A 72,089-nucleotide genomic window follows, 5' to 3' on the forward strand; every position below is an offset into this window, starting at 1 on the left:
TGTCCGTGAACCCCGCCCAATCCTTTGGGCATGTGTTGGCCAACGGAGTGTGGACCAACCACTGGGTCTACTGGGTTGGCCCAATGGTCGGTGCCCCCTCGCTGGGTTTGTCTACGAGACGTTGTTCGTGGTGAAAAAGTCGCATACTCACATTTATATTTTACGACAATCGAGGTTGTTGTTAGATTGATTGTTCCGGCGAAGTGCTTCTAGCTTGGGTGTCGAAATGGTTGTTCATGGTGAAGAAGTCGCATGCTCACAGGCCTTTTATAGGTTGTTGCGGGCGCCCTTAAGGGCGACTGTGAGCTTATTGCGTCTTGGCGAAATGCTTATGTTTCCTGCTCTTGGGAGGAGAAATTATCTTCACAAATGTTGACCAAGATTTATATATGCCATCGGCTAGATAGTAGCATTGGTCATACCGAGACGACCCTTGGTAAAGTTGCAAGATGGAGAAGTACCAAGAGCTAGCCTTGGAAACATATGAGATTTCTGCTAGATGTTGAATGTCATTGTGAGATCCAGGCAACCCAAAGAAGCAATGCCAGATGCAAAATCTTTGGTGGCAACAACTTCCAAAATTATGGTTGGATGGGTGAATTGGTCGTTCCAAGATGCAAGGCAATTCTTTCACTTACAGTGCATACAATTAGCACCGCCTAGCATCCCATGCCATCTTTTTTCTTTATGCATTGCTAAAAGCTTGGTCTGTCTCCTTGGCATTGGATGCTTGAGATATTGTGGTCCATAAACACGCACCACGGTTTCATCGAAACTTTTGTGCACTTGACGATCGGATCGTTGGAGTGTCATCCATGAATCTACAGGAGAGCCATATGCAAGCATCTAAAGTGTCATGGTCACCTTTTGAAAAGGGGAAAACACAGAAGACCGACGACATTTCTCTATTGTTGGAAGGAAGAACCAAGGGCATGCATGTTGTCAACAATTCTACGGAACTATCGTTCGGTTGTGCAGAAATGTCGCCGAAACACTTATGGCAAGAAGGTGCAACCTTGCACATACTAGTGGAGGAAGAGGCGCTCTTGCCCAACGTATCTGTTCCGGCGAACTGTCGCATGACCAACCTGCGACCCGGACGCTACCTCTTCCTTTCCGTTGATGCTATCCGTTGAGCAATCATCAATATTATCGCATGTTCTTCATTGTCCATCATTTCACTCCCGAAAACGGAGCTCGAATCCAACGACAAATCATGACAACACATTAACTCCACCATCGGATCCATCTACACATAATATGAATTATCTACACGAATCTATGAGCCGTGAAACTAAATCTACAAGAAAAGGTTGGCGAAATTTATCTTGAGGTCGTATAAGAGAAAACCGGACGGTAGGAAGAAGGCATGGGGTTGCGGCGAAGCATTAGAGGTCCTAGGATGGTTCAACGGAGGTGAGCGGAACCGAATAACTGTGCTCCGGGTGTCGGAGGCGGCAGTAAACGAAGGCGACGCGGGGATGTGGGTGGCGGCGGAAGGGAGTGCATTTCCTAAAATATCTGTGGCGCCAATATTTTTGGTGGACGAAAGACACACTATACCACATCGTCCAACCTCCAAATATGGAGGCTCGAGGGATCCAAAAATTATGACGACTCTAGTCGGTTGTCGCCTCTGTTAGAGTGGTCTTTTCGGCCGAAATAGCCATATCGATGGTTATTATGCCTATATATTATGCCGATCGGGCCGAAGTGGCAACTCTTTTAGAGGTTCTTTTAGGTGCTACAATCAAAAGTTTTGTCCCTTGCTTCGCAACATCTATTACACCTGGAATGGTTGAAATTTATGTCTTCCAATCAAATATACTCAAACAACTGATTAATCAAAGCTTTTAACACCCCCCCCCCCCCCCCCCCACACACACACCCCGTGTGCCAAACAGCCATCACAGTCACTCCATACAAAACCAATTTTGACAGCGTAGCTAGAAACACTCCGCCGAAAAAACCTATCGGCAACATCAATTACCTTACGCATAGGTATATATCGCAAAATGTAAATGCAAGCATATTGCAAAAGGTTTGTCCCTGGTGAGCACCACCAATTACACCTCTAATAGAACTAAAAAATATCACACCTCTAATGGGTTGAAATTCACGTCCTCCAAACAAATATATTTAGACAACTGATTATTAGCCTTTTAATCAAAGCTTTTAACCACCACCACCACCAAAAAACAGCCATTGTAGTAGCTCGGTACAAACCATTTCGACACACTAGCTAGAATCACTTCGCCTGAAAAATCTACCAGTAACATCGATTGCCTTACGCATAGGTATATATCGCACAATGTAAATGCAAGCATATTGCAAAAGGATTGTCCCTGATTCGCAACACCAATTACACCTCTAATAGAACTCAAAAAAAATTTCACACCTCTAATGGGTTGAAATTCACATCTTCCAAACAAATATATTTACACAGCATTGTAGTAGCTCCGTACAAACCATTTCTGACACCCTACCTAGAATCACTTCGCCTGAAAAATCTATCAGCGACATCGATTGTCTTATACATACCATTATACATCGCAAAATGTAAATGCAAGTATGCGAGCAACCTGCTTTTCTAAAAGTCCCAACCAAGTAGAGGCTCATGCGTCTTCGTCACCATAAACACTGTCTCATAGACGAACCCGGCGAGGGGGCCACCGACCAGCGGGCCGACCCAGTAGACCCAATGGTTGGTCCACACTCCAGTGGCCAACGCGGGCCCGAAGGACCGGGCGGGGTTCATGGAAGCGCCGGAGAAATTGCCGCCGGCAATGGTGTTGGCACCGACGATGAGGCCGGTGAGCATCGGTCCGTAGCCGGGCACCGTGGTCCGCGGGTCGAGGATGGTCGCGTACACCACAAAGAGGAGGGAGAAGGTGAGGATGATCTCCATGACCAGCCCTTGCATGGGGCCTATGCCTGTGCCCAGGGTGTGCACCGGAACCGGAGTGGCCTGCATCAATAATTGCAAATTTGGAGAATGTGTTCAGATTTAGGAACGACTCACTGTCACGGCAATCAATTGATAATTTAAAACAAATAGTACACCTGTGTACTATACGGTCCCGTTTTCTTTGCGGGTGTACTGTACGTGTCCAATTACCAGGGCGGGCAGAACACATGGCTATGGCTGTAAAATTGGCATGGGTGGGCTCGTACCTGGCCGCCGGAGAGGTAGCGGAGGAGGATGCAGGCGAGGGAGGAGGCCAGCAGCTGGGCCGCCACGTACAGCACCGCCCTGAACGCCGTGATGTGCCCGCGCGCCAGCAGCGCCACCGTCACCGCCGGGTTGAGGTGCCCGCCCGACACATGGAACCCCGCCGTCACCAGCACCCCCGCCGCCAGCGCCTGCGCGAGGGCAACCCCGGCCAGCGTCGCCATCGGCATAGCCGCGCCCTGCAGCTCCGGCACCCCTGCAAATTAATCGATCAATCATGAGTACGTACCACTGATCCCCAACCTCACGGCGTGTCACATGGTCGAGAAGCGAATCGAATGGAGGAGGAGAACACGTGTGGTTTGTTCGTAGGATCGCCAGCAAAGAAAATTGATAAAAAAGAAGAAGATGGGGCCAGGCCACCAGTTCATCTGCAAGAAGCTCGAGCCCCCGTGGATCCAGGCATCCAGCCGACCGTTGCCGCCGGCCCTCTGCCTCGTCCGTCTTTCCTTTCCTAGTCCCCAGACGACGGAGTCACCGGAGCAAGTTGGAGCCGCCGGAGATTCTCGGTCCGCGAACCAGGCCGACTAACAATTGGAGGATTAGGGGAGAGGTGAGCAGAGCACGGGTACGTACCGGCGGCCATGGCGGCGGCGACTCCGGTGAAGACGAAGAGGAAGGTGAGGACCAGCTCCCCCAGCACGGCGCGGACGCAGCCGGCGTCGACGACGACGACGTCACGCTCGTCGAGCGAATCCGCATGCTTGGTGTCCATGCTCGAGCTGAGCTCCACGAGGCTCGCCGCTCTGGTTCTTGGGATGTGGCGAGAGTCTGTGCGGCTCCGAGGTAAAAAGTAAGATCTTGCTTGGTGGCCGACCGGCGCGCCTCTGGTGTTTTATAGAGCAACATTTCTATTTTTATTTCGAGAAGATTTTATAGAGCAAAATGTATCTCTGTCTGCGAAATGGGTTTCGAGCGGGCTTTGCCGGGCCGAGGACGGTCGGACAGCGACGTCGTGGGCGGTCGGCAAGGGCCGGGGCCCGTGAGCCCTGCACGAAAACGTGCGCCGAGAAAGCGCGGGGGGAGGTCGACGACGGTGAGGATGACCTGTGAGCGCACCAAGATATTTCTCCTCGCCTATGGCCTTGGGTGGGACCCTGGTGACCTGTGACTCAGACTTCCAGCTGCACATCATTTCTGTTTCCAGATGCGTGGCCTCCCTGCCGAGCACCCATTGGTACACGTCGTTTTGGGTGGGTGGATTTTACTGCCCACGTATTTCATTTTCATTTCAATGGAAACAGGCTAGCTGATGCCACCGTGCGCTTTATCGCAGATAAATAAAACAATATTAATTTATGGTCGCTTTCGAGTGAGGGGTAAATTCCACCCTACAACTTGCGCTTTTGGCCGGCCGGGTGCACATCGTTGGATGTATGGCCTGAATGTATGCATACAAAACCTTATAAATATAGGCATGTGCTTTGCGGGAAAAAAAAAAAGAGAGGTGTGGGAGCATCTACAACCGGATCTCTTATATTCGTCCCAAACGTCCGGCCAGGCCGCCCGGTCACTACTCGGTCATGATTTTTTGACCTAGACGGGCCTCTCAAACGTCCGGACTGACCAGCACCCCTCATATTCAGTCCAAATATGGGGCGAATACGGGGGTGCCCGGGCCCGCCCGCCACGTTGGACTGGCGAATGGGCTCCAGCCGAAAACGCCCTCAAATCCGATGGTCCGAAGCTCATCTCCTCCGTCGGACCGGTGGTGCCGCGTGACGCAGCTCCGGTGGGCCGCGTAGTGCATTGCCCGATTATTTAAGTCGGCCGGCGGCATCGAAACCCTACCATTCATCCACATTTTCCTCCTTCTGTCGCCGCCACTTTCCACTCCACTAGTAGCTATGCCCCCACGCCGTCGGGTGAGGAGCGAGCCCTTTCTGATGCCGGAGCGCCGGCTCGAGCTCCTTGAGCAGATCCAGGCTAGGCACAGGGCTACCTCCGGCTGAAGTTGATCCGGAGGAGGAGTTGGAGGAGGAGGAGGAGGAGAAGGACGAGGACGAGGGCGATGGGGAGGAGGATGATCCGAAGGAGGAGGATGCAGGGGACGCTGGCGATGGGGATCTCCAGGCGGAGCAACAGGCCATCCTCGATTCCCTCCGACTGGAATCGGCTGCGGAGGCAAGACACCGTCGCCGGCAGAAGATGGAGGCGCAAGAGGCAGAGATGTTAGTATATATGGATGAGGTCGAGCAGGAGGAGGATGAGCCGGACCCCTCCTACCCGCCCGTCCAGCCGGCGCCCGGCACCGTAGTCGTGGACATCTCCGACGACTAAGAATAGGTAAGATAGTACGTAGATGTAGTGCGTAGGATTACTTTTGCATGTTTTATATGGATTTAGGGAATGAAATATGAAAGAGACGGATTAAAAGTGGCTAATTTGAAGCGTGGCCGGTCAGTGTCTGTGAACGTGTCCGCACGCGTTCGCGAGCGTTTAAGAAGCCGGATTTGCCATGTCCAGTTATAAATGCTCTGACTAGCTCCCATCTCACTTAAATGATAATTAGCAAATTCAAACAAAACGAGTTGTTACCGGTACTGTTTATGTAGATTTCGTCTATCAACATGAATAAGTAGTAGCCGCCTTCAAGAACCCTAGCTTTCTGCCTCCCACCGGCGCCGGCGCCGATCCATCCCGTCTTCGGTGGCCCTATGGCCATGAAGGCGGAGTGGATCTCGGCCCTTGTCGATGGGAGGGCTTCGTTTTTAGATTTTTTTTTTTTGAGCTTTGTTAGGGTTTGTGTGTTGCTCGGGAAGGCGAGACGGTGGCGGCTCCCTGAAGATGGAATAAAGGTCTCCCCGCCTAGCCCCCGTTCCGGTGATGCGTCTTGCATCGTCGGTGGCGTGTGGAGTTGTGTCTCCGGCGGATCTGTCTTTGGTTGATTTGCTCGGATCTGTTCGTCGTTCATCTTCGTTCGTGTGTTTTCAGGTTGGATCCTTTTGATCTACACTTTTCATCCGCAGCGGTTGTTGTTCTGGTGCGTTGGTTCTACGGGGCCTTTTCACGAAGACTTCCTGACTGTCTACTACAACAAGATTTGCCCGGCTCCGGCGAGGGAGGGGCGATGACAGCGACGCGCCTTCGGCTCGCTTCAATGCTTGTAGTCGTCGCTAGATGGTCTACGGATCTGGATGTAATATTTATTATTCGAAATATGCATGTGGCACACCGAATCATTTTTGCAAAACTGCCAACCGCACTAGATGCCTTCGATTTCGCATCTAGCGGTCACTGTCTCGTCGTGCGCATGCGGGCGAAGCGGAGATTGTGGGCGCATGTACTGGACAGAGAGAAGAGTTGAGAGAGACTGAGACGTGGGAGGAAGAAGCGGAGGAGAGGGAGAGGCGATCGGGCGGGGTGCTGACTTGGCGGCGGACCATCATCGGAGCCGGCAGCTCCATGGAAGCGAGCCAGAAGAGCTCCTCGGCCATCATGGAGTGGCCCTCGGGCGACCCCGGCTGCTCTAGCTCGTGGCTGATCTACTACTCCACCATGGCCAGGGTGGTGATCGTCGACGGCAGCGTGGGGCTGTTGGTTGAGATGAGCAACGGTGGCGCCGACGTAGTGTAGCAGTAGTAGTAGAGGGAGATGATGGTGCTGGCGGCGAAGCTGAGGAGGACGACTGTGAGTAAGACAAGGAGCAGGGTGAAGGCCTTGAGCAGGCACCACGACAATAAGCATCAGTCCTTGCGTGGCGTCAGGGGCACCACCACTCCTGCCGCCGCTTCCTCGTCCCGGACACTGCCTCGTCGAGACTTGAGCTACTTAATCGATTAGATTTCCGCGCCCCTTCCTGCAGGTCGATACGATCGAGCAGCGACGGCCACCACTGCCTTCAATTCAGTTCCTCCTCACTCATCCCACACGTACTACTGGTCTCCTGATCCATCAATTGACAATCAACTTGCTTAATGCGCGTATGTAACAGACAATTAATTCAGATCGACGATCGATCTCTCTCTGTAGCAAGGCAGAGGCGGGACATGTCGGCTTTTCTTCATATAAGAACATAAATTTTTTCTCTCCTTATCCGCTCTCCCCCCATTGTGATTTGTGACTGAACCTTCTTTTTGCAAAACGTTGGTGCATCTTGTGTCCTTTGGAATATCTGAATTTTTCTCAATTCTTTGGTTTTCAGGGTATGTACTGTGTGAGCGTGAAAGCCATACTCGGAGTGGCACTATGGGAGGGACTCTACTGGAAAGCCAATCATTATAGTGAAAAAGTCTTGATCTTCTTGGTTTCAATGTTATCGAAGCCATGGTGTGTGCATTTTCATAACAAGAATACAGTGTTATATCCTTTTGAATTCAATTAGTCATACTGTACATTTTCAGTATAGAGTTCTTCAGAGAGTTCTTATTGAAGTTTGTGGAGCTGGTAACTGACAAACCGAGTATGATGTTATAGAAAATCATGATATATAACAGAATTTATATACTAATCAGGATAGGATAAACCTGCAGTAACGCACCATAGGACTGGGGCTTTGTTAGGATAATTTTGACGGGGTGAAAATAAGCTGTTGAAAAACACAAACCTCCGTAAACTTTTATGAAAATAATATTGTTAATATACACATCACAAACTAGATAACTTACATACAAACACCGCGGTAGCTTTGAGTCAAAGGAAAAATGTTGGAAACACACCTCCGATGACTTCAATATAAATAACACGATAATATATGCACCACAGACCTAATAACTTAGGTGCAAACATCGTGGTATTTTTGGACCCAAGGAAAATTTTGTTAAAAATATGCCCATGGTAAATTCTTTGCAAATAGCATGGTAATATGTTCATCACAAACCAGATAATTTAGACGAAAACACCATGGTAACTTTGACCCTTGGGAAGAAAATTATTGACACGATTCCCTTGGTAATTTCTATGACCTCGTAATTTAAGTACAAATATCATGATAACTTTGACCATGTGAAAGGAAATCGTTGAAAATATATCCCTGATAATTTATGTGTAAATAGCATGGTAATACATGCACCGCATACCTGATAACGTAGATCAAAACACCATGGTAATTTTGATTCTCAATAGAATCTCTGTAAATAGCGTGATAATATATGTACCACATATTTGATAACTTGCGTCCAAATCATCACGATAACTTTTTGACCCATGGGAAATAAGTTGTTGAAACATACCCACCCCAGTAACTTTTTGACCTCGACCCGGAAAAAATTATTCAAACATCCCCTGATAATTTTTGTATAAGTAACATGGTAATATAAGCACTACCTAACCGATAATTTACATGCAAACACCATGATAACTTTTGCTCAGGGGAAAAAGTTATTGAAAACATACTCTGGCTAACTTATGTGTAAATCGTTGGTAATATACGCCCTGTAGATCTGATAACTTACATACGAACACCGCGGTAATTTGACGAAAGAGAAAAAAAGTTGTTGAAAAACATATCCCGATAACTTGTGTAAAAATAGCACGGTAATATACGAACCACATACCCGATAATTTACATACAAATACTGTGGTAACTTTTTGACCCGAAGAAAAAAGTTGTTGAAAAATATACTCAGATAACTTATGTGAATATAGGACAGTAATATATGCACCGCATACCCGATAACTTACATACAAACACTGCGGTAACTTTGACAAACTCTAATTTTTTGGGTGAAAACATACTTCTAGTAACTTATGTGAAAATTGCATAGTAATATACGAACCCCATACCCGATAACTATACATACATACACCCCTATCGGTAACTTACGTGAAAATAGCATGGCAATACACGAACCACATACCTGATAATTTACATACAAGCACCGTGGTAACTTTTACCAAGTCAAAAAATGTTGAAAAACAGACACCTTTGTTAACTTATGTGAAATAGTATGATAGTACACGAACCACATACCCAACAATATACGTACAAACACCATAGTAACATTGTTCAAGGCGCACACGGGAGGAGGGTGGGATTATTGATCTTTCAGTAACTTATGTGAAAATAACACGGTTATATACAAACCGCATACCTGATAACTTAGGTGCAACCACCGCGGTATTTTTACCCAATGAAAAATGTTGTTGGAAAACATAACCTAGTCACTTACGTCAAAATAACACGGTAATATACTAAACACACCCCCACAATTCACATGCAAACACCGCGATAACTTTTGACCAAGGAGAAAAAAGTTGTTGAAAAATATAACACCAGTAATTTATGTGGAAATACCATGGTAACTTGCACACCACATGCCCAAAAAAGTCATCGGAATATACCAATATGAGATCTAGTTTTAAAGATCTCGCCACACAAGTATTTATGTGAAAACTATTTTTGCATTGAACCGGCGGTTTGAGTTACAAAATATTTTGAATTTTCATAATAGGGATAATTTAGGATGACATCAACTCTTTTATCCTCTAATGCATACATGCATGTGCATGTGAAGAAGGGTGGGAGAACCGGTTTTATGCCCCGGTAACTTATATGGAAATAACACGGTAACTTTCACATCAGAGGATTGATAACTTATGTAGCCCAAGCATGATAACTTTTGGCCTCAAAAAAATGTCGACGAAACATAGCAAGATAGGATCTAGTTTCGAAGATCTCGTCATGACGAATCTTTTATATGAAAACAGTTTTTTCATCAGAATAACGGTTTAAGCTACAAAACATTTTAAAATTTTAAAATAGAGAGAATCTAGGGTAATGTCAAATTTTTCGTCCTCTAGTGCATGAATACAAGTAGAAAAAAGTATGCACGTGAAAGGAGAAAAATTCATACTAATACATGCATGTAATTAGAAGAAAAAGTGAGGTGTGTGATAGTTTTGCTTATATGGCACACGTGTGCCAAATATCGCGGTCCTTTATTATTTCTAGTGTTCGTTGTATTATCATGATTAAAGATGAATAGACTGAAAGTTTTTCCCGCAAAAAAATCATGAATAAGTAGTATATTTTATCAACCTCCGTTTGCTCAAGCAAGAGGTATGTTTTATGATATCAAGTGTCGTTTGGTTGGCCAAGTGGTTTCCTTGGACGACGACATATGCGCAATTAGAGATCTTTTCCTCGTGGAACAAGATTTGAAACTGATCATATTATGTTGCTATCAAGCCACGTTTGGGACCAACGACAACGGTCCCTCCGCGTAACATCCTGTGATATTTCTTGCACGGTGACTGTGTTATGGCGACCAACCATGTTGGATAGAACTAGCGCTTATTTGTTTCCGCGGGTCAATAGAACTTGTACACGGATGGCGTAAGAGTATCGGAGATAATGAAAGTGATATTTTCGTCCATTATTGAAAATTTACTTGCCATATACATCAATATTTTGCGTGCCCGTTCAACTATTAATTGCAAGGAAAGAGATGTTAGTTTTGTGATAATGATATGTGACGGAAAAAATACACAGCCTTCCTAACCTGATGCGCTACTCCAACTGTACTGGTTACGAGGCTATTCATTGTCCTGGCGACCGGAGTACTAGCCTGCTCAGAAGAACACATGAGATGTTAGAGCTCGTAAGCAAATTTCAATTTCCCGAGCGGCAATACCTGCTATCAAAGAGTATATCTAGTCATTGTCTGGCCTTTGCTTGCATCTTAACAAGCCTGCCCATTTGGATGGTCCAGACATGTTTACCATCCAACACCGCTTGCCAAATCAGGCCGGACCGGTCCAAACATTCAAAATCCCTCAGCCCGCCATAAATTGGGAGCGAGGGCCTGGGGAAGTCTGGACATTCACCACACTGGCGTTCGATAACCCGGTCCCACCCCAAAAATCTTATCCGGCTCACAAACCATCCGCATTCAAATTGCTCTCACCGGCTTGCCATCTGCTCACATTCACGACGGCGTGCTGTCCGAGAAGCCTACTATGGCTTTTAAAGCTGGCCAGCCTCCCCCAAACCCTATCCTCAACTCCCCCCCCCCCCCCCCCCCCCCGTCCTAAAGTCGTCGCACACCACACCTCCATCTGCCGCCGTGATGGGCAAGGAGACTGTCGCGACCTGAGTGTGGTGGTCAGTCCGTGGCAATTGCTCGGTCCAGTTGTCGTCACACTAGGACTCCGGATTCATGGACAGCTCTATATTCAATCCGCGTTGCCGGCCCTAGTCACCAGGTATGTCTTCGTCCAACACTCTATCCATCCATGAAGGGGGGGTCTTTCCTCGAGGAGGAGGAAAGAAGCCTTGCGTGAGAGGTAATTCCATTATACATCATGGGCATTTAACCGGTCTGGTTCAGATCGTTGGATATATGAATGTATGCGTACAAAAACATCTACGTGCTCATTTTCCAAATGCGCTGTTCTGAAGAGTGAAGAAGCTTCACAATTCCAAAATATACTCGTTTAACACGTCGATAGATTTTGTCTATCAACGTGAGCAAGTATTTCAATCCGTGCGTACAAGTTGATCAGTGTAATCACATCAACATCCACTTGTTGAAGCCAAGTGATGTTTCGTGATGTTGAGTGTCATTTGGTTGGCCAAGTGGGTTTCCTTGGATGATGACATCTGCAGTTAGAGCCCCTTCCCTGGTGCAACAAACATTGAAGCTGGTCATATTTTGCTGCTATCAAGCTACATTTGAAACCAACGGTAACGCTCCTTCCGCATACATAGATATTTCTTGCAACCTGAGTTGGTGACTGTATTAGGACTTCCGACAATTTCGTCCATCTGGGGAATGTGCTCTTTGTATCTGCAAATCGATTGAACTTGTACTCGACTATGGGTGGAGTATTCGGGATAGTGGAAGTGATGTTTTCGTCCGCCATCACAAATTCACTTTTCATATATAGTATATTTTAATATTCTCAATGCCCATTCAACTATTGAGAGGAATAATATGTGATTTTTGTGACAAGGATAAGTGGCGAAAAAGCTGTCGCTCGGGAAAGGAGAAGACAAGTACACAGCCTAACGGGTTGAGATCCTCTGCAGTACTGTACAGTGCGGTACAGCGGATGACATGTGGGGCCGGGTCTCACATGGCAGTGACTATACTGCACCGTACAATACTCCAGAGGATCCTAATCCTAGCCTAACCCAGTGCGCTACTTCAATTGTACCAATTATGAGGCTATTCATCATCCTAACTCCTAACGACATGAGTACCAGCATGTGTTCTGCAAAACACGTTAGATGTTATTTTCCTGAGGGGCAATGCCCACAAACAAAGAGAGTATATCTAGTCATCGTCTGGCCTTTGGTTGCATCTTAAGGGCATCTCCAATGGCGCCTCACAAAACGCCCGCAAGCGTTTGAATCATGGTGTCCGGATCATCTTTGCCGTCCAACATGCATATGTCTGCAGATGCGCATGCTACATCAATCTCGTACGGCTTCATGACAACGATGGTCACGGAAAGATCTCCAGGAATGCTACGCACGCAAGATCTAGTGGTTGACTTTGGCGGTGAGATGGAAATTATGGATGATAACTTGACGCAGAGGGATGGTTGTGCAGTTGCGGCGGTTGCATCGCATGTAACTGCTGGAATTGTGAAAAAGTGGTGACGACAACACTTGAGTGACTTCGATGATGGTGTTAATCAAGCACCTGGTCACGAGCTCCGGGGTGAAAGCCTAGGTCTGACCGGATGACGGTTATACCTGGCAATGGCGATGTTCTTACGTCGTTACCTTCTTGAAGGCATTGCTTGGATATGTTCGGATTGATTCTTTACGGTGAAAGCCTAGATTCCGGCCTTAGTGGTTGAATCCAGTGATGGCGACGTTTGAGTGTCGCTACCTTTTGAAGGCGTTGCTGTTGAAGAATCTCATCGTTTATGTGATGTCATGAGATGGTTGATGCGGATATGGCGTTTGTTGTAATTTGCCGATCATGAATCTGATCACCTTGGGTTTTCTCTTTCTTTCCGGCTACACATAGCTTTGATCTTTATAATTTTGCTATTTGCCGACATGCTTTTATATGTGTGCGCATTTGTGTTGGTTGTGTGTATCATGACTATGCAGAGACTGAGTGTGTGCTCTTTGGGTTTGTATCCTTTTGATGTTCCTTTTCAAGCTAATAAAATTCATCCTTTGTCGAAAAAGTCTGCAGCCCGTTCAAATTCCCACGAACCAGCACCAAACAAGCATGTCCATTTGATGAGTTGCTTCTTCGAAATACGTTAGAATAGGACCGCAAGAGAGAAGAATACCCCTGCACAGTGGACCGGGCATCGACAAGCCAGGCTAAGCTATCCAGCCCCCACCTACGAGAAAGACTAGGAAAATGACACTGTTCACACCTTGGATTGGGCTACGTCATGGAAAACGTTTTGTTCATAGTGGGGCCAACCAGCTCTTTCAACGGGCCCGCCACGGGATGGTCCAGGGGAGCAACTAGTTAACTAGCGCTCCTTCAGGAGTTTCGCAACGATCAGCGCCATTTGACGCGCTTTCAGTCATTTGCCACGTGTCGCGTTCTGGATGCTTTCTTCGGATTTTATTTTTTTATTTTTTCGCACGCGTTTTCGGCTTTTTAAACGGTTTTTTTTGGGGTTTTCGACGTTTTGGTTTTCCCCCGGTCATTCTTAGCTTTTCGATAAAAAAATCGAAAAAAAAAATATGTTTTGCGTGAAAAAACGCGATTTCTTTTTTATTCCCTTTCGCGGAAGTCACGGTTTTTCTTCCACGAGAGGCATGGTTGTGCTTTAGCGAGAGTCACGACCGTGCCTTTCGGAAACGAAAAAAAACACGTTTTCTGTTTTTTTTTCCGCGATAGTCACGGATTTACTTCCGTGAGAGGCACGGTTGTGCTTTCGCGAGAGTCACGGCCGTGCCTCTCGGAAAGGGAAAAACAAAACGCGTTTTCTGTTTTTTTTCTTTCGGGAGAGTCACGGTTTTGCTTCCGGTAGAGGCATGGTTGTGCTTTCGCGAAAGTCACGGCCGTGCCTCTCGAAAAGGAAAAAAAATACGTGTTTTCTGTTTTTTTTTCTTTCGCGAGAGTCACGGTTTTGCTTTCGCGAGAGACACGGTTGTGCTTTCGCGAGAGTCACGGCCGTGCCTCTCGAAAACGAAAAAAAACATGTTTTCTGTTTTTTTTCCTTCCACGAGAATCACGGTTTTGCTTCCACAAGAGGCACGATTGTGATTTCGCGAGAGGCACGGACGTGCCTCTTTCGAAAAGGGAAAAAAACCATGCTCCCGGTCGGTTTTTTGCCCGGTTTTTTGTCCATTTTTTCGCGAAAAAAAAGTTCGTCAAAACCTATCAATATGGGATATAGTTTTGAAGATCTCGACGCGGGGAATCCAACGGTGAAAACGGTTCGAGATTTGGACACACGGTTTAAGAGATAAAACATTTTGAATAAACGGATCTATGAAAAAAGGGAAAACTCTCAAGTTGCGACAAATGGCGCGCTGCATGTGCGCCATTTGTCGCAACCTGGAAAAGTGGAGTGCTCTTTGCCACGAGTACTTCTTAATTAGTGATTTCGATGGTTCAGACTTCTTATTTTTTTTGAGGGAGATGTGATGGTCCAGGCTTTGAAACACGGAGATGGACTCCTGAACGGCTCAGGCGGTAGATTGTTTGTATGCCTCAAAACGAAAAAGGTGGTAGATTGTTTTTCTTAGAGAAGGCGGTAGATTTTTGAACAATGTTTGCATAATTTGCAAAAAGTGTTACTACCATTCATTTTTGTTTTGTTTTTTGACATATAGCAAAATGTGTTTAAAACTATGTACATGGTATTCTAAAGCATTGTTCATAAGATTAATTCTTCCGCATACATTTGAAAATGTGTTTATAATATACAATAAGATATTTATGCCATTTCAAAAAAATGTTCATAAAACTTACAAAATGTTCACACATTTGAAAAAATTGTTCATGATTTTATCTTAAAAATTACACAATTTCAGAAAATGTTCATGAATATAAAAAATAATGAATTTGAAAGAAGATAAAAAAAAGAGAGAAGAAACAACCAGTAGGGGAAAAGCCAATAAAAGTTGAAAGAAAGAAAATAGATGATAAAACCAATAAAAACCCACAGGAAAACATAAATGAAAAAAAAGGAACCTTCCCAAAACCGTATTTAGGCTTACAACACCGGCGCGAGCATATTTTTTTTTTCAAAACCGCTGAAAGATGTGAGCTACTGGGCTACAACCTGCATCCAATTGCTAGAGCCAACATACAGCATTTGCGGCGGGAGTGCATCTAGCTCTCCTCACAGTGAATTCTACAGTAGCAGTGCGCGAATGCTATATACTGCGCTCTGCGATAGCTATAGAAGCCCCGCCTAAAGGGAGCGCTGAAGCGGACCAGCCCATTTAGCATGGTTTGGAAATTGTGAAAGCTTCCGGGTTGTTTTTCTTCTTCTTATTTTACGTTCTTTTTGTTGGTGTTATGTTTTTCCTTTTTTGTTTTCAATTTTTTTTCTTTGTTTTTCTGTCTTTCCCTTTCTTATACTTCTTTCTCAAATTAATGAAATAATTTGATTTTTTTCTAGCATCGATCATTTTTCTTTTCATAATTTTTCGGTTTTTTATTTTTATATTTTTTTACACTTTGAACATTTTAGGGATACATGATATACATTTTCACACACAGATCGATCATTTTTCGAGTACACATTGAATATTATTTAAATACACGTCAATTTCTTTTCTAGATACATGTTGACATGTTTCGAACACATGTTTAACACTTTTGAATACCCGTCAACGTCTTACAGAATGAGTTGCGGATCAAGTTCAATAAGAGATCCCCCGTCTCGCCCTCGCGTCGCCCCCGTCTCGGGCGACTCGGGCGGCTCCGCAAACCCTAGCCGCCAGGGTCACCACCACCTCCCTTCCTTCCCTCCACCGCCGCCGGAGGACGCCGCCGGGCTAAGCCCAGGGGCTGATGGCGGTGGCGGAGGCTCTCCTCCGTGGACCGCGTCGGAGGGGTGGGGCGGGACCTCCACACGCGTGATGGCGATCTGATCCATGGTGGCGCGACGACATGCTCTGGGCGGAGGCCTTGGGCGGCGGCGCGGTTGCCTGGTGGCGAGCCAGCGGCGGCGGCGTGAAGAGGGCGCCGTGGAGGTCCGGGCTGGCCAGATCAGGATCCCGGGGCGGCGGCCCTAGACAGCGGCGGCGGGTGAAGCTCGGGCTTCCCGTGGCGGCATGGCGTGGTGCAGTCTATATCCAAGGCGGATCTGCGTCGGCGATCTCGTGGTTTTGTCACAGGTTGGGTCCGATCAGAGATGGTGATGAGCGTGCGGGATTCCATCTCGGCGGCTCTTGCGGTTTGGCGAGGTGGGGTGGGAGTCCTCCTCCCAGGCTCCAGTGGTGGCGCATTCAGGCAGTGGGCGGTGTGCCAGGTCTCCTACGGTAGCACTGCTGTTGCGGTTGGTCGCCGGATCTAGGCGGCTAGATCTAGGGCTTTGAAGGCGACCGAGACAATGCACAGATTGCCGGGTGGATTTCTTAAGACGGATCCGAGTGAAAACTTGGTCTTCGGTCGTTGGCCGGAGCCGGTGATGACGATGCCCTTATCATCATTTCCTTCATGAAGGCATCATCAAGGTACAAATCCCAAACCCACCCAATACCTCCGGGAGAAACCCTAGATCAGTTGATCGGATGACGGCGGCATTCATGTGTCGTTACCCCATTGGGGGCGGCGTTCTTCGAGATGCATGATACGTCCATTTTGCATCATGCTTTTATATCGATATTTATTGCATTATGGGCAGTTATTACACGTTATGTCACAATACTTATGCCTATTCTCTCTTATTTTACAAGGTTCACATAAAGAGGGAGAATGCCGGCAGCTGGGATTCTGGGCAGGAAAAGGAGCAAATATTAGAGACCTATTCTGCACAGCTCCAAAAGTCCTGAAACTCCAGGAAGCATTTTTCAGAATATAAAAAAAAATATTGAGCGCAAGAAGTACCAGAGGGGAGCCACACCCTGGCCACGAGGGTGGGGGCGCGCCCCCTGCCTCGTGGGCTCCCTGGTGGCCCTCCGATGCCCATCTTCTGCTATATGAGGTCTTTCGTCCGAGAAAAAAATCATAAGCAAGCTTTCGGGACGAGACTCCGCCGCCACAAGGCGGAACCTTGGCGGAACCAATCTAGGGCTTGGGCGGAGCTGTTCTGCCGGGGAAACTCCCCTCTGGGAGGAGGAAATCATCGCCATCGTCATCACCAACGATCCTCTCATCGGGAGGGGGTCAATCTCCATCAACATCTTCACCAGCACCATCTCCTCTCAAACCCTAGTTCATCTCTTGTATCCAATTCTTGTCTCTAAGTCCGGGATTGGTACCTGTGGGTTGCTAGTAGTGTTGATTACTCCTTGTAGTTGATGCTAGTTGGTTTATTTGGTGGAAGATCATATGTTCAGATCCTATATGCACATTAATACCCCTCTGATTATGAACATGAATATGCTTTACGAGTAGTTACGTTTGTTCCCGAGGACATGGGAGAAGTCTTGCTATTAGTAGTCATGTGAATTTGGTATTCGTTCGATATTTTGATGAGATGTATGTTGTATCTTCTCTAGTGGTGTTATGTGAACATCGACTACATGACACTTCATCATTATTTGGGCCTAAAGGAAGGCATTGGGAAGTAATAAGTACATGATGGGTTGCTAGAGTGACAGAAGTTTAAACCCTAGTTTATGCGTTGCTTCGCAAGGGGCTGATTTGGATCCATATGTTTCATGCTATGGTTAGGTTTACCTTAATACTTTTGTTGTAGTTGCGGATGCTTGCAATAGAGCTTAATCATAAGTGGGATGCTTGTCCAAGTAAGGACAGTACCAAAGCACCGGTCCACCCACATACCAAATTATCAAAGTACCGAACGCGAATCATATGATCGTGATGAAAACTAGCTTGACGATAATTCCCATGTGTCCTCGGGAGCGCTTTTCTCTATATAAGAGTTTGTACAGGCTTGTCCTTTGCTACAAAAAGGATTGGGCCACCTTGCTGCACTTTATTTACTTTTGTTACTTGTTGCTCGTTACCAATTATCTTATCACAAAAAGGCTTGTCCCATGACAGCTAGTTTTGTGATAAGGTAATTTGTAACGAGTAAAAGTAAATAAGGTGCAGCAAGATGGCCCAATCCTTTTTGTAGCAAAGGACAAGCCTGGACAAACTCTTATATGAAGGGAAGCGCTCCCGAGGACACATGGGAATTATCGTCAAGCTAGTTTTCATCACGTTCATATGATTCGCGTTCGGTACTTTAATAATTTGATATGTGGGTGGACCGGTGCTTGGGTACTGTCCTTACTTGGACAAGCATCCCACTTATGATTAACCCCCATTGCAAGCATCCGCAACTACAACAGGTAAACCTAACCATAGCGTGAAACATATGGATCCAAATCACCCCCTTACGAAGCAACGCATAAACTAGGGTTCAAGCTTCTGTCACTCTAGCAACCCATCATCTAATTATTACTTCCCAATGCCTCCCTCTAGGCCCAAACAATGGTGAAGTGTCATGTAGTCGACGTTCACATGACACTAGTAGAGGAGAGACAACATACATCTCATCAAAATATCGAACGAATAGCAAATTCACATGACTACTAATAGCAAGACTTCTCCCATGTCCTCAGGAACAAACGTAACTACTCACAAAGCATATTCATGTTCAAAATCAGAGGGGTATTAATATGCATAATGGAGCTGAACATATAGTCCTCCACCAAGTAAACCAACTAGCATCAACTACAAGGAGTAATCAGCACTACTAGCAACCCACAGGTACCAATCTGAGGTTTGGATACAAAGATTGGATACAAGAGATGAACTAGGGTTTGAGATGAGATGGTGTTGGTGAAGATGTTGATGGAGATTGACCCCCTCCTGATGAGAGGACCGTTGGTGATGACGATGGTGATGATTCCCCCTCCTGGAGGGAAGTTTCCCCGGTAGAACAGCTCCCCGAGCCCTAGATTGGTTCCGCCAAGGTTCCACCTCGTGGCAGCGGAGTCTCATCCCGAAAGCTTGCTTATAATTTTTTTTCTCGGACGAAAGACCTCATATAGCAGAAGATGGGCATCGGAGGGCCACCAGGGAGCCCACGAGGCAGGGGGGCGCGCCCCCACTCTCGTGGCCAGTGTGTGGCCCCCTCTGGTACTTCTTGCGCTCAATATTTTTTATATATTCTGAAAAATGCTCTCTGGAGTTTCAGGACTTTTGGAGATGTGCAGAATAGGTCTCTAATATTTGCTCCTTTTCCAGCCCAGAATTCCAGCTGCCGGCATTCTCCCTCTTTATGTAAACCTTGTAAAATAAGAGAATAGGCATAAGTATTGTGACATAATGTGTAATAACAGCCCATAATGCAATAAATATCGATATAAATGCATGATGCAAAATGGATGTATCAACTCCCCCAAGCCTAGACCTCGCTTGTCCTCAAGCGAAAGCCGAAATCGAAAAATATGTCCACATGTTTAGAGATAGAGGTGTCGATAAAAATAAAATACGGACATGAGGGCATCATGATCATTTTTAGAACAGCAACATATATATATATATATATATATATATATATATTGTCATATGATCTCTTATGCTAAAGTAACAATTCAATCACAATTTCAAGTATGAATCATAAACTTCATTGCGAACCAACAAACTCTAATCTCAGTCAGCAATTGCAATTTATCATAACCTAGAAAAGAGTCAATATAAGAGCTTTTCAGCAAGTCCACATACTCAACTATCATTTAGTCTTTCACAATTGCTAACACTCACGCAATATTTATGGGTATGGAGTTTTAATCGGACACAAAGAAAGATAGGGGCTTATAGTTTTGCCTCCCAACGTTTTACCTCAAGGGTAATGTCAACCATAATAGTTCATGAAAACTCACATCCAATTAGCTATATATATTAGGATCTTTCCAACACATTGTGCTTGCCAAAGAATAAAATGTAAAAGGAAAGGTGAAAATCACCATGACTCTTATATAAGGTAGAAGATAAAAGTAAAAGATAGGCCCTTCGCAGAGGGAAGCAGAGGTTGTCATGCGCTTTTATGGTTGGATGCACAAAATCTTAATGCAAAAGAACATCACTTTATATTGCCACTTGTGATATGGATCTTTATTATGCAGTCCGTCACTTTTATTTCTTCCACATCACAAGATCGTATAAAGCTTATTTTCTCCCACACTAATAAGTGATACATATTTAGAGAGCAATTTTTATTGCTTGCACCGATGACAACTTACTTGAAGGATCTTACTCAATCCATAGGTAGATATGGTGGACTCTCATGGCAAAACTGGTTTTAAGGGTGTTTGGAAGCACAAGTAGTATTTCTACTTGGTGCAAAGAATTGTCTAGCATGAGGGAGAAACGCAAACTCAACATGTTGGATGATCCATGACAATATACTTTATCTCAGATATAAGAAAACATGACCCATTACGTTGTATTCCTTGTCCAACATCAACTCTTTAGCATGTCATATTTTAATGAGTGATCACAATCATAAAAGATGTCCAAGATAGTGTATTTATATGTGAAACCTCTCTTTCTTTATTACTTCCTATTAATTGCAACGATGACCAAAACTATGTTTGTCAACTCTCAACAACTTTTATTCATCATACTCTTTATATGTGAGCTCATTACTCTCCATAAGATCCATATGATCTCTTTATTTCTTTTTATTTCTTCTCTTTTATTTTATTTAATTCTCTCAGGATCATAGCAAAATATTCAAGCCCTTGACTCAACACTAATCTTTATTATATAGCTCACGGACTCGATTACATAGAGGGATCATAAAGCAAAACTCACAACTAGATCATACTAAAACTTTATTCTACTGGACCAAGATATTATCAAAAGGAACGAACTAAGAAAATGGTAGAGATAAAAGTGATGGTAATACGATACCGGGGCACTCCCCCAAGCTTGGCAGTTGCCAAGGGGAGTGCCCATACCCATGTGATTATGTCTCCTTCTTTGGGGGTGAGGAAGATGATGATTTTGTTGATGGCGTAGGCTTCTTCCTTAATTTGCGCTTGAGGACAGAATTTTGATCCCTCAGTTCATCAATCTCCTGCTCCAGGCTTAATATATTTTTGCATAATTCCTGCTTGTTTTCCTGCAAGAGGCGAAAAGGGGTAAACTCGATCTTAAGTTTCTTTGCTCTATCAGGGAGGCTTGACTTTTTGAACTCCACATGCATGTCCCCAGGTTGAGGTAATGGGACTTCATCTTCATCTTCATCTGAGCTCGTCTCCTCCTTTCCCTTGGGTTCATAGTCCTCTTCTTCTTCCGTAGTACAACCACAATACTCAACATTCCCATAGACCTTAGGGACTGCAAGGTAATCAGCCACATAGCTTTTTCCTTACGAATCCTGGAACGACATGTTGCTCTAATCTGCAGCAGGACAGCTCGAAACAAAGATAGGAGATATTTGCGTGATACGGTGGTCAAAACCTTCGGGAGATTATATAATGACTTTTCACCGACCAAAAGGAGTATCGTGCAAGAAAACGGAGTCCGGAGAGCACACGAGGTGCTCACGAGGCAGGGGGCGCGCCCAGGGGGTAGGGCGCGCCCTCCACCCTCGTGGAAGCCTCGTGTCCTTTCCGGTCTGCTTCTTATTTTCCTATTTTCTTAAATATTCCAAAACGAAGAAATATTGCCATTAGAACTATTTTGGAGTCGGTTTACTTACCGTACCACATACCTATTCCTTTTCGGAGTCTGAAATGTTCCGGAAAGTGTCCCTTATGTATTCCTCCGGGGTTACGGTTTCAATAACATTAGTTTCAACGTTTATGGTATTACCTGAGATATAATGTTTGATTCTTTGACCGTTCACCACCCTCGGATTTGTGCCTTCAAAGTTGTTGATTTTTATGGCACCGGAATGATAGACCTCCTCGATGACGTAAGGGCCTTCCCATTTAGAGAGAAGTTTGCCTGCAAAAAATCTTAAACAAGAGTTGTATAGCAATACATAATCACCTACATTGAACTCACGCTTTTGTATCCTTTTGTCATGCCATCTTTTAACTTTTTCTTTAAACAATTTGGCATTCTCATAGGCCTGGGTTTTCCATTCATCAAGTGAGCTAATGTCAAATAACCTCTTCTCACCGGCAAGTTTGAAATCATAATTGATATCTTTAATGGCCCAATATGCCTTATGTTCTAGCTCAAGAGGTAAGTGACATGCTTTGCCATAAACCATTTTATACGGAGACATGCCCATAGGATTTTTAGATGCAGTTCTATAAGCCCATAATGCATCATCAAGTTTCTTGGACCAATTCTTTCTAGATCTATTAACAGTCTTTTGCAAAATTAATTTGATCTCTTTGTTACTTAATTCTACTTGACCACTAGACTGTGGGTGATAAGGAGATGCAATTCTATGATTAACATCATACTTAGCAAGCATTTTACGAAAGGCACCATGAATAAAGTGTGAACCACCATCAGTCATTAAATATCTAGGGACTCCAAACCTCGGGAAAATAACTTCTTTAAGCATCTTAATAGAGGTGTTATGATCAACACTACTAGTTGGAATAGCTTCTACCCACTTAGTAACGTAATCAACAGCAACTAAAATATGTTATACCCATTAGAGGAAGGAAATGGTCCCATATAATCAAAGCCCCAAACATCAAATGGTTCAATAACAAGTGAATAATTCATAGGCATTTCTTGGCGTCTACTAATATTACCAATTCTTTGACATTCATCACAAGACAAGACAAACTACGGGCATCCTTCAAGAGAGTAGGCCAATAAAAACCGGATTGCAATACCTTGTGTGTAGTTCTATCTCCAGCATGGTGTCCTCCATAAGCCTCGGAGTGACACTTGCGTAGGATCTGTTCCTGTTCATGCTCAGGTACACAACATCTAATAATACCATCTACTCCTTCTTTATAAAGATGTGGGTCATCCCAAAAGTAATGTCTCAAATCATAGAAGAACTTTTTCTTTTGCTGGTATGTGAAACTAGGTGGTATAAATTTAGCAACAATATAATTAGCATAATAAGCATACCATGGAGCAGTTCGAGAAGCATTTATGACATTTAATTGTTCATCAAGAAAGCTATCATCAATAGGTAGTGGGTCATCAAGAACATTTTCTAACCTAGACAAGTTGTCTCCAACGGGGTTCTCAGCTCCCTTTCTATCAATAATATGCAAATCAAATTCTTGTAGCAGGAGAACCCATCTAATAAGTCTAGGTTTAGCATTTTTCTTTTCCATAAGGTATTTAATAGCAGCATGATCAGTGTGAATAGTTACTTTAGAATCAACAATATAAGGTCTGAACTTATCACAAGCAAAAACAACTGCTAAAAATTCTTTTTCAGTGGTAGCATAATTTCTCTGAGCATTGTCTAGAGTTTTACTAGCATATTGAATAACATTTAAATCTTATTAACTGTTTGCCCTAGAACAGCACCTACAGCATAATCGCTAGCATCACACATAATTTCAAAGGGTAAATTCCAATCAGGTGGCTGAACAATAGGTGCAGAAATCAATGCTTTCTTAAGTATTTCAAATGCTTCTACACAATCATCATCAAAGACAAAAGGAATATCGTTTTGTAATAGATTAGTCAGAGGCCGAGAAATTTTTGAGAAGTCCTTAATGAACCTCATATAAAAACTGGCGTGACCGAGGAAGCTTCTTATACCTTTAATGTCCTTGGGACATGGCATCTTTTCAATAGCATCAACTTTAGCTTTATCAACTGCAATGCCTCTTTCAGAAATTTTATCAACTTCATTAACCATAAAGTGGCATTTCTCCCAATTCAGAACAAGATTAGTTTCTTCACATCTCTGCAAAACTCGATCAAGGTTGCTCAAGCAATCATCAAAAGAGGATCCATAAACGGAGATATCATCCATGAATACCTCACAAATCTTTTCACAAAAGCCAAAGAATATAGCCATCATGCATCTTTGAAAGGTAGCAGGTGCATTACATAAACCAAAAGGCATATGTCTATAAGAAAAAGTACCGAAAGGGCAAGTAAAAGTGGTCTTTGCTTGATCATCAACTGACATAGGTATTTGAGAGAAGCCAGAGTAACCATCTAGAAAGCAAAAATGTGTATGTTTGAATAATTTTTCTAGCATTTGATCAATAAAAGGCAAAGGGTAATGAAATTTTTTAGTAGCTTTATTTAATTTGCGAAAATCAATTACCATCCTATAACCTGTAATAATTCTTTGTGGAATCAATTCGTCTTTACATTAGGAATGACAGTAATACCTCCCTTCTTAGGGACACAATGGACATGACTTACCCACTGATTATCAGCAACGGGATAAATTATACTTGCCTCAAGGAGCTTTAGTATTTCTTTTCTTACCACTTCTTTCATCTTAGGATTCAGCCGTCGTTGGTGATCAATAACTGGTTTGGCGTCTTTCTCTAAGTTTATTTTGTGTTGACATAGAGTGGGACTAATGCCCTTAAGATCATCAAGAGTATATCCAATAGCAGCACGATGCTTCTTCAGAGTTTTCAATAATTTCTTTTCTTCATGCTCTGAAAGGTTAGCACTAATAATAACAGGATATATATTCTTTTCATCAAGATAAACATATTTAAGAGTATCAGGCAATGGTTTAAGCTCAAACACTGGATCACCCTTGGGTGGAGGAGGATCCCCAAGGATTTTAACAGGAAAATTGTGTTTCAGAATGGGTCCTTGTTTAAAGAATACTTCGTCTATTTCCCTTCTTTCATTCATAAACATATCATTCTCATGGTCTAGCAAATATTGTTCTAAAGGGTCATTAGGAGGTACAGCAATAGAAGCAAGATCAATAATTTCATCTTTACTAGGCAATTCTTCATCACGGGGTTGTCTACAAAATTTAGAAAAATTAAAATCATGAAACATATCATCCAAACCAATAGTAACAACATCCTTCTTACAACCTATCTTAGCATTAACAGTATTCAAGAAGGGTCTACCAAATATAATGGGGCAAAAGCTATCTTGAGGGGAACCAAGAGCAAGGAAATCAGCAGGATATTTAGCCTTCCCACACAAGACTTCAACGTCTCTAACAATCCCAATTGGTGAAATAGTATGTATATTAGCAAGCTTAATGGTAACATCGATATCTTCTATCTCAGCTGGTGCAATATCATGCATAATTTCTTTGTATAAGGAAATAGGTATTGCACTAGCACTAGCGCCCATATCACACAAGCCAAGATAACAATGATCTCCTATTTTAACAGAAATAACAGGCATGCCTACCACATGTCTATGTTTATCTTTAGCACCAGGCTTAGCAATTCTAGCAGTCTCATCACAAAAGTAAATAACATGCCCATCAATATTATCAGCCAAGAGATCTTTAACTATAGCAATATTAGGTTCAAATTTAATTTGCTCAGGGGGTGCATAAGTTCTAGTATTACTTTTACGAACCATAGTTGAAGCTTTAGCATGATCCTTTATTCTAACAGGGAAAGGCGGTTTCTCAACATAAGCGATAGGAACAATAGGATCATTATAAGTGATAGTCTTTTCTTCAACTTTAATAGGTTCAACTACTTTTACTTCTACGGGAGGATGATATTTAAACCACTTCTCCTTAGGGAGATCAACATGAGTAGCAAAGGATTCACAAAAAGAAGCTACTATCTCAGAGTCAAGTCCATATTTAGTGCTAAATTTACGGAAAATGTCGGTATCCATAAAAGATTTAACACAATCAAACTTAGGTATTATACCTAACTCCTTACCTTCGTCGAGATCCCAATCTTCAGAGTTGTGTTTCATTCTCTCCAATAAATTCCATTTGAATTCAATAGTCTTCATCATAAAGGAACCAGTACAAGAAGTATCGAGCATGGAGCGATTGTTGTCAAAAAGCCGAGCATAAAAGTTTTGAATAATCATTTATCTTGAGAGCTCATGATTGGGGCATGAATATAACATTGACTTAAGCCTCCCCCAAGCTTGAGCGACGCTTTCTCCTTCGCGAGGCCAAAAATTATATATATAATTACGATCACGATGAACAAGATGCATAGGATAAAACTTCTGATGGAATTCTAATTTCAACCATTTGTAGTCCCATGATCCCATATCATCACATAGCCTATACCATGTCAATGCATATCCCTTCAAAGATAAAGGGAAGACCTTCTTCTTGATAACATCATCGGGCATACCTGCAAGCTTAAATAATCCACAAACTTCATCCACATAGATTAAGTGTAAGTCGGGATGTAATGTTCCATCTCCTACAAAAGGATTAGCTAGCAGTTTCCCTATCATACCCGACGGAATTTCAAAGTAAACATTTTCAGTAGGTTCAGTAGGTTTAGGAGCAACTATTTGCTCTACCGGTCGGGGTGAAGATACCCCGAACAAGCCCCTCAAAGAATTACTTTCCATAGTAACAAGTGACAGTAAATTTCAGCACACTATATAAATTTTTCCTTACCAAATTCCACCTACCAAAGGTGCTTCACTCCCCGGCAACGGCGCCAGAAAAGAGTCTTGATGACCCACAAGTTTAGGGGATCTATCATAGCCTTTTCGATAAGTAAGAGTGTCGAACCCAACGAGGAGCAGAAGGAAATGATAAGCGGTTTTCAGCAAGGTATTCTCTACAAGCACTGAAATTATCGGTAACAGATAGTTTTGTGATAAGGTAATTTGTAACGAGTAAAAGTAAATAAGGTGCAGCAAGATGGCCCAATCCTTTTTGTAGCAAAGGACAAGCCTAGACAAACTCTTATATGAAGGAAAGCGCTCCCGAGGACACATGGGAATTATCGTCAAGCTAGTTTTCATCACGTTCATATGATTCGCGTCCGGTACTTTAATAATTTGATATGTGGGTGGACCGGTGCTTGGGTACTGTCCTTACTTGGACAAGCATCCCACTTATGATTAACCCCCATTGCAAGCATCGGCAACTACAACAGAAGTATTAAGGTAAACCTAACCATAGCATGAAACATATGGATCCAAATCACCCCCTTACGAAGCAAAGCGTAAACTAGGGTTCAAGCTTCTGTCACCCTAGCAACCATCATCTAATTATTACTTCCCAATGCCTCCCTCTAGGCCCAAATAATGGTGAAGTGTCACGTAATCGACGTTCACATGACACCACTAGAGGGATGACAACATACATCTCATCAAAATATGGAACGAATAGAAAATTCACATGACTACTAATAGCAAGACTTCTCCCATGTCCTCAGGAACAAACGTAACTACTCACAAAGCATATTCATGTTCATAATCAGAGGGGGTATTAATATGCATAATGGATCTGAACATATGATCTTCCACCAAGTAAACCAACTAGCATCAACTATAAGGAGCAATCAACACTACTAGCAACCAACAGGTACCAATCTGAGGTTTGGATACAAAGATTGGATACAAGAGATGAACTAGGGTTTGAGATGAGATGGTGCTGGTGAAGATGTTGACGGAGATAGACCCTGATAACCCAAAAGTATAGGGGATCGCAACAGTTTTCGATAAGTAAGAGTGTCGAACCCAACGAGGAGCTAAAGGTAGAACAAATATTCCCTCAAGTTCTATCGACCACCGATACAACTCTACGCACGATTGACGGTCGCTTTACCTAGAAAAAGTATGAAGCTAGAAGTACTTTGTAGGTGTTTTCGGAAAGGCTTGCAAGAAAGTAAAGATCACGAAAATAAAACTAGGGGTTGTTAAGGTAAAGAAGCAACTAAAGTAAATATAGCGAGTGTGGAAAAGTGGTGGTAGGAGTTGCGAAATTATCCCTTAAGCAATTGACTACTTTACTAGACCGATAGCAAGTATTATGTGGGAGAGGCCACTATAAGGAGCAATCAATACTACTAGCAACCCACAGGTACCAATCTGAGGTTTGGATACAAAGATTGGATACAAGATATGAACTAGGGTTTGAGATGAGATGGTGCTGGTGAAGATGTTGATGGAGATTGACCCTGATAACCCACAAGTATAGGGGATCGGAACACTTTTCGATAAGTAAGAGTGTCGAACCCAACAAGGAGCTAAAGATAGAACAAATATTCCCTCAAGTTCTATCGACCACCGATACAACTCTACGCACGCTTGACGTTCGCTTTACCTAGAACAAGTATGAAGCTAGAAGTACTTTGTAGGTGTTTTCGGAAAGGCTTGCAAGAAAGTAAAGAGCACGAAAATAAAACTAGGGGCTGTTAAGGTAAAGAAGCAACTAAAGTAAATATAGCGAGTGTGGAAAAGTGGTGGTAGGAGTTGCGAAATTGTCCCTTAAGCAATTGACTACTTTACTAGACCGATAGCAAGTATTATGTGGGAGAGGCCACTGCTAGCATGTCATCCCTTACTTGGAATTCTATGCACTTATGATTGGAACTATTAGCAAGCATCCGCAACTACTAATGTTCATTAAGGTAAAACCCAACCATAGCATTAAGATATATTGGCCCCCCTTCAATCCCGTATGCATCAATTTCTATGCTAGGTTGAAGCTTCTGTCACTCTTGCCCTCCAATACATAGTCCTATCAACATACAACTAACCCTAGGGTGTGATCCACGCGCGCAATCATATGATGGGCACCAAAGGACAGCAACATAACCACAAGCAAATTAAATCAATCATAGCAATTCATCAACCACCGATAGGACAACAAAAATCTACTCAGACATCATAGGATGGCAACACATCATTGGATAATAATATGAAGCATAAAGCACCATGTTCAAGTAGAGGGTACAGCGGGTTGCAGGAGAGTGGACCGCTGTAGATAGAGGGGGGAAGGTGATGGAGATGTTGGTGAAGATGGTGGAGGTGTTGGTGAAGATCGCGGTGATGATGATGATGGCCACAGCGGCCTTCCGGCGCCACCGGAGGAGAGGGGGAGAGGGGCCCCCTTCTTCCTCTTCTTCCTTGACCTCCTCCGTAGATGGGAGAAGGGTTTACCCTCTGGTGCTTGGCCTCCATGGAATGGGAGGGGCGAGAGCCCCTCCGAGATTGGATCTATCTCTCTGTTTCTCTCTGGTTCCGCGTTCTGTTCTGGCTCTGTTTCACCGTTTCGTATATATATGGAGATCCCAACTCCGATTGGCCTGAAACCTTCGCCGTGATTTTTTTCGAATATTAGCTTTCTTGCAGCAAAAGAAGAGCGTCAACCGCCTTATGGTGGGCTCACGAGGGTAGGGGCACGCCCTAAGGGGGGGGGCGCCCCCTGCCTCGTGACCAGGGCACTGGTTCGCGTTGATTTTCCTTCCGAATTTTCCATATTTTCCAAAAATAAGCTCCATCCGTTTTTATCTCGTTTGGACTCCGTTTGATATGGATATTCTGCGAAACCAAAAACAAGCAACAGACAGGAACTGGCACTGGGCACTGGATCAATATGTTAGTCCCAAAAATAATATAAAAAGTTGCCAAAAAGTATATGAAAGTTGAATAATATTGGCATGGAACAATCAAAAATTATAGATACGACGGAGACATATCAGCATCCCCAAGCTTAATTCCTGCTCGTCCTCGAGTAGGTAAATGATAAAAAAGATAATTTTTGATGTGGAATGCTACCTAGCATAATCTTGATCATATGTCTAATCATGGCATGAATATTAAGACACGAGTGATTCAAAGCAATAGTCTATCATTTGACATAAAAACAATAATACTTCAAGCCTACTAATAAAGCAATCATGTCTTTTCAAAATAACATGGCCAAAGAAAGTTATCCCTACAAAATCATATAGTCTGGCTATGCTCCATCTTCACCACACAAAATATTCAAATCATGCATAACCCCGATGACAAGCCAAGCAATTGTTTCATACTTTTGATGTTCTCAAACCTTTTCAACTTTCATGCAATACATGAGCGTGAGCCATGGAGATAACACTATAGGTGGAATAGAATATGATGGTGGAAAAGACAAAAAGGAGAAGATAGTCTCACATCAACTAGGCGTATCAACGGGCTATGGAGATGCCCATCAATAGATATCAATGTAAGTGAGTAGGGATTGCCATGCAACGGATCCACTAGAGCTATAAGTGTATGAAAGCTCCAACTGAAACTAAGTGGGTGTGCATCCAACTTGCTTGCTCATGAAGACCTCGGGCATTTGAGGAAGCCCATCATCGGAATATACAAGCCAAGTTCTATAATGAAAATTCCCACTAGTATATGAAAGTGATAACTCAAGAGACTCTCTATATGAAGAACATGGTGCTACTTTGAAGCACAAGTGTGGAAAAAGGATAGTAGCACTGGCCCTTCTCTCTTTTTCTCTCTCATTTTTTTTTTGTTTTTTGTTTTTTTTTATTTATTTTTTGGTGGGCTTCTTTGGCCTCTTTTTTATTTGGGCTTCTTTGGCCTCTTTTATTTTTTGTAAAGTCCGGAGTCTCATCCCGACTTATGGGGGAATCATAGTCTCCATCATCCTTTCCTCACTGGGGCAATGCTCTAATAATGATGATCATCACACTTTTATTTACTTACAACTCAATATTACAACTCGATACTAGAACAAAGATATGACTCTATATGAATGCCTCCGGCGGTGTACCGGGATGTGCAATGATCTAGCGTAGCAATGACATCAAAAAACGGACAAGCCATGAAAACATCATGCTAGCTATCTTACGATCATGCAAAGCAATATGACAATGAATGCTCAAGTCATGTATATGATGATGATGGAAGTTGCATGGCAATATATCTCGGAATGGCTATGGAAATGCCATGATAGGTAGGTATGGTGGCTGTTTTGAGGAAGGTATATGGTGGGTTTATGGTACCGGCGAAAGTTGCGCGGTACTAGAGAGGCTAGCAATGGTGGAAGGGTGAGAGTGCGTATAATCCATGGACTCAACATTAGTCATAAAGAACTCACATACTTATTGCAAAAATCTATTAGTCATCGAAACAAAGTACTACACGCATGCTCCTAGGGGGATAGATTGGTAGGAAAAGACCATCGCTCATCCCCGACCGCCACTCATAAGGAAGACAATCAATAAATAAATCATGCTCCGACTTCATCACATAACGGTTCACCATACGTGCATGCTACGGGAATCACAAACTTCAACACAAGTATTTCTACAATCCACAACTACCCACTAGCATGACTCTAATATCACCATCTTTATATCGCAAAACTATTGCAAGGAATCAAACATATCATATTCAGTGATCTACAAGTTTATGTAGGATTTTATGACTAACCATGTGAATTGACCAGTTCCTGTCATCTCTCTAAATAGATATAAGTGAAGCAAGAGAGTTTAATTCTTTCTACAAAAGATATGCCCATGCTCTAACAAATATAAGTGAAGCAAAAGAGCATTCTACAAATGGCGGTTGTCTAAGTAAAGAGAAACAGGCAATCCAAACTTCAAATGATATAAGTGAAGCACATGAAGCATTCTATAAAGCCATACTCAAAAGATATAAGTGAAGTGCAATGAGCATTCTATAAATCAACCAAGGACTATCTCATACCAGCATGGTGCATAAAAAAAAATGAAAACTAAATGCAAAAGACGCTCCAAGATTGCACATATCGCATGAACGAAACGAATCCGAAAACATACCGATATTTGTTGAAGAAAGAGGGGATGCCTCCCCAGCATCCCCAAGCTTAGACGCTTGAGTCTCCTTGAATATTTACTTGGGGTGCCTCGGGCATCCCCAAGCTTGAGCTCTTGCCTCTCTTCCTTCTTCTCACATCGAAACCTTCTCAATCATCGAACACTTCATCCACACAAAACTTCAACAGAAAACTCGGTAAGATCCGTTAGTATAATAAAGCAAATCACTACTCTAAGTACTGTTGCAAACCAATTCATATTTTGTTTTTGCATTGTGTCTACTGTAATATAACTTTTTCATGGCTTAATCCACTGATATAAATTGATAGTTTCATCAAAACAAGCAAACTATGCATCAAAAACAGAATCTGTCTAAAACAGAACAGTCTGTAATAATCTGAACATTCACCATACTTCTGATACTTGAAAAATTCTACCAAAATTAGGAAAAATAAAAATTTGTACAGAAGACAGTGCAAAAAGAATCAGAACCATTTGACGTTCCAGTAAAAATGTAAAATTCATGCACTACAGCCAAAGTTTCTGTCCTGCACCGCACAAACCAACAAGCAATCGTAAACATCCTAAAGGCAAACCTTGGCACATTATTTTTATAATACAATGGAATTGTACAAGGGGATAATTATTTTTGTTGAAAAGTTTCTGTAATCAAGATTCACAAAGTTGCCGTGAGCATGAACAAAGTTCAAGGAGCTCTCCCACTTCAACAGTGCTTGTCTTTCTCACTTTCGCTTTCCTTTTTGAAAAAGTTTTGGGTTCCCCTCTTTATTTTTGTTGTTTTTAAACTATATGAAAGCACTCAACAGAAATAAATGACTCTCTAAAACTTCCGGGTTGTCTCCCTGGCAGCGCTTTCTTTAAAGCCATTAAGCTAGGCATATAGTGCTCAAGTAATGAATCCACCCGGATCCCAAGGTATATCAAAGCCAATTTTAATTAACAATGATTTGTAATTTAGTAGTGAGCACAAAGCAACATATATCAAGCAATGACGAAGTCTAACTCTCTTCCTATGCATCGGCATGTCATAAAAGAACAATTCATGCACACCTAGTAAAGGCCAATGCATAGTATAAACAGTTTCTTGCAATTTTATCATGTTGGAAACATAGAGAGGTGGAGATATAGTTCCTCTCTCATAATAATTGCAAGTAGGAGCAGCAAGCACATGCATATTATATTTATCAAAATCATCATGTGCAACGGTAAAAGGCAACCCATCAATATAATCCTTAATAAGTGCAAACTTCTCCGATATAGTGTAATCGGGAGAATTCAAAAAGATAATAGGACTATCATGCGTGGGTGCAATAGCAACAATTTCATGTTTAACATAAGGAACTATAGCAAGTTCATCTCCATAAGCATAATTCATATTGGCATCTTGGCCATAAGCATAGCAAGCATCATCAAAAAGGGATATTTCAAAAGAATCATAGGGATCATAACAGTCATCATAGCAATCATCCTTCGGTAAGCACGAAGGGGAATTAAACAATGTATGAGTTGAAGAGTTACTCTCATTAGAAGGTGGGCACGGGTGATCAATCCGCTCTTCCTCCTTTTGTTCTTCGCTCTCCTCCTCATCTTTTTCATCCAATGAGCTCACAGTGTCATCAACTTCTTCTTCCATAGATTCCTGCAAAATATTAGTCTCTTCTTGGACAGCGGAGACTTTCTTAATAAGTGCATTAATTTCATAATTGTATTCATAATTCTCATAGCAATATTTGAGGATAGCTAAATTTTCAGATCTATAACAAGCATCATCAATATCATCAAACTCTTTAAACATAGATTCAATTTCATAAGCACCCATAAAAGCAACAAATTCTTCTATTTGTTCCACATCATAGTAATCATATATACCTCTAGCATAAGAAGCCAAGGTTTCATTATCATTAAATTTGCATGAAAAGGGGAGGTGTGGAGAATTCATCCTAGAGCAACAAGTATAATCATATTCCGAGCATAGTTGTCTAGCATACCACTTCAATATATAAATTTGATCCCATAATAGTTTCCCTTTTTGTGTCAAGCGATAATCCCTAAAGTATTCACGTTGATCCAACGTTACTCCCATTACATAATTGAATGGGGTTTTCTCAGGATTATTAAAGTAGTACATAATATCTTTCACATAACCAGCATCGAGGGTTTTAGGAGGTTCCCCATCTCCATGAGCAGAAAGTACACCTAATTTTTTTGGTATTTCGTGTTCCATATCCATAACTAAAGATAGAGAACAACTAAGAACAGCAAATAAAAATTACTTAGTGATAAAGCAAACAAGCACACACGAGAATATTCACCCCACGCTATTGCTCCCCGGCAACGGCGCCAGAAAAAGGTCTTGATAACCCACAAGTATAGGGGATCGCAACAGTTTTCGATAAGTAAGAGTGTCGAACCCAACGAGGAGCTAAAGGTAGAACAAATATTCCCTCAAGTTCTATCGACCACCGATACAACTCTACGCACGCTTGACGTTCGCTTTACCTAGAACAAGTATGAAACTAGAAGTACTTTGTAGGTGTTTTCGGATAGGTTTGCAAGAAAGTAAAGAGCACGAAAATAAAACTAGGGGCTGTTAAGGTAAAGAAGCAACTAAAGTAAATATAGCGAGTGTGGAAAAGTGGTGGTAGGAGTTGCGAAATTGTCCCTTAAGCAATTGACTACTTTACTAGACCGATAGCAAGTATTATGTGGGAGAGGCCACTGCTAGCATGTCATCCCTTACTTGGAATTCTATGCACTTATGATTGGAACTATTAGCAAGCATCCGCAACTACTAATGTTCATTAAGGTAAAACCCAACCATAGCATTAAGATATATTGGTCCCCCTTCAATCCCGTATGCATCAATTTCTATGCTAGGTTGAAGCTTCTGTCACTCTTGCCCTCCAATACATAGTCCTATCAACATACAACTAACCCTATGGTGTGATCCACGCGCGCATCATATGATGGGCACCAAAGGACAGCAACATAACCACAAGCAAATTAAATCAATCATAGCAATTCATCAACCACCGATAGGACAACGAAAATCTACTCAGACATCATAGGATGGCAACACATCATTGGATAATAATATGAAGCATAAAGCACCATGTTCAAGTAGAGGGTACAGCGGGTTGCGGGAGAGTGGACCGCTGTAGATAGAGGGGGGAAGGTGATGGAGATGTTGGTGAAGATGGCGGAGGTGTTGGTGAAGATCGCGGTGATGATGATGATGGCCACGGCGGCGTTCCGGCGCCACCGGAGGAGAGGGGGAGAGGGGCCCCCTTCTTCCTCTTCTTCCTTGACCTCCTCCCTAGATGGGAGAAGGGTTTCCCCTCTGGTCCTTGGCCTCCATGGCATGGGAGGGGCGACAGCCCCTCCGAGATTGGATCTATCTCTCTGTTTCTCTCTGGTTCCGCGTTCTGTTCTGGCTCTGTTTCACCGTTTCGTATATATATAGAGATCCGTAACTCCGATTGGCCTGAAACCTTCGCTGTGATTTTTTTTCTTCCGAATATTAGCTTTTCTTACGGCAAAAGAAGAGCGTCAAACGCCTTATGATGGGCTCATGAGGGTAGGGGGCGCGCCCTAAGTGGGGGGGGGGCACTGCCTCATGACCACCTCGGGCACTGGTTCGTGTTGATTTTCCTTCCGAATTTTCCATATTTTCCAGAAATAAGCTCCGTCCGTTATTATCCCGTTTGGACTCTGTTTGATATGGATATTCTGCGAAACCAAAAACATGCAACAGACAGGAACTGACACTGGGCACTGGATCAATATTAGTTCCAAAAATAATATAAAAAGTTGCCAAAAAGTATATGAAAGTTGAATAATATTGGCATGGAACAATAAAAAATTATAGATACGATGGAGACGTATCAGACCCCCTCCCGATGAGAGGATCATTGGTGATGATTTTCCCCTCCCAGAGGGAAGTTTCCCCGGCAAAACAGCTCCGCCGGAGCCCTAGATTGGTTCCGCCTCGCGGCAGCGGAGTCTCGTCCTAAAAGCTTGCTTATGATTTTTTCTCGGACGGAAGACCTCATATAGTAGAAGATGGGCATCGGAGGGCCACCAATGAGCCCACGAGGCAGGGGGCGCGCCTAGGTGGGTAGGGCGCGCCCCCACCCTCGTGGCCAGGGTGTGGCCCCCTGTGGTACTTCTTGCGCTCAATATTTTTTATATATTCTGAAAAATGCTCCCGTGGAGTTTCAGGACTTTTGGAGATGTGAAGAATAGATTTCTAATATTTGCTAATTTTCCAGCACAGAATTCTAGCTGCCGGCATTCTCCCTCTTTATATAAATCTTATAAAATAAGAGAGAATATGCATAAGTATTGTGACATAATGTGTAATAACAGGCCATAATGCAATAAATATCGATATAAAATCATGATGCAAAATGGACGTATCATGCAGCAGTACAGCTCTGAAGATGGATTGGTGGCAAGTGGCTGCAGCGGCCTCATACCCGGCAGGCGTCCTGGTTGAGGAGAACGTCGGACTGGTGGGTGCCTATACCCGGCAAGCGTCCTGGTTGGGACCTCAGGTCTTAGATGTTAGGTTTGGCTGCGATGTCCGTTTGGTATTAGGCCCAGGCTATTAGCGCCCCTTCATCAATTGGATAGGTGTAGCGACAGTTGTTGCTTAGACGGTGGCTTTAGTCTTACTGTCGTATGACTTTATAAGGTCTTGTGAGAATAATTAATAAAGTGGCCGCATGCATCGCCGGATGCAGAGGCCGGTGGTCCTCCTCCTTTTCTAAAAAAAGTCAACGTCTTACAAATACACACTGAACATTTTCTTCATACACGATAAATAATTTATAAATACATTATTAACATTGTTTTTGATACATGATGAACATTTTGATATAGCACAAACATTTTTCAACTATTTGGAACCATTTTTGAGATTTCATGAAAATTTACTAAGTGATGTTTTTTACATTTGCGCAAACACTTCTAAAAATTTCATGAGCAAAATTTTAAACGTGCTTTTGTCCTAAAATTGAATGATTGTTATAAAAAAAAACTTTGTGCGAACAAATTGCTGACACTGCATGAATAATTTTTAAATTCATGATGATTTTTTTAAATATAAATAAATCGCAAGAGAAAAAAGGAAATAAATATGCAGAAGAGGACGTGAGCTAGTGAGCGGCGAGCGCTCCTCCCACAATGAGCTGGCCCATCTAGAATGTGACTTGAATCGACGTTGCTAGTCTTTATATATTTAAAATCTCTAATTAAAGGGTACCTTTTGTAAAGGTCACTCCCATCTTCTACTGGTGACAAGTGGCACATTACAGGTGCGACATATGTCAGAACCTTGGAGCTTTGTGCTTTTTCTGTATATTCATTTTTTTCAAATGTTTTATCTTTTGAACCGTGCGGCCGAATCATGAACCATTTTCACTATTGTGTGTGCAGTCGAATCACGAACCATTTTCACTATTGCATTTCTCGTGTCAATATCTTGGAAACTAGATCCTCATGATGTTAATAGGTTTGGATGGATTTCTTTCTAATAAACTGGAACAAAAAAATGAAAGTCCAAAATAAGAAACCAAAAAAATGAAAACCAAAAGCGAAAAAGAAAGGAAACGGAAAAAACGGAAAGAACTTTTCATGCCTTTTCATTATTGGGGAAACACGGTTCTACTTCATGCCAAATCACAGTTGTGATTTCCACTTTTTGGGAAGCACATATATGCTTCACCGAGAAGCACAACTTTGTATTTCATCAATATTTAATTTTTTTAGGGAGCGTAACTGTGCTTCCCCATGAAGCACAATCATTCTTTTCAAAAAAATGGAAATCACAATTGTGCTTTTTCACACGGTTTGCTTCACAAGAGGAAAAAAACAAGGTAACTTTTTTGAAGAAAACCTAGAAAACAAAGCAAAATATAAAAATAAATAAAAATCGGTGTTCCTATTTATGCGCCCAAAGCCCGACATGTGGTGGAAGCTAGCACACTGCAACACTCACTTGGTGTCCGCTGCGGACCCCCCATCTCCTCGGGGGTGCCCGCGGACTAGTTGCTCAACACACATCGCTCACCTACTGTAGTCCGCTTGGGCCGGCCCACTACACCGATTGTTTTTCTATTTATAGTGTTCGTTCACTACCGCTGAGACTGGCCATTCATTTTGCATTTTTTGGCCACACACTCTGACATGACGGTTTCTTCTCTTTAGGTTCCTTTCTTTACATTTTTTGCTTTTGTTTTCCTCAAATATTTTAAATAAAATATCCATGTTTTTGATAGAAAAATAAAATGTGCATGCCTATCAACACATATTCATAGAGAAAAAAATAAAATGCATTTAAAAGAATGTCCATATGCATGTATTTAAAACAGTTTCATCGTGTATTAGGACATCCATTAGGTATTGAGAAATATTTATCACGTATTTTAAAATGTTCATAATGTATTTAATTTTTTTCATGTAATTAATAATGTCAGTCATGTATTTAAAAATGTTCATCATGCATTTTTTAAATACGACCAAAATTTTCAAAATGCACAATGAACGTTTTGAAAATTACAAGAATCACTTTTTTTAAATATTTGAGGAACATGTTGTTTAACATGCTGAACAATTTTCTAAAAGACAATGACCATTTCTGAATTACAATTTGGACAATTTCTAAATACATGATAATTGTTTTCTAAAAAATCAATGACAATTACTTAAAAGAAGAATGTATATTTTGAAATGTGCTATAAATACTTTTTAGATGCATGACAAATCATTTTTCAAGACATGATGAATACTACTTTTAAATACAGGACAAACAATTTCTAGATACAAGCTGACTTTTAAAAAACACAATGACCATTTTTGTAACACATGATGAATAATTTAAATGCATGTTGAACATATTTAGAAACATGACTTTGTTTTGAAACACTAGGAATTAAAAGTATGAACCGAAAGACAAAAAAAACAGAAAAGGAAAAAATGAAAACGAAATAAGAAAGGAAAACCAAGAATGGATCGTGTATTTAAAATAAGATAACATAAGAAGAAGATAAAAATGAAAATATTCATAAAATTTAAAATGTTACAAAAATGTCCTGCTTTTTTACCTTGTTACACGTGATTTTGCTTCGTGACCTTGCATGGGCGGTTAATTTACACAAAAAAAGGAAAAATTGCAGGGGCGTCGGAATTGTCAGGTGCGGCTATGCCAATGTCGGTCGTTAGTCGTGGTTACCTCTGCCGAGGCACTGGCGGCGGGTTGTTGGTGACGACAAAAAATTTCATGTGTCCGGCGGCTGGCAGGAACCTGAACTCGACGGTGATGTTGGCGCTGCTCGCTCGCAGGCACATCACGATGTTCAGTTGCTTAAAAAAAGATCACGATGTTCAAGGTGTGGTGTTGTACGTGGCGACAGCTTATGACCTGCTCCCTCACCGGCATCTTCCTCCGATACCTCACCAGCGACCATGTACGAGCATACCACTGCTAATGTTATGGGCAGAGCTATGCTCGTGCCTGCCCTAGTAATTGGCCTGTCCTTTGACAAGTGGAAGAGCTAAATCACTATTACTCAGACAAAAAAATCATACCAATTTCTAAAACACTAGGCCAATGCCCGTGCGATTGCAACACGGAACACATCTGCTCCCTCCGTTTCAAAATAGATGACTCAACTTTATACTAACTTTAGTACAAAGTTAGTATAAAGTTGGATCATCTATTTTAGAACGGAGGGAGTATATATTGGTGGTTTTTAGTTGCTCAACATCAGTCGTGTCAAACACTATATTTTACCATTAAACCACTCTTCTTTTTCCTCCACCGCCAACTATATCCGTTTTTCCAATCCAAGCCCATCACCGTCGTCGGTGGTGTATCTGGCCCACAATCCCCCAATCTTTCCACCCACACTGCGAATTTGACACAATTCTTTGTCATTTCTCTTCTCATTTCAGAATCGTCAAACAATAACGATGATGTAGAAGGTTAATGATCAGGATGCCATGATTTTTTTTCACAACCTCCAAATTAGGCGTGGATGATACCATGGTAGTAATAATCACTAAATATGTTCTAACTTTGTGGATGATACTTTAGAACTAAGATTTTTCTTACGACCCCATGCAACATTCTTATACTTTCATGTCCACTGATGTTTGACTCAACATGTTCGACAAAATGCCCGTTTAGTTCCAGGTTTGTTTGTTTTTCGCTAATTAAGTAGTGTTTGATGAAACAATATTTCATCAATAAAAGTCGTGGTGCTATTTTTCACTCACTTGTGATATTTGAAATCTGGTCTTCAGATATTATGTGACTATTTGGTTCCTGGCCGAGTTGGCCCTGCCAATGCATGCGCATGCCAAGCAGTTGGTGAAGCCTTCACCGCCCACATCTCACCGATTGATAACGTAAAATTTCACATGAAAGTGAGATGGAAGGGTGGGCTAGCTCGGGCGTGCCAAATAATTGGTTCCCTTCGAGCAATAGCCCATGCACTCGATCAACACCAAAAAAATAGTTGGGCAGGTATTGGCACCAATCCAAACGAGCCTTATATCATCCATTCTTGATTATAATGATCAATTAGAAAAGCTCATAAATCAAAGAGCATATATGCAGTCTGTATGTAAATGTTATTTCCACATATATTGGTATACATGTACTCTCTAACTTAGAGAGCATAAATTTTATATGGTTTAGTACTTATTTGATGATAATAGTTTGTGTGATATTCCATTTAACATTTTCTTAATGTGCATTGGTATTAAACAGCTAAAATTGTCTTCCCGCAAAAAAACATCTAAAATTGTCATTTAAAAAATACAGAGAAGAAACTTCTTCATTTCCGTTGATGTGTTGCAGATAATCTAGGAGCAGTAGTCCTTTAGTGAGAACTGAGAGTGATTTAGGAAAACAAACCCAGGAAATCTACGCAAGTTCAAAAATAAACACAACCCGTTCACAGACCTCTTTGGCTCATGGATGCCATTGGGGGAAACTCTTTTGATTGCAGTGCTCGACCATGTCAAACAATGAAACAAACACAACAAAAGTGGAACCATTGAAAATCATGATGGAGGCCACCAAGGGAAGCGTGCACAAACTCTGGTGCCAACTCTCCCAACTCTAGAACGAAGACATAAAGACATGGTGTCCACAGAATATTTCCACAAGATGACCGGTTACGCTGACACCATGTTGGTCGTCGGGTAACTGGTTATCTTATGGAAGTACTCGGTGACAGTCCTGCCTTCATGAGCTAGGAGAGATGGCACCATAGTTAGTGCACACTTGCCCATTGGGGTCATCGACCTGAGCAACTCATATGTCATGGTAGAGAGGAGGGTGTCGAGGATGATCTAGCCGACTTGCCACCAGGTGGTATAGGTAGCATTTGGAGTCTAGAGAGCAACGTCACTGCTTCCCTTGATGATGGTTTGTAGCGCTCCACGATACTATCTAGGTCGAGCTTTCAAGGATAGAAAGTGGATGCACGTGAGGAGATACCTCATGCTTATCTAGGTGGCGAGGGTGTCGTTGGTGCTCATGGTGATTGGGTATGATAATAGCTCTGTGACTCTGATACATAATAAAAGTATCTCTTCTGCGGTGTATGGCCTCTTGGTCTTGTCCTCTATTTATATTACTTCATATTGTATAATCAAGAATAGAATCAATCGGATCAATTCAGATTACTAATAATAGCTCACGAGATCGTCACAAATGCAGCAACTAATAACTACTTGGTGATATTTTGGGATTTGCTACATATGTTCCCGATATGCCACGGTACAACTTGTCTCTAAACCCATATAGATCAATGTTGAGGTGATACGTACTCATGGGTCGACCCAAACTCATGGGCATGAAAAGGCATGAGAAGCCTACTATGGTAGGAGCCAAGGCAGCCGACCATGGAGAAAGCCAAGGAGGACATCGACAAAGTCGGCGCCTACGTATGCAAGCAGCGCATGCGTCTTGTCCACGACAAGCTACATCTTGACGTTGACCCTTGGTGTATTAGTTCGGTTGAAGTCCAAGCGACGATGGGATGGTTAGCTTCTTCATATTTTGCGCTCAAACTGAAAGAGGCCAAGGCCCAACTATGGTTAGCAAGTAACGTACATGAGCGATGTAAAAAAAATGACTCAAAAAATGAGTGAGGTAAAAAAGTAACATTTTTTTTCTAGAAACACAATACAAACGGAAAACACTCAAACATACATACATGCACTCACCGTTATGAACGCACACATGCATACCCTACCGCTACGAGCATCTCCAAGAGATTGAGCTGGTAGGTTTTAAAATTGACGAAGTCACCATTGACGTCTCGATATCGATGGGAACATCCCCCCCCCCCCCCCTCTAAAGAATGTTCTATCTTTATGAGACACCAAAACATCAAACCTGGGGGTCTGATCCCTGTTGAGTTGGGGTACCACTGCCTTTCTAACCATCCAACTACAAGTTGGTTTACAAAAGATAACATACTTGAGTACCGTGCGACAGTAGCAATCTCAAGTGCGGATGCCCAGTGATTAAAATGTTAGCTTCACTACACCTATAAGCCTCTGTTCCTTTTTATCTAATAAGATGTATTTTTTTGCGAATCAACCTTTGGTTGGATGGTTAGTTGGACAATGGTATCCCAGGCCATCAGGGTTTAAATTTTGGTGCTCGCATTATTTCTGAATTTATTTCAGGATTTTCAACGATGCGCTTTCAATGGGAGGACATGTTCCCGTCGACGACGAGTCATCTACGTTGACTTCGTAAATCTCAAGATGAAATGCCGGCCCAGTCTCTCTAAGGTACTCATAGAGGTAGGGTGAGTGTATGTGCATATGTATGAGCGCTTGCTTCTGTACCGTGTTAAAAAAATGTACTATTTTTGGCAAGGTTTATCTTATGGAAGGAGCACACACGATGATGTGGGCACCCATGTAAAATGAGGGGATTTCCTAAAACTAGGTAAAATTAGGGGAGTATTAGGTTGAATTCACAAAGGGATTATCAACTGAAAATCAAGGGAGAGGTCAGTCCATAGATCTGTCTGTTAGAGACTCTAGCATTTTTTTTTGTTAAAAGTATGACACCCTGGGACTTTAGAGAAGTAAATGGTGGCCAGAAAATCCAAAGAGGCCAAGGCCCAACTATGTATCATCCATTGCAATGCTAAAAACTCTTCTGACACTGTAATGTCACGCCCAGGGAACCCAACGACGCCCAGCAAGGGCCCAAACCGGACGAGGCCAGACCCAGGAGGAAGACGAAGCCCAACAAGTATTTTGACCCTGCTAACTGGGAGCTGTGATGGTTAAAAGAACGGTGAGCCGACGGGGCAGGCATCGAGAATGTAATAGGCAGAAACACTTTCTCCCCCACATCTGTGCTTTTCCCCTGCTTCCTCTCCCAGATCCCCAATTCTCGCCTTCGTGCTCTTCGCCGCGTGGACAGGTCGTCTAACCGCGTGCTCTTCGCCGACGCCGGCTCCGACTTCGTGGACGTCCTCCTCGCCTTCCTCACGCTCCCGATCTCCGCCGTCCAGCTCGCCGCAGGCGCGTCCTCGCCGGGCTGCCTGACAAGCCTCTGCGCCAGCGTCCGGCACCTGGGGGACGCTAAACTGTTGGAGAGCGAGGCCTGCCATGGCACGCTTCTCAGGCCTACGCACGCCGATGAATTTGGGTCTGTATCCTATTCCTACCTGGTACCTACCCCACAGAATTTGATCAGATCGCAAGATGATTCTTCTCACTCTTGCTGCCAATGTGTTGGTTATACCCATGAGGAATTTCTATATGCTCGATCGCAGGTACGATCGCTTGCCACGCAACTGATTCCACAGGGGCACAACCAGCAGCACGGCTGCAGGTGCTTGGATGTCATGGTTAGGCTTGTGCATGTGTACAACCTAACAACACAAACAGAGGTGTTCTCCAAGTGGAAAGAGAGGTTCGTGATCAGCGACGATCTGGTGATCAAGCCGGCGGCGACGAGCACCGTCCTGTCTTTTCTTCAGAGGTTCCTCGGAGATAGGATCAATGACGCCTACGAAGTGGAGGTCGACGTCGGATGGACCCAGGTGAATGAACTACATTTCCTTGGTCGTCCGGCCTGAATCCATACTGTGGTACTATGATCCTACTGTTTCTATCTGCAGCACTGATTTGCATAAGTTTCAGGTTGTTTCCTTGCTCAGAGCATGTGTCTCGTCCACCAACATATTCACCGATGTGTTTCTCGCGAAAAGAACCGATTCTTGTTTGATGGACACATCAGTGCTCACGATTACCAAACCTCGGCGTCAAGAGGCCAACGGAGACCCCGGTCCGCAGATGAGCATCAAGCTTTTCTTCGACAGGGAGGACAGAAAGGTCATGTACGCTGAGTGCAAGCATGACTTCGTGGACCTGCTCCTCAGCTTCCTGACCTACCCCATGGGATGCATCCTCAAGAACCTGGCCGGCACCTTTCACCGGTTCCACGGCTTCAACAATCTTTACAGCAGTGCCGATGGTCTCAACACGTCTGGCTTCCTGACGGGACCCTGCTTCGGTGACAAGAGCACGCTGCTCGATCCTAGTATTGCTCCGTTGAAGACCCACGGCGTCGATGGGTCGGATCAGGCAATTGTGGAGTGGTATCATCTCTGCCGGACCGGGAAGCGGCAGTACTCCCGCGCAATGGATAAAAGGTCTTGCCAGTTGTTCGATTCGGTGTTTGTCGATGATCACACCTATGTAGTCGACGACGAGTTGCGTATACATCAAGCTTCGGCCGTGTCGGTGCTGAAGCACTGGTGCAAGAGAAACCGGGATAATGTAGTGGAGATGGACATTGCTGTCAGCAAACGAGAGGCAAGTTATCTCTATATATACAGCCTTGGCACTCATTTTTCTTCTTCTTAGAAATGAGTCATGGCAGTCGATGGCTTTAGGTTTTTTAAGTTTCTTGTGTGGATCAAACATTTGCAGGCTGTCGCGCTACTGCGAGCGGCGATCAATTCAGAGACTGCGCTGACAGATGCGTTCAAGGGGAGGTTTCAGCAGGAAGCACAACTGTTGCCACCTTCAAAAAGAAGAACAGGCTCACCATCGGTGGAGAAGATGCAGATCTTTGTCAAGATCTTCACAGGCGAGACCATCACCCTTGACGTGGCAAGCTCCGACACGGTTGCTGCCGTGAGGAGTAAGATCCAGATGAAGGGGAAGCTAATGGCTGATTGTAGGTTCGTGTACGGTGGCAAATGCCTGCAGGATCCATGGACCCTGGCTGATTGTGGCATTCGCAGAGAAGCCACCATCCACCTTGAGTTTTACCCCCGCGGCCTTATCAAAACAGACACAGAATGACTAAGAGGTTGAGACTTTAGAATCATTATGATGCACACAGCCATTTTTACGTTATAGTTTATGAAAGGCAACGAGGCCATGTCATTGGTAACTTGGGTCGATGATCATCACATACATATTCTAAGCCATACTTCGCTGTATAACCATGAGTTGTGGTTCTTCAGAGCACACTGTCAAATTGATCGCAATGTGACCTTACCGAGTGAGAGTAGCAAGATTTAATAACGAGAACCCAGAAATTAAGATAAAAAAACCCACTAGATCATACAATTAATCTTTTCAGCGGAAGAAAAATACCACACGCTGATATTATAGCTACACAGAAGCTCGGAACTATGTTGTCAAACTAGTTTCAGAAACAGTAAATGAAGGAATCATGAGCGTCATAGTGGCATACTTTTTTTGAGGGATGGCCATCATGGCTAGTTTTATTGCAAATAAAAAGCAGATACATCGTCTACGAGCTTATTCACCAAACAGTCTGGTGGCATACTAGTGTTCTGTGTTTAGTGTAAAGTTCTTATAATAGCGAAAACCAATACAAATACAAGATTACGCACATGCATGTTGACCTTGATGACTGATCAAGACAAGCAAGAAGCACTGGTATGGGTAGTATTATTCAAACTAAAGGGGCACAACTTTGCTACGCTCTGGACAAACTTGGCCAAGGGGCATAATAAAGAAAACGTATGTTTCCATAGCATATACATTATTATTTTCAGTTATACAACATGGCAGAAAACTTACATTGACAAAACTAAACATGTCTAATACTAGCATTCATCAGAGGGCGCTTCCTCTTAACCGCTCTAGCTTGCAGCTCTCGAATCTCACACGTCTGGATGTAGCAATGGTAGGGTGGTATCCGAGACTTCCATGCAAGAGCCTTAAATATACCTTGGGGCCTAGTATTTCCATACCAAACATCCACGTTCGTTATGTTGGGAAGTTCCTCTTCAGAACAGCATGTCTGATTAATACCATGAACCAGAACATCTTCAGTAGCTCTACCCAATCGTTGAAGATACATAGGTCTATTCTCCTTGACAGGTCACCCATCAACGCAGAAATGAAAATCTCCATTTGTGGGCACTGGAGCTTAGGGGAACTGGTATCCTTGGGAATGAACACTGAGCTTGGAAGTTGAAGAGTTGATGTCCCTACAAACTCTTTTTATGCTCTGCCCCTGCCTCCCCCGGCGATTGCTAAAGTCATGCTTCTCAGTTATTGCTGGTTATCAAAGTCATGCTTCCTGGTCAAAAAAGAAGGGATCGATCTGCATCCTCAGGAATGAACACCGAGCTTGGAAGTTGACGTCTCTGCTGGTTACAAAGTCCACCTTGCTGGTCAATAGTAAAACGTTTTACCATAGAAAATGCCAGTGCTTCACTCACTAAAATTGGATCCATTCCATGCACGTCATGCTTTGTATCTGGTTGCATTTTTGTTGCTTTATCACAGACTTGATCTCTGGGGTCATTTGTTTACGAGCCATCACCATGCAGATCTTTGATGAACCTGACTGAGAACCAACTCTTTGATCTTTGATGGACCATCACCACATATTTCTTTCTATCAGGCAGACTTGACCCAGAACCAACTGTCGAGTCGTTGTTGCTGAAGCATCATCACATGTTTTTTTCAACATCAAACAGACTTGACTGTTGACTTGGAACCAACTCTTGGTTGTTTGCTGCTAACACTTCATTTATCTGAATCTAGTGGAGTATGCAACTAGCCTGAAATTGATAACCATACTGAGCATAGCGTACTATTCAAGGAGAGACTTAGCATGCACTGACCAAGTCCTACAGTTTTCAGTGTACAGAAATTTCTTTGTGTCGAAAGGATCCTGAAATCATTTCACACCTCTTAATTCAAAAGATAGGCCGTCAACTAATTCAGCCTGTAATGGCCAACCTATCTGCGGAGATAAAAACTCATTTGTTAACTCAATGTTGAACATGAGATAATAAAGTCGCCCTTTATCGGAACTCAATGTTGAACAGTCTTTATGGCAGCATACTAAATTTTACTGTAGGTGAACTGCACATTCAAGTTTATAAAGAAGAGGAGCCACTGAATTTTTATCACGGACAGTTAAACAAATCTACCAAACTGTATGTCCATCATTTGAACTAGGGATCCATCACCACCCTGCAGAATGAGCAGGTAATTTTCTTGCGGGGCCAAGGATAATAAGCAGATCAACTCAACTTGACAAAATGGGATGAACCACAATAGGAGAAAACGACCACAAAACCATAACTGAAACCTGAAACGTCAACCTGAGAAAAAAATCAACCAACCATCCTTAAAATCAATCTATAAAAGTTTACCACAAAACAAAACAAAATCGATCCATAAAATGAATCACTTATTGAGTTAACATTGAAATAAAGCTGTTGAAAGGAATTGGAATCGCCCCTGCTAGTGCTCGGCTTAAAGCAGTTGAGCTCGTACCTGCTTAAAGATCTTGCTAGTCTGCTGACAGACATTGGCCTTAACAGAGTCCCTAACTTGCATTCCTAAAATCTAATCCGCACACCACTTGTTCAGCCAATGAGATTGAAATAGATCGGAAAGAAGCGAGAGAAATCGAAAGCAACCTGTTGAAAGGAAGTTGTGCTGCAGCTAGGTGCCGCCACGGCGAGGACGGCGGGCGAATGGCGGTGGACGAGTTCACCGGCGAGCCGACGGCTGCGGGGCCGGGCGTGCGCCGTCTTCAGAGGAGTTTTTTTTTTTCTGAGAATGATTCAGGGGAGCTGCTCTCGCACAAATTGGTCCAGAGCTCGTCTGGAGGCCTTCTGAAATGCTGGCCTGCTGGATATGGGCCATTGGCCAGCTGAGCTGAGCTGAGCCTAGCTGACTGACATGTTCTAGTCCTCCTATTTTCTTTGTCTCAAAAAAAAAAGTCCTCCTATTTTCTGCCCGCTTCCTATTTGCCTTTTTATTAGAAACTATTCCTATTTTCCTTTTTTAGACTAAACACACTTTATTCATTAATCAAAGGCCAAATACATTGGTATAAAATTTAGGTAGGGAGGATCGAGGAGCCACAGATGAGTCCCTAAAGAAAGGCCTAATAAGTGCTTAGCAAGGCCGCGAGCCTCAACATTTTTTTCACGTCCCTCAAAGATGAAAGTACATGCCGTGAACTGTGTTGAGGTAGCTTTCATCTCCTTGACGATGCTCCCATATAAGCCTCCTGCATTGTTTTTGATATTTGTCACTTACAGGGCAATCGGTACGTGGCGCACACCACCTCTCGTACGTAATGGGCCGGGCCATGTAGCGATCCGCGTTTGCTTTTTTGCAATTGTCCCCAGCCAGTTTTGTGAAGCTTCTAGAGTCTTCCGACCCTTTTTCTTCTAGTTCTCTGTTCAATTTTTTCCCTTTTCTTTTTTTCTTTTTTCACTTTCATAAACTTTTTTCGAATTCATGATTATTTTTTTCAATTTTGTGGACTTTTTAAAATTCATAATTTTTTTATTTTGAATTTGTGAACATTTCTTGAGTTTGCAAACTTTTTAAATTCACAATTTGTTTCAAAGAATTTATATTTTTTTCTTAAATTTGTGAAACATTTCTTTTGAAATCCCTTTTTTATTTTGCAATGATTTTGAAAGTCAACGGTTGAGCAAGTCAACCGTGAACCATGGGTGAGGCGTGTGCGCCTGACCTGGTAAGTGAGCTTCTCGCTTCACATTGTTGGACCAGCCAAAGCCAACATCCACGTGAGGTCTACTTCTCTAGGCAGCACCGCAAGCGTTGAGTAGGAAGTCTATGCTTTTTGCTTCTTGTATGAGAACATAGGTGGAATTGTGTGGAGGAGAGCATGGCGTTATAGAGGACGGGCTCCTGGGATCCTGAATTAAAAAAACATATTAAAATTTCCAAAAAATACTATTATATTTTGCAAATACATGTGCATGTTCTTCAACTATGTGTTAAATTTCATTAGGTAATGCAATTTATTTGCAGGCTACACAAAAAAGACAAAAACTTGGCCCAAATACAATAAAGAAAAAGCCCATTTTAATCTATGTATTTGTCTTTTTTATATCACATATGAACATGTATGTGCATGATTTCTTTCAACGTGTATACTACAAATATATCTTTGTGTGTATAATTTTTCCAGATTCTTTTAGGTGTAGAAATAGTATTTTCGCTGAAAAAAATAGAGGGTTGCGTGGAGTTCAGCCTCCATATGCACTTTTTGGAATCGTGTGCTCCTACCCGCCCATCATCGACGGCTGCCCTTTCACTGTTGCGCCCGGCAGCCACCCACATCCGACCTCTAAACCCTATTCTCTAGTGCCGTAGACACCTCCCCCCCCCCTCTAGCACCGCACCGCGTCTTCTCCTCAGGAGTCGGTGAAAGGTTTTCGGCATCGGTTCGTTATGAGGGTTGGTACGAGCGATAGTGCTCATACAGGACCTCGTCTTGTGCTATGGACTTGAAGAAGGTTTTGATGCTGGTCGGGTACGACCATGGGTAAGATCCATAACACTCACGCCGCACATTGTCTTCCACTCTGGATACTTTGCTGCTTTCGGTACAGTCTTGGTACGAGCATGCTCGCTCGTACCCGACATAGTCTTCTCCTCTGGTCTCCAAGGTTCCTTTTCGGCGGTTTGGTACGACCTGTGGTATCATTTGGTGCACTTGTACCACAATCCATCTTCTCCTCTGTTGCCTCCATGACTCCTCCTTCCTTTTTCCTTTTGTTTGCCCTTCAAGTGATCTTTTAAGGCATGTTTCTCTTGCAAAACATGCATGATCTCTGGTATCCTTTTGTTAGTTCACGAACAATCGGTATAAATATTTAGAGGCAAATACACCAGTGGTACAACAAGTTGCATAGGATGATCACTTTGACGTCTTAAGTAAAAATATATAAAAGTAGTGCCTAAACTTGTCTTTTGGTGCATATACGGTGCAAATTTCATCCGCAGCCGTATAAAGAGACAGCGTGACTCCAGGCCCACAGTTAGTGAATGGCCATGACTGGAGCGTTGTATTATTTGCGAAAAATTCCCTGAATTAGTACAAGTACCCAAAACGCCACTGTGCATGTCCATGACCATAAGACCCACCTGTCAGTCAGCAGTACAACAGAATAATTACGTAAAATCAACATTATTTTGGCGGACGGATAACAATGGTTTATTATTTGGAAGCGGACACGCTCATGGGCGTAAAACTGTTCCAATCATTTGCGGCCCATTTTTGATATGTTATTTCTTTTTTGCGAATTTCGATATGTTATTTATTTTCACGTGTTACTTTAAATAACACTCACATAAATAAATATTATTTATGGATTTTAATTTTTTTCCTTAATTGAAAGAAGTTTTCGCGTACTTAATAAAAATATAATTTAGTTGATTCATAAATATAATTTTATTACTTTAAATGTTTCCATAATTTTATGATCCATAGATATAATTTCATTTCTATCAATATTATTTAGCAGTACATGAATAATTTATAAAGCAAGTTATTTTATTTCTATGAATATTCGTAAATATTAAGTCTACTTATAGCATGCGTGGATCTTAAGCCTATTTATCAAATAATACGATTAGTACCCTAAAAATATGATTAATTTTTGTAGATACGTTGTTATAGAAAACAGTTTATCCTCTTTAGGCGTAGATGTTCCTTGGGTGCGGTGGCTAGATCCATGTGTTGGGTTTTGCGTGGTCGTGGGTTCCATCCTAGAGCCCAGCCTTTTATCTGGATTTTCCTTTTAGTGTTCACTCCACTGACAGGTGGGACCCAATGATTATATTGACACATTGGGGATTATTCAGTGTGTTCTGTTGGAAAATGCAAAGCTCTAGTCACTGACAGTGGGCCGGCCGCCATGTTGACACACATCCTGGCACATATACGGCCACGGATGAAATTTGCACTGTATATACACCAGAAAAAACAAGTTTAGGCACTACTTTCATGTATTTTTCAACTTGCGGCACCTCCTATACAACTTGTTGTACCACCGGTGTATTTGCCTCAAATATTTACTATATCCTCTTGTTTTAAAGATGGGTCACCTCCCATTAACCATTGGGTTTAATTAGGGTTGCTTAGCTCAACCTTCATACTTTTACTTTTAAGTATGGACTTCGCTTGGTCCGCACCCTTTGAGACTTACCACGTCTAGTCCTTTATGAGGAGGAATATACTTTTCCTTGTGTCCGTCTCCGGGCTTCCTCGATACCTCATAATTTTTCCATAAATTTTGAAGGTTACCTTTCATTCCACACAATCAAAGTTTGCTCCTGCCGTATTAATAAATGGCCTTTAAAGAATAACAGATACTTTTTCATCTTCAGATTACAGTAAAATCTGTAGAGATGACCTGTCTGTCTAACCTAAGAGTTGGAAAATTTTCTTATAGGGATCGAGACATGGATGCCGCCTGTCATAACATCCAGCTAAATGGTCAAATCAAATGTAGTTGACTTTTGTGCCACGTCAGCCCTGATGGATGGGCCATAGCTGTCATGATAATCACGGTTAGTTTGAGCAAAGCGGTAACTAGCATTTTCTCGTAAAAAAAGACTTAAAGTGGTAGTTTTTTTGCCAAACAATGAAGTGTTTGTTTTTGGAACCTTAACCTGAATTGTGGTAGTTTTTTGCTATTTACTCATCCGATCAAACTCAACACTTTATACAAATTTGAAGCCAGTAAAATAATAAGTTCAACAAAATGTTTAATCAAAAAAAGTTCATCCGAATTAGAAAAGGCACAATACGAACTAGATCTGTGACACTGTACAATGACAAGTGTCGTCAATTTTAGTTTTGGCATAACGCCAAATTTGTTCTGAAGGCGGTGAACTAGCTAACCGCCTCTCTGTCACTCCCTTTCGACCTTCACATTCGTCTTCGAGGTGAGCACCGCCCGCAGCAACCCAACAACCTGCAAAGAGACAACAAAATCATTGACAAAAACCTCAGCAAGGTCGATATAGTAATTGTTCTGCATTACTTGCAGTCTCAGCTAGGTTACCTCCAGTATCCCGATGGTGATCTCCATCTCAACCACGTTAGCCTTGTCTCTCCTACACCAGTGCTTCGACACCGCCATCGCGGAAGCCTGATGAATCTGCAGATCATCGTCTACGACATACCTTCGGTTTTCGACCAGGTAATAAGCATGGCAGCTACAGCATGTCTTTGACCCCAGAAAATTTCGAGACGAGCTATATGGTGCCAGACCCATGTAGAACTCTTCCAGTTCCTCAACGGTTTCTTCCAGAACGAATCACTGGGTGCTGAACGGGCAAAGGGATGGATTCAGCAACATTTTTTCAGCGTAGCCAACTGTTATAAAGCCGGATGTCTCGAGTTCGATGGTGCTGATGTACAGATTGTCAAAGCTACCGTTGCTGAGAGGGGAAGTGACGGCGCCATCAGCTATGTTCTTGATCACACAACCCAGTGGGTAACTCAGGAAACCAAGGAGCAGATCCGCAAACTCACGCTTGCATTCAGCATACATGACCTTCTTCTCCTGCCTGTCGTAGAAAAGCTTGATCTTGCTCTGTGGTGATTGTGAAGGACCAGATTCAGAATCTTTATTGGACCGGCGCATAATTTTCTCTTCAACAGTGACATGACCAGCGGAATCTCCAGTTGCTTTGGATAGAAAGACGTCGGTGAATATAGTATGTGACGAAAGAGAAGCTTTGAGGATGGATACGACCTGAAACTTGTAAATGGATCCAAATTAATACATAAAAATGAATGCCATCATAGAAAAAGGAGTCATTGATCGCATCAGGGATGAAGTTGTGAGGCAGCGATTGCATGGTGCTCGTGGATACTGCCTAGCTTGATCGTCAAGTCGTCGCTGATCACAAACCGTTCTTTCCCTCTTACAAACCTTCCGATCCCGGAGATCGCGCTGTTGTAGACGTACACGAATCTAGCCATGACTAGCCAACACCTGCAGAAGTCGCCGCCTACCTGTAGGTTCGGCTGGTTCTGCACGAATGTATCGTAGTAACTGCATAGTGCTCTTGGACCATAGCTGTTGATAACAAAAGACCGTCATCAACCTCTCAGCGCCGAGTAAATTGCACAGAAGTACCACAATTAGAGCATTGCAAGCAGATTGATACCAAAATTGATAATTTTTACGTATCAGTACCAACTTTGGGGCGAGGCGTTGCAAAAGAGGCTAAAACTGCTGTTTGTACGTATTGACAGGAAAACTGACCGTTTGGACCCGCCTGTCAGGTGCTGATGTGGCATGTTTTTTACAGAAAACTCCCTTGCATTGTACGTAATCCCATAAATGCTCAATTATTTCGGGAAAATGGCTCAAATGATAGGCTTTTTTCCCGTTCGTAATTTCCACCAGCGACTCGGACTTGTTTGAAATTTTAAGTCGGTTTGAACAAATAAATAAGACAAACAAAAATGGAATCACGCCCAAGATTCGAACTGCCGACCTGCGGCGCAGAGCACTATCCACCCCGCCACGGCAGAGCTAGCGATGTACAACAGGCTAAGCATCTTTTATACTAGCCCGAGGACGTTGGGCCGGCGGTTGGCCCAGCGAGGCTGCGCGCTGGGTTACTGTTTTTTAATCATGATATTAATACATATATTTTTTGCGATTACATATTAGTATTATTAAGTGTCAAGCACCAGCCTAGAACACAGGCATGGCCCAAATTTAATGTGTCTGCTGAGGATATTATTATGTATCCTAATTACTATGTGTCCTAACTATATTATTCAAATACACAACTTAAAAAAAAATATGCCCAACACACAGATTTTCATTTGAGTTACTCGCATATTGATTGTATTTTTTTAAAATGCACTGTTGCTTAAAAAGTTGACAACATGTATTAAAAATAAATGTGTAATCATAATAAATTTTAGAAATGCATTAAAAATGTTCAACTTTTATTAAAAAAATCGACATGTCTCTTGAAATGCAAGAATGATTTACATAATAAGTTTTTACCACATTCTTAACATTTCTTAAAATACAAATAATTCACCATGTATTAAGAAAATGTTCACCATAATGGTCTTGAAATTCATCGTGTATTAAGAAAATGCTCACCATAAATTACAAAAAAATCACCGCGCATTAAGTAAACTTTTCTTCATATCTTACGAAAATATTCCAACATATATTACAAAAATATTCAATTTGCATTCAAAATATGTTCAATGTTCATATTATTAGAAAAATGTTCACCATTTGTAAAGAAAATTTCATCGTGCATTAAAAATGTTCACTATAAAGTAATAAATTATGTAATCATAATATTCTTGAAAATCATCATGTATTAAGAAAATGTACACCATAAATTAAGAAAATTTTACCGCGCATTATGCAAAATTTCACCATATACTAAAACCCGTCATAAAAAATATTCAGTAAATATGTTAAAGATCCAGGAGAAAAACCAACTAGTGAATGAAAAAAGAAGAAAGAAAAGGCAAGGAAGGAAAACCTAAAAATAAGCCAAAACTAGAAACAAAAATATAAAGCATAATAAGTAAGAAAAATGAAACATAAAGAATTCTGGGCAAGGAATGAGCCCCAACACGCGCGCCAGGTAAGTGCGAAACGAAAAAAAATGCAGGCCTCCGTGGGCCGGCCCAGCGTTCCTGAGCTAGTATAAAAATGTCTATGCCTCTCGTACATCGCGAGTTCTGCCGTGGCTTAGTGGCTAGCGCGCGGCGCTGCTGAGCTGCAGGTCGGCCTTTCGAATCATGGGCGGGATTCGATTTTTGTTTGTCTTATTTATTTGTTCAAACCGACTCAAAATTTCAAACAAGTCCGAGTCGCTGGTGGAAATTTTCTTATTTATTTGTTCAAACCGACTCAAAATTTCAAACAAGTCCGAGTCGCTGGTGGAAATTATGAACGGAAAAAAGCCTCTCATTTGAGCCTTTTTCCCAGAAATAATTAAGCATTTATGGGATTACGTATAAAGCAAGGGAGTTTTTTGCGAAAGATATGCCACATCAGCACCCGACAGGCGGGCCCAACCGGTCAGTTTCCCTGTCAATACGTATAAACAATTTTAGCCTCTTTTGCAACGCCTCGCCCTAAAGTTGGTACTGATACGTAAAAATAACCAATCTTGATACCAATCTGCTTCCAATGCCCCAATTATGATACTTATGTGCAATTTACTCCTCAGCGCCAGATCAATTGAACCAAATATGATAATTATCATGGTGTCACCCTATCTCTATACATATACGACTACATATGTTAGTTATACTAGTACAATGCCCGTGCGTTGTCACGGGCATTTAATTTGTTTTCATATTGATGTATAAAACTTGATGATATTTTTGCGCCTTTCAATGACATCGCATGGGGACCCTTGTCGATGTTTTTAAACGTCGACATAATCCATCTTTATCTCTCTCATCCCCTACAATAATAAACATATATGTAGAAATATACCTTTTGTGTTATCATGTGCAAAATATATACAAAAAATAACAATTATTTGTATGCACCTCTTCTGGTTGTGTAAAACTTGACGAGGTCTCAGTCCAATCCATCAAAGCATTATCCGAAGCCATCAGTTTTAGACTCTGACCCGAAAAAGTAAAGATATATTCATCGGTCAGCTGCTAGATAACAACATGTGACATTTTTAGTCGAAGTGTGTGGCATCGTGCCTTCTATTAGAGTGGGTCACATCCAATTTCGATAATGGCTCACCTTTGAATCACTTGTTTGTAATTATTCCATAGAAATGACTTATTAGGATACGCGGTATTATTCACTATATAGAAAATGTGTGACATTTCTTTAAAAGCAAACAGTGGCTTTTCCCTTAAAAAAGCAATCAACAACTCCTTTTCTTCTTATCTAAAAAGGCGATTCTGTGCAATTTACTCCTCAGCGACAGATCAATTGAACCAAATGTGATAATTATCATGGTGTCACCCTATCCCTATACATATACGAGTACATATATTAGTTATACTAGTACAATGCCCGTGCGTTGCCACGGGCCTTTATTTTTTTTTCATGTTGGTGTATAAAACTTGATGATATGTTTGGGCCTTTCAATGACATCGCATGGGGACCCTTGTCGATGTTTTTAAACGTCGACATAATCCATCTTTATCTCTCTCATCCCCTACAATAATAAACATATATGTAGAAATATACCTTTTGTGTTATCATGTGCAAAATATATACAAAAAATAACAATTATTTGTATGCACCTCTTCTGGTTGTGTAAAACTCGACGAGGTCTCAGTCCAATCCATCAAAGCATTATCCGAAGCCATCAGTTTTAAACTCTGACCCGAAAAAGTAAAGATATATTCATCGGTCAGCTGCTAGATAACAACATGTGACATTTTTAGTCGAAGTGTGTGGCATCGTGCCTTCTATTAGAGTGGGTCACATCCAATTTTGATAATGGCTCACCTTTGAATCACTTGTTTGTAATTATTCCATAGAAATGACCTATTAGGATACGCGGTATTATTCACTATATAAAAAATGTGTGACATTTCTTTAAAAGCAAACAGTGGCTTTTCCCTTAAAAAAGCAATCAACAACTCCTTTTCTTCTTATCTAAAAAAGGCGATTCACTCTCTCACCCCACACCACACTGCTCACACTCATATCTCATTCCCCCAACCTACTCACCCCGCGCCATCGCCATCTCTCCCCATCATGGAAAATCATATCCAAATAAATGCCAGCTCTATCAAAAAGATGAAATAAAATCTAAAGATACTTTAACATTGTTTCTATTTTGGTACTGCTGCTCATCTCACTTGAAAATAATATTTACAAATGATCATACTTTTGCTCATATCTCTTCTAAGCAACCTGATGAACATTGTAGTCAATGATACGTCTTTGGTGCTCAAATGGTGAAGCTTCTACTTCACTCCTTGCTTTCTTTAAGAATTGGCACATATAATAATCAAGGACTCCTAATCTTTTGGGCATATATCACATCAAACGATAGGGCATTCTACACAATTGTTTCCCTCCCACTGAACCTGAAGTTATTAGCCCTAGAGTGTTGTTATGCACCGTCACAATACCGCCCGCTTCAGCTTCTTCGACTGTGGGGCTACTGGATATATCTCGGAACGACACCCGCACCCGGCTCCTTCGGTTCAATGGTAGTATTGTTTTTCATGAAAATAGTTGCATTAAGAGTGAGTTAATTCTAATCTTTCTTTGGTTCTATGCTATTTTTCTATCGAACCTTTGTCCACCGTACAAGAAAGGGTTGTAATTCTTAGCTATTGTGCTTCTGTAACAAAAAAGCTATGTAGATAAATGACTGGTCCTAAGCTACTCTTGCTATCATTCATCCTGTCAAAACAAGATTAAATTGGTCCAGATAGTTTTACGGTAATTATACATAAACAAGAAGTGTAAATGTAATAATAAACAGGTATGAGCATATATACCTCATTGTGGTCGTCGTTCTTCTTGAGGCGAGTGGATCCCTTCCCTTTTATTGTTTTCCCAAATGGAGTTATTCATGTTGATCTTAACCTTGATGGTATACCTGGTGGATCTACCATTGAATATATCAGACTGCATACGAGGATATATGTGCCTGAATGTGATGGGGACCTGCATCCTTGATCCCAGGCTTATTAATCTTGATGGACTCGATGAGGTCAATGTTGGCAATACTGCTATCACGAAGCCACATTTTATAATGGAAGCAACATGGTGAGGCTCAAATAGTATATTAGGATTTGCGAGCAGCATGTTGAACCCCAAACTGGAGTCATTCTTGTCCTTGAGGCTGAGGTACAGCTTGGTAGCAGTCTCTTCAAAGCAGAAGTGGCGGAACTTGATCTTGTCTTCGCCGGTCTTTTATTGGATTAGCATGGTACCACACTTGTCAAAACGACCCTCTATGAAAATATATATTTTAAGAGACATTGGAACAATGCTTCGACAGTACAGGTTTTGTTAGCATGCACTAATCCACTAATCTTTGAAATGAATAAATGTTAGTAATTATATAAAACCCAGAAGATGAACAACACTACTGCTTTCTCCACAACATAAACCAACAAATTCTATACTCTAACAATCCTGAATATGTATGAATAAAACAACCAGGCTCAGCTATTTTGCATCAACCATGAAAATCTATAGGAACTTCCTTGTGTTCAATTGAAAAATAGCACATGACTATAGAAAGAACAGCAGGCTTGATAATAACTAATCCATGAACAGAACTTGTTTAACACATGACTAATCCATGACTATAGAAAGTTCATTATACTTGGTCACTCGTCTGTTGCCTGCCATGATTTTTCCGTCTTTATTGACCATCATTACTTTGATCCGTCTAAATTGTTTAGCATGTAGCATGTATTCCCATATTGTATGGCTCAATCATTCAAACCTCTATCTCGATCATTTACTTGCTTGTGTGGTCTGGGATGCCCGGTGTCCTGTCTATTTGTAATATGATTTTGTTGGCAGGATTTGCTTGTCTTTCTAGAAGGACTGGTTTATCGAGCCATTCTGACCAAGGTGGCCCTTGTTAGCTATTCACGTTCATAGCGATGAATGACTCAACCGCTTGGCGCTCCTGTCTCAAAAAAATCATTATAAAGTTGGCCCTAGGCGTTCTAGTGATTATACAAGAAGAATCGATATAAAGTCTTATAGTCTTCCTGTAGTTGTCATTCTCACGTTTGAAATTTTCAATCTTCTTCCGGACTTGGTCTGGTCCACTTAACCATGTACGCGAGGTTGTGCTTCAGGGATGGACATTCCTTATGTGCAATCCAATATGGGATACATAGTAACATCAACATGTCACGCAAAGAGTCACATCAAAGAAAAAACACAAGAAAACTATGAACAGGTTTGTTTCTGTTGACAAAGAAAAACTATGATTATCCAAAACAAGAGGAGGGTAATAATAAGAAGGCGAGTTTATTACCTGACTCCCTTGGCATCGATGGAAAATGTGATGGTGGAGTTGCTGCTTGTGAAGACGTACGCTCTTCCACCCGTCGACTTACCCCACTCACTCCTCCAGCTTCGCACCTAGCCGGCCTGAGCCACTACGTTGCCTAATATTCTTTTACCAAAAGCAACAACAGATTCACAACTACATTCAGTTTGTTTCAGTTATGAATATTATGATAAGCAGGAGAGGCTCAACTATGAATCAATCGATCCATGCCCCCTTAACGAGGTGGAACTCAATGTCGCATGAGAGGCCCGTCATCATGGACGTCACCGCACAACCATAATGAGGCAAGTTCATAAATCTCACTGATTTGGTTATTACTCGATGATTCGCTATCATCCTCGTGTCTTCTCTTGCTAGTAAAAATATCGAGCAGTTTTACATCAACAATCACAGAAAAAACAATTGTAGCACCGTGTAATCTCGTTAGAACCGGTTACAATGACAAAAGGTCTCCTTAATTGTCTTCTTACATGCAGCACTGACAAAATGATCCTGCGAGAAAGGGAATCATTAGCAAATACACTAAAAAAAGAGGTTGCTGATAAAACCGAAAAATGAAGTACATCTACTCACAGAGGGTTGATTTGGGCAAATATTTTATTGTGCCAAATACTACTACAGAGTCTCTCATGTCAAACTTCATTCATTCAATGCTACAACCTAGACCAGTCTTAATGTTGTAGCCTCATTGCAATAATTGCCATCTATGCCTTCTACACCACCTCATTAATCAGCAGACAAATCAAGAATGGCAAATATATGGCACCAAACATATCTATAACTATCTCCTCTTGCACCAAAACGGTAGCAATGACGAGTATATAATATTTTGCCAAAATCTATCGTCGATAACGCACCAACAAATTAAACTGATATAGCACACCAGAACCGAGTCGTGCTGATCGCCTTCGCTCATTGCCATCGACAGGAATCTTCTCTGTCTCGCCGCCGCTTCTAGGTGCTACTCCACTCCTCCTTGGTTGCCTGGTCGCTGCCACAAAGCTGATATGGTCACTGCTCCACTTGTACCTGGATTAATTACAACAGTAAGAATGCCAGCTGCAATTAACCATGAAAACAATCGAAGTGCATACATCAGTTCCAGCTGTGATGCATATAAACATTGTATGTTTAGCACTTGATCATATGAGTGTTATGCATTGTAATGGAAAAATAAACACTTTGAGTCTGCCACAAAAGGTGAAACACTTTTGGTGTCGATGTTGCATTTCTCGAGCTGAAGAACAGAACAAATTCAACTGCCCACCTCGAGACCAGGTCAACAACAACTCCCCCGGCTCCCACTATGATGTGTCCGCTGCGTTTAGCCCGATCACTGCCGTGCGTCCCTCGGGACGGAGCAGCTCCCGCACCGCGTTCCCACGAATTCTTCAAATGGTATTATCTTTCACGAATGAACATTCTAGGCTAGCTGCTTTAGAAAAACAAATTTTATTACTCAATTATCTATTTTAATTTTATTTTAACAACATATCATCCTTTTTCCATAGGCTAGTCACTTAATTGGTCTCATTGAAATCATTTTGACAACACCCTAAAGGTAAAACAGAACTTACCATGGTTTTCCATTGAGCTGAAGAATAAAATAAACCACATGCCTGGGAAGTAGATTGATACTGTTGAGTCCAAGAAGATCCATCAAAAACAGTTGATTTAGTGGCCCAAGCTTCTATAGTATATGGTGCAGTATTGCTGATGAATGTAGTGGAAATGCTTTCTTCCAATTTAGCCATTTTAAATCAAAATCAACAATATTTTCACTGCATTTCACCACATTCAGTTATATTAAAATTTCAGGAATACAAAGTAATAATTTGACAATGGTGCGAAATAAATAAATTATTTCACTCGTAGAGTGCTAGTTCTGGTATCCTAGCAAAGTAAGCTAAATCAAAGTGTCATAGCTAACAAAGCATACTCAAAACCTCTCTAGATTTTTGTTACACCATTACCATACATGTTTCCAGACTTGATTTTGCTGTTAGGAGCCAGCAACAGCGGCTAGAAGCATTGGCATTATTGATGATACAACTGAACCTTTATGTAGCCAGTGTTTCAAAGATTTATATTCGACACAACAACTTGCTGAATACTACTTTGAACTTAAAAGGTGAGGGAGAAATAAAAACTTGAGTCACACAGTCACATCAATGATACGATGAGAATGAAAAAATCAATGGAAAAGTACCGCTTAATATGTCACAGTTTCATCATGGTCATCAACACCGCTAAGTTGGAATTCGAGAGTTTTAGGAAATGTGACTATGATTCAGTATATTTCCCTTCTGCCATAAATAATGATGTATGGATAGCTACAACTTTTCTTCAAACTATCCCAACGCACGGACACATGTAGGACAACAAAATGACAGCAATCATGGAAAAACATACCATTATCAAAATCAACCACAAATCAGAACCCACCTCTCTATCTATCTATAAGACTACTTGCACCTGAACTGAATGTAATTTGTACATGGAACCAAGAATATAGAAAAGCAAGATTAAGTGTTATCCTTTAGTCCTCAATTGCCCATGTGCTCTCTGTAAGAACATGTGGTGCCCCCATGTTTGGTTTTGGTAATTGATGACAATCTCTATGGACTAATGGTTGCCTTGAGTTATATTTGAAGGTTTTGTCCATAGGCTTTTCTTGGAGTACATGTGTTGGTTTCAAGGGGAGTTTGTATCGACCAAGGTGCTATTCAAGGAATTACCTAAAGGTTGGTCTTGTGAGAGGTTGATCAACACTAAGTCAAAGAGTGAATCAAGTTGATCAACCCACAAAGCGTAGAAGATGTACCGAGAGGGATCAAGCGATCCCATGGTTGCGGTGTGCAAATTCAAGTGAAGCATCACAAAGAGATCAAATGCTTGAAGCTTGCCATTCATTGTGGTGACAATGGACTTGTGAAGATGTGCGGAAGAGTGGCTCACCCATAGTGGAGTATGAGGGAGCAATCAACTAGTCTTCATCGAGCCAACGCAATCAAGAAAGGTGGTCCAACTCGAGGGAGTCAAGATCGTCATCATCTAGCTCAATTGGATCATGTGCAAGGCAAAGGTTTGTCCTTAATAGGTTTTCTATTTTACCGGTCTCATGATGGTAGTTGGGATACCGGGTTATAGGATCGATTGCCGTACTATCAAGAAGGGCTCTCGATGAGTAGCTTGACCGTATCATTCGTAGAGAGCTCAAACCATTGCATCCTTGCATCATATTTCTTGGTTCTTGTTTGGTTCTCTTTGTGAGTCTTAGAGCTTATGGTCATCTTGATGACAAGCTCGAGTTCATCGAAAACGGAGTTCACTCGCATCTTCTATGATGTTTTCGATGTTGGAGGTTATGCCCGTTCTTCTCTGTTGGAAGTTTCACTCCTCCATTTGTTAGGCATACCTCCCCTACCTCTTCTTACTAACCAATCGCTGTTTTGATGCTCCTCGTCGTCTTGTTTCCAACAAGCTTGAGTTTGCTCAATTCGGAGCTCATATGCAGAAGTTGTGGCAGTTTAGGCTCTTTTGCATCCTCTGTTCTCTCTGTTGTGTTCTTGAAAGCCTCAAGCGGTAGTACTGCTCTCTAGAGCGGTAGTACAGCTTGTAAGCAGCAGTACCACGGCCCTGTGCTGCGCATAGTACCACTTCTTCTAGGGATGCGCCTTTTTCATGTCGAGTTTCGCGGTAGTAGAGCGGTAGTACCTCTTATAAGCGGTAAGCGGTACTACCTCTCCACCCGAGCGGTAGTACCTCTTATATGCGGTAAGCGGTACTACCTCTCCACCCGAGCGGTAGTACCTCTTATAAGCAGTAAGCGGTACTACCTCTCCCTAGAGCGGTACTACCTCTCTGGCAGATTTTCAGCTCATGTTTTTCTCTCTCGTTGGGGTGTTTTGACCGTGCTAAGCGGTAGTACCGCTCGTGGAGCGGTAGTACCGCTCGTGTGCGGGCTGAGCACATAACGGTTGGTTTTGGGAGGCCCTATAAAATGGGGTCTTCTTCCACAATGAACATTATCCTTTGAGCTCGTGTTCTTCCCCCATTGTTGACCTTGTTCGAGCTTGCTAAGTCTCAATCCCTCCATGGATTCTTGCTAGTTTTTGAGGGAAAAGAGAGAGGAGATCTAGATCCACGTTTCCACCAATCACTTTCTCCTCTAGGTGAGGGGAACCCCTTGGATCTAGATCTTGGAGTTCTTGGTGTTCTCCTTCTTGTTCTTCCTCTCATTTTCCTCCCTAGAATTAGTTGCTTCGGTGGGATTTGAGAGAGAAGGACTTGGGCACTCCGTGTGCCCTTGCCATTGCATTTGGGGCATCGGTTTGAGTTCTCCACGTGATACGTGGAAGTTACAAGTTGAGAAGCTTATTACTCTTGGGTGCTTGGTACCTTTGAGCTTGTTCCTCTTGGGTGCTTGGTGCCCTAGATGGTTGGTGGTGTTCGGAGCTCAATCATTATGGTGTAAAGCTCCGGGCAAGCGTCAGGGTCTCCAATTAGGTTGTGTAGATCGCCCCGAGCAATTTGCCGGGTACCGGTGACCACCCCCAAGGGTTGCCAAAGTGTACGGGTTCGGTGACCACCCCCAAGGGTTGCCATTTGTACGGGTTCGGTGACTGCCCTCAAGGGTCCCTTAATGGAATCACGGCATCTTGCATTGTGCGAGGGCGTGGGGAGATTATGGTGTCCCTAGTGGCTTCTTGGGGAGCATTGTGCCTCCACACCGCTCCAAACGGAGATTAGCATCCGCAAGGGTGTGAACTTCGGGATACATCATCGTCTCCGCGTGCCTCGGTTATCTCTTACCCGAGCCCTTTACTTATGCACTTTACTTTGTGATAGCCATATTGTTTCTTGTCATATATCTTACTATCACATAGTTGTTTATCTTGCTTAGTACAAGTTGTTGGTGCACATAGGTGAGCCTAGTTGTTGTAGGTTTTGTGTTTGAGAAATTAACCGCTAGGTTTATTCCGCATTTGTTCAAGCCTAAACCGTAATTATTTTAAAGCGCCTATTCACCCCCTCTAGGCGACATCCACGATCTTTCAATTGGTATCAGAGCCTCGTCTCTCTTTGTTAGGCTTAACCACCTAGAGAGTAAAGATGTCGACTAGGGGATTAGGATTCTCTGACACTCTTAGTTTTAATGGCACAAATTTTGATGTTTGGGTAATTCGCATGCTTAATCTCTTGAGGGTCATGGACCCAAATTTAGAGCGAATTGTAGATATGGGTTTTTCTCCTCCAAAGGATCCCCTAAGATTATCTTTAGAGGATGAGAAAAACTCTTATCTCAATGCTCAAGCTTCTAATGTGCTTTTCGATGCTTTGAGCAATGTAGTTATATTTCAACTCATGCCATTCCGGGATGCTCATGAGTTGTGGATAAAGCTTCAAGATAAATATGGCGTGTCCAAGTTTTGTGGGGATGATTGTTCTCCCTCCACCTCCGGTCGTGTTGTGTTCTCAACTTCTTCTACTTCACCTATGTGTGGTTTGCCACAAGGTAATGACATGGTGAGTAGTGGTGTTCATTGCAATGATGATAATGGGCTCATTGTTGATAATCCTTCATCACTTTCTTATTACAATGCTTCATCTTTGGACTTTAGCACTTCGAGCACTCCAAATGTTTCACATGCTTGTGTTGATAGTCCTTGCATATCATGTAGAAATTGCTTGACTAAATCTTATGATGATATGCTTGCTATATCTTGTTGCCATGATGAAAATGCATGTATTTCCTCGAGTTGTTGTGCTAACAATGTAGAGGAAACCCAACACTCCATGGAACAAGATGTGGTCTTGGATGGTGCTTCAAGGGATCCTAAATCATCATCTATTGCCTTTTGCCTTATGGCCAAGGCTTCAAAGGTATCTCCCACTTTGAATCCCAATATATATTGTGATGATATTGATGATGGCAAGAGTGATGATGATGTTGATTATGATGAAGAGAATGATGATGTTGCCTCCTTAAAAATTAAGGGGTAAATGATTTTTAAAGCTCTTCTTAAGAATAAAATTGCTCGTTCCAACTTCATGGAAATCATGTCTATTGCTACTGAGGGCAAGAAATATATTGATGAGTTGGAATCTCGTCTTGAGGAGCATGAGGTCACCATTGATAAAATGTAAGGTCATGAGCGTGATTACGCTAATGAGATTGCAGACCTCTCTCAAGCTCTTGAACTTGAACAAACCACCAAGGAATCTCCTGAGGAGACTTTTGCTCTAGAATTATCTAGAGTGAGGGAATCTCATGATAGAGCTCTTGTGGTGGCCAATGATTTTTAAACTAAAAAAGCTAAGCTTGAAGTTTCTCATTCTAGACTCCTTGAGGATTTTGAGCACCTCGAAAATGGCTCAAGGGTCATTAAGGGTGAGCTCATCAAACTCACCGAGTCTCATGCTCAACTTGAAGCTTCTTATTTAAAAGAGCTTTCCAAGTTGTCCTCTCCTCTTGTTGTTAATGATGATGCTTGTGCTACTAACTCTATTACTTGTGAAGCATCCATTTTGAAGGAGAATGTTGAGCGACGAGCTCAATTTGAGTTGCTATCTAGCAATTATGGGAAATTGGAAGAAAGTCATGAAAAGCTCTCAAGCTCTCATGATGATCTTCTAGTATCTCATAATGTGCTAAAGATAGCTCATGAGGCCATGATTGCTAAGGTAACATCTAGTGAGCCTCATGTGGATACTAGCACTACTTCTAGTCAAAATGCTATATTGCCATGTGCTAGTCCTTGTAATTCATCTACTCACAATGTTGGTACATCTTGTGATGAATTGCTTTCCTTGCCTTGTTTCTCTAACGATGAAGCTTATACTTCCTCTAGTACTTGTGTTGAGACTAACCATGTAGAGGAAATCAAAGAGCTCAAGGCCCAAGTCACTTCTTTGAAGAAAGACTTGGAAAAGAGTCATGAAGGGAAATCCACACTCAACAATATCTTGAGTGTGCAAAAATCCCCCAATGACAAAGGTGGACTTGGATTCAACTCCAATAAGAAGAAGAAGTCCAAGATGATCAAGAAGAAGGGCCAAGAACAAGTCAAGAATTCGGCCAAGATTATTTGCTTCAAGTGCAAGATTGAAGGGCATCATGTTAGATCTTGCCCATTGAAGAAGAAACCCATTAGTGACAAGCAACAAGGGAAGCGGCCACAAGTTCATTCTCATGCTCAACCTCAAGTTGAAGAAAATCCTCTTCCCAAGAAGACTCAAACTTATGCTTCTCAAGTTGATAAATCAAGTGAGAAGAAAGTGAAGAGTAGACGTTGCTACATATGTCGCGAGAAAGGTCACCTTGCCTCTTCATGCACTAGTGGTAACTTATCCAACCTAATTATTATTGATGATATCTATTCTCTTGGGAAGGATAATGTTGGCAATGTGTTTGCCAAATTTGTTGGTGCTCAAAGTGGTGTCAAGAAAAGAACCATTTGGGTAGCCAAGCCTATTGTGACTAACCTCTTAGGACCCAACTTGGTTGGGGACCAACAAGCTCAAACTTGATCAATAGGTGATATAGGAGGTCATTGGAGACTTGGCTACATTATGAAGAATTAAGGGGACTTCATCATTCTTATTGTCCCAAGCCAAGTCATTCGGATGATCAAGTTTCTATCTTGTATCCAATGTTCCTCCTTGCGGTAACTCATGCTTAAAGTGTCTACATTGATAGTTACTTGCCCCTTTGCATGTTTGGTTTCGTTCCTTGCATGTGTTTGTATATGTTGTGCTTCCAACTTGATTATCTTGAGCAATCAAGTATGTGTGTGTTGGTTTGCACATCATGTACACGTGTGTCATTCGCTGAGCCTTTGTGCATCTTGGTCTTATCTTAGTTGGTTCTTGTGAGAGATTAATGGAATATCCCATTGTGGGGGAGTGTTGTGCTTTGTGCACCTCACAATCCTATAAATGTGTGTACATGAGCAATACCATCTAGTATTGATATTACAAGATTATCTAGTCGCTATGTGGTATGTCTTCTCATGAGAAATTCAAATTCTAAATAGTCCATTAATTATCTCTTGTTGGATCCTTTAATTGCCTCTTGTCTATCTTTAATTGGTATCACATTATGGGGGAGTAATATGCTATGTGTATATTACTAGCCTAGAAACTGTGTACATTTGAGATATTGTCATCTAGAGTTGATATTGTAAATTATCTTGTTCCTAGGTGGCATGTTAGCTCTACAAGTTGCAATTTGCTTTTTGTTTGGTGTGAAGATGATGTCGGATATCCTTGCTATCTACCACCGGGAATTATTTCCAAAAATACTTCTTGTCTTTTGACAATTGGTACTCACTTATGTGTGGTAGAAATTATTGATCGTCTTTACATTGGCTTTTGCTTTTTATTTGCCTTTTCTCTTGACAAGGATTGTATCAACACCCTTTGTCTTCCATACCACTTGTGGATCTTGTTTATTTCTTGATCTTGTCTAGTGTTTTCTAGATATAGTGAAAGTGGTGATCCCACCTTGTGCATTTTGTATTCAAATGCAATTTCTCTATAATGCACTAGTCTTGGGGGAGCTATCCTATTTTATATAAAACACTCATCTTGTGATCCTTATCAAGTGTGTGTCGGTGGAAGGCAAGTCGTTTCTTTTGGGTACTTTGTGCCATCATGAAACTTTATAGAGAGCTTGGTTTGTTTGGAACCATCCTCTCTTTTGGGGGTTTGATATCCTTTATTTAGTGGGTATCAATGGATATCTCATTCCTTGGTGTATGTTTTATTGATATCCTCCAAGTGATGATTTATTCATTTGGTATCTTTTCTTCTCTTGGTATTTCTTTGTCCTTTGGTATCGGTTATGAAAAGTCTTGAGCATGCATATTAACTTCGTGTAGTATCTTTGGCATGCTTTCTTTCTTTGACCCAATATATAGGGGAAACTCCACCAAGTCTCAATTTGGATGAGATGTGCATGAAATTCATTTTCGTATATCTATATGCACATATTTATGTGGAGTTTATCCTATGTGTTGTTGGTTCTCTAACTCTTTGGTCCCAATGAGTTTGGGTACCATTTTGTTTGTGTTGTTGTTCTAGAAACAAGTGGAGATGCATTGGATGCTCGGCTCACTCACAAGGAAGGTGGTGTCACCATGTGCTCATTGGAGTCAAGCTAGGATGATCAATGAACTACTTTATACCTTCAATTGGTATCTACTACATCCTTCCAATGTTATCTTGGTAACAAGTATCTTCATATACTTCATGCACACATTTCCTGCATCAACCTTGTGTAGGTTGTATCATGGCATGTTATCCATTCTTTCTTGTGATACTTGTTTCCTTTCTCAAAGCATCCAAACAATGATGTCTTGTTGCTAGTTGTGATGTCTTTGATGTTCGTGTGGTTGGAATTCATTTATATACAATAAGACCATATCTAGCCATGTGCTATGCTCTCAAGCCAATATCTTATTGGTATATGTATGACTTCCTTTTGGATATCTTGTTCCTTCGTGTTGTAACTATTTCGGCTGTACATCCTTCTTTGTAGATATATATATCATCATGATTTCGTCTACCTAGAATCTTATACACTTGAGAGAAGTTGCATATCTAGATGATATCCTTTCTTTCTCGTCCACCTTGTCTTTCTTATGTTTTTTCTTTGGTGGCTCCGTGAAAGCTTTTGCCTTGAGTGCGTGCCTTCTATCATTGCATCTTGATGCACTCTTGTGTGGTGAAGATTATTTTCCTCATGCTTATCTTTATGAGGCTTTTGCCATCTTAATTGGTATCCCTCGTCTTGATGAGGCTTTCATCTTCTATCTTCACCACGGGTTGTCACAAGCATAGGTTCTTTATATGCTTATTAGTAAGCTTGTGAACCCATTTGCTAGTTGTGTGTGGGAATGATAGGCCTTGCACCATGTGCCTCATTCTTTCAAGACTTTATTGATGCTTAATGCTCATCCGTACATTAGTCTTCTTAAGTGCATTGCCCTGACTCACACACATCATTTTGGTTGAGCCCATTCTTAAGTTGCCTCTTTTACTTGTTGCTCAACCATGTGTATGTTGCAAGTACTAGGCTTTGTTTCCTATATGCTCACTTGCACTTGTTGTTAGTTTCTATTGATTTTGGGGGAGCTATGATCCTATTTTGTGCACCTTGTATCCAAATACAAATATTCTTATGCGTGCACAAATCGTGGGGAGCTTCTCTAGTTTCTCTAGAACACTCCTATGCTCATTTCATAATATCCTTTATTCTTGTGGCTCTTAGGATATCTGGTCTAGTTGGTTCAATTGATATCTGTTGATTGCTTGCTTCAATTGGTATCTTTTGATTGCTTGTTTGCTTGTGTCTCTCTTTGTTATGTCATTGTGGCATATCATTCCTTTAGCAATCTTGGTGCCTCAATATAGTTGGTCTTCCTCCAAGTATTACCTTTGGATATGTGTATGGCATTCCTCTCTCTTGTTGAGAAATACACAACTTTTGGAGGAACACCTTTTATATTGGTCTTCTTAGCTTTTTGCCCATTTTGGCAATCGATGCCAATGGGGGAGAAGTTTCAGAGAGTTTTGTGGAGAAGTCTTCAGTGTTTTCTCCTTGCTTGGTTTTGTTCCTAAGCATTTTCATCCCATACGCATGCATTATTGGTTGTTGCATTGCATGGTGATGCATAATTCCTTGTATAAACTCTCTTGAAAGTGATTGCCATCAATTACCAAAATGGGGGAGATTGTAAGAACATGCGGTGCCCACATGTTTGGTTTTGGTAATTGATGACAATCTCTATGGACTAATGGTTGCCTTGAGTTATATTTGAAGGTTTTGTCCATAGGCTTTTTTGGAGTACATGTATTGGTTTCAAGGAGAGTTTGGGTCGACCAAGGTGCTATTCAAGGAATTACCTAAAGGTTGGTCTTGTGAGAGGTTGATCAAGACTAAGTCAAAGAGTGAATCAAGTTGATCAACCCACAAAGTGTAGAAGATGTACCGAGAGGGATCAAGCGATCCCATGGTTGCGGTGTGCAAATTCAAGTGAAGCATCACAAAGAGATCAAATGCTTGAAGCTTGCCATCCATTGTGGTGACAATGGACTTGTGAAGATGTGCGGAAGAGTCGCTCACCCATAGTGGAGTATGGGGGAGCAATCAACTAGTCTTCATCGAGCCAACGCAATCAAGAAAGGTGGTCCAACTTGAGGGAGTCAAGATCGTCATCATCTAGCTCAAGTGGACCATGTGCAAGGCAAAGGTTTTCCCTTGATAGGTTTTCTATTTTACCGGTCTCATGATGGTAGTTGGGAGACCGGGTTATAGGATCGATTGTCGTACTATCAAGGAGGGCTCTCGATGAGTAGCTTGACCGTATCATTCGTAGAGAGCTCAAACCATTGCATCCTTGCATCATATTTCTTGGTTCTTGTTTGGTTCTCTTTGTGAGTCTTAGAGCTTATGGTCATCTTGATGACAAGCTCGAGTTCATCGAAAACGGAGTTCACTCACATCTTCTATGATGTTTTCGATGTTGGAGGTTATGCATGTTCTTCTCGGTTGGAGGTTTCACTCCTCCATTTGTTAGGCATACCTCCCCTGCCTCTTCTTACTAACCAGTCGCTGTTTTGATGCTCCTCGTCGTCTTGTTTCCAACAAGCTTGAGTTTGCTCAATTCGGAGCTCATATGCAGAAGTTGTGGCAGTTTAGGCTCTTTTGCATCCTCTGTTCTCACTGTTGTGTTCTTGAAAGCCTCAAGCGGTAGTACTGCTCTCTAGAGCGGTAGTACCGCTTGTAAGCAGCAGTACCGCGACCCTGTGTCGCGCGTAGTACCGCTTCTTCTAGGGATGCGCCTTTTTCGTGTCGAGTTTCGTGGTAGTAGAGCGGTAGTACCTCTTATAAGCGGTAAGCGGTACTACCTCTCCACCCGAGCGGTAGTACCTCTTATATGCGGTAAGCGGTACTACCTCTCCACCCGAGCGGTAGTACCTCTTATAAGCAGTAAGCGGTACTACCTCTCCCTAGAGCGGTACTACCTCTCTGGCAGATTTTTAGCTCATGTTTTTCTCTCTCGTTGGGGTGTTTTGACCGTGCTAAGCGGTAGTACCGCTCGTGGAGTGGTAGTACCGCTCGTGTGCGGGCTGAGCACATAACGGTTGGTTTCGGGAGGCCCTATAAAATGGGGTCTTCTTCCCCGATGAACCTCATCCTTTGAGCTCGTGTTCTTCCCTCATTGTTGACCTTCTTTGAGCTTGCTAACTCTCAATCCCTCCATGGATTCTTGCTAGTTTTTGAGGGAAAAGAGAGACGAGATCTAGATCCACGTTTCCACCAATCACTTTCTCCTCTAGGTGAGGGGAACCCCTTGGATCTAGATCTTGGAGTTCTTGGTGTTCTCCTTCTTGTTCTTCCTCTCATTTTCCTCCCTAGCATTAGTTGCTTCGGTGGGATTTGAGAGAGAAGGACTTGGGCACCCCATGTGCCCTTGCCATTGCATTTGGTGCATCGGTTTGAGTTCTCCACGTGATACATGGAAGTTACAAGTTGAGAAGCTTATTACTCTTGGGTGCTTGGTACCTTTGAGCTTGTTCCTCTTGGGTGCTTGGGCGCCCTAGATGGTTGGTGGTGTTCGGAGCTCAATCATTGTGGTGTAAAGCTCCGGGCAAGCGTCGGGGTCTCCAATTAGGTTGTGGAGATCGCCTCGAGCAATTTGACGGGTAACGGTGACCGCCCCCAAGGGTTGCCAAAGTGTACGGGTTCGGTGACCGCCCCCAAGGGTTGCCATTTGTACGGGTTCGGTGACCGCCTTCAAGGGTCCCTTAGTGGAATCACGACATCTTGCATTGTGCGAGGGC

At 42.2% G+C, this 72,089-nt stretch overlaps 2 protein-coding genes across 2 annotated transcripts; one reads left to right on the forward strand and one right to left on the reverse strand.

The window, feature by feature from the left end:
- Positions 1-2,374: 2,374 nt before the first annotated feature.
- LOC123105964 (probable aquaporin TIP4-1) lies at positions 2,375-4,076 on the reverse strand. The gene is made up of 3 exons (XM_044528144.1): positions 3,809-4,076; positions 3,175-3,428; positions 2,375-2,968 (listed from the first exon to the last, which is right to left on the reverse strand). Exons 1-3 carry the CDS (start codon positions 3,945-3,947, stop codon positions 2,591-2,593), a joined length of 771 nt encoding a protein of 256 aa, XP_044384079.1. The 5' UTR covers positions 3,948-4,076; the 3' UTR covers positions 2,375-2,590.
- Positions 4,077-6,637: 2,561 nt separating this feature from the next.
- Positions 6,638-45,399, forward strand: LOC123101796 (uncharacterized). Its single transcript, XM_044523085.1, has 6 exons — positions 6,638-6,804; positions 7,576-7,634; positions 43,230-43,591; positions 43,697-43,966; positions 44,067-44,741; positions 44,859-45,399. Exons 1-6 carry the CDS (start codon positions 6,638-6,640, stop codon positions 45,234-45,236), a joined length of 1,911 nt encoding a protein of 636 aa, XP_044379020.1. The 3' UTR covers positions 45,237-45,399.
- The last annotated feature ends 26,690 nt before the right edge of the window (positions 45,400-72,089 follow it).

The sequence above is a fragment of the Triticum aestivum genome, chromosome 5A (genome assembly GCF_018294505.1).
Source record: "Triticum aestivum cultivar Chinese Spring chromosome 5A, IWGSC CS RefSeq v2.1, whole genome shotgun sequence".
Taxonomy (NCBI): Eukaryota; Viridiplantae; Streptophyta; class Magnoliopsida; order Poales; family Poaceae; genus Triticum; species Triticum aestivum.

What these genes read in the sequence shown, in the direction of transcription:
- LOC123105964 (XM_044528144.1), bottom strand. Translation starts at nt 3,947, where the DNA reads ATGGACACCAAGCATGCGGATTCGCTCGACGAGCGTGACGTCGTCGTC. An exon ending in CGCCGCCGCCATGGCCGCCG is followed by an intron (nt 3,429 to 3,808) that starts GTACGTACCCGT and finishes ATTAATTTGCAG; the next exon opens with GGGTGCCGGAGCTGCAGGGC. An exon ending in GCTACCTCTCCGGCGGCCAG is followed by an intron (nt 2,969 to 3,174) that starts GTACGAGCCCAC and finishes TTATTGATGCAG; the next exon opens with GCCACTCCGGTTCCGGTGCA.
- LOC123101796 (XM_044523085.1), top strand. Translation starts at nt 6,638, where the DNA reads ATGGAAGCGAGCCAGAAGAGCTCCTCGGCCATCATGGAGTGGCCCTCG. An exon ending in AACGGTGGCGCCGACGTAGT is followed by an intron (nt 6,805 to 7,575) that starts GTAGCAGTAGTA and finishes GTACATTTTCAG; the next exon opens with TATAGAGTTCTTCAGAGAGT. An exon ending in TTGCTGTCAGCAAACGAGAG is followed by an intron (nt 44,742 to 44,858) that starts GCAAGTTATCTC and finishes AAACATTTGCAG; the next exon opens with GCTGTCGCGCTACTGCGAGC.